Source organism: Xenopus laevis, chromosome 2S, assembly GCF_017654675.1.
Source record: "Xenopus laevis strain J_2021 chromosome 2S, Xenopus_laevis_v10.1, whole genome shotgun sequence".
NCBI classification, from domain to species: Eukaryota; Metazoa; Chordata; class Amphibia; order Anura; family Pipidae; genus Xenopus; species Xenopus laevis.
In genome coordinates, this window is record NC_054374.1 from 141,567,157 (window position 1) to 141,639,245 (window position 72,089).

Consider the following 72,089-nt stretch of genomic DNA (forward strand, 5'->3'; position numbering starts at 1 on the left):
TTTATACAGCTGGTGTCCATAACAAATAAATATGGCATGGATATCATAATTTGTTAAGTTTTGGATAGTCATATGGCGGCCTGCTGGGTATAAACAGAGGCTGGCTGGTTTTCTGATATCAAAAAATAACTTTTGTTTTAAACTACACAGTAGTGTTTAAAATGCTAATGAAACAGTGCTAGCCTCCAACCAAAATGTGTTCCTGGTGTTGTGTGCAATTATTTTCTATATATTGCTGTTTATACTATTTGGTACTGTTGTGGTATTAAGAGTACATCATACCTTGCCCATGTTGTACAGTGCTGTGTACATAAGTAGCGCTATTAAATAAAAATATATATACATACACCCTGTTCATATTATGAAATTAGTTGCTCTGTGAAGTTTAGGGAATGGTGACAGATGGAACTCGAAAAAAGAACTTGCTTGAGCAGTAGGGATGTAGCGAACTGCCGTTTATGTGTTCGCGAACTTCGAACATCCGCAAAATCGTTCGATTCGAACGATCGAAGGATTTTAATCGTTCGATCGAAGGATTTTCGTTCGAATCGAACGATCGAAACCATTCGATCGAATGATTTCATTCAATCGAATGGCTTTGATCGTTCGATTCGAACGAAAATCCTTCGATTTTAGCGGTCGAAGGAATCGAATGGTCGAATGGTCAAACGATTTTTGTTCGAATCGAACGCGAACTCATATTGGCGAACGTCGCGCGACGTTCGCGAACATTCGGCGGACGCGAACAGTCGAAGTTCGCGCGAACTAGTTCGCCGGCGAACAGTTCGCTACATCCCTATTGAGCAGGACCAAAGAATAACCTGTTACATCTTATATAGTTTTTACAGATATATTACAAAAATAACATAAACTGTATTGACTCCAGATCTAGATAATAGCCCTGCTACTCGACGACCTATTTCTGAGTGGACATGAAAGGCCAGGTTCTGCTGTAAAGCATTTGTTATGGAAATGTACTGCTTCCATTCTAACTGTTTTGCTCAATCACCTGCACATATATTGTGAGTATGTAAATGCTGTAGTACTGTCTGTGCAGGAAAGGAAGCACAAATCATTTACATTTCTCACTTTTCTGTTTAAGTGAAAATCGAGCAAGTTGTAAAAGGGGATTTATGTAATGAGGAACGTTGTTCAGAGCATTAAAGACCAGCAGGGGACATTTTGTCAATTTCCCAGCTGCCCCTGGTCATGTGACTTGTGCCTGCACTTTAGGAGAGAAATGCTTTCTGGCAGGCTGCTGTTTTTCCATCTCAATGTAACTGAATGTGTCTCAGTGGGACATGGGTTTTTACTACTGAGTGTTGTTCTTAGATCTACCAGGCAGCTGTTATCTTGTGTTAGGGAGCTGTTATCTGGTTACCTTCCCATTGTTCTTTTGTTTGGCTGCTGGGGGGGGAAAGGGGAGGGGGGTGATATCTCTCCGATTTGCAGTACAGCAGTAAAGAGTGATTGAAGTTTATCAGAGCACAAGTCACATGACTTGGGGCAGCTGGGAAACTGACAATATGTCTAGCCACATGTCAGATTTCAAAATTGAATATAAAAAAATCTGTTTGCTCTTTTGAGAAATGGATTTCAGTGCAGAATTCTGCTGGAGCAGCACCATTAAATGATTCATTTTGTAAAAAAAAATTTTTCCCATGACAGTATCCCTTTAAAGGTCAAAGTAGAATTTGTATGCACTCCCTGGCCTTTCAGTATGATATCACCTGACGAAGGGGCCTGCCCCCGAAACGTTGTGCTGTTTGACACAATAAATCCATAGGGGTATATCCCCTTTTGCATTCTATTCTTTGTGCCGTTTCCTCAATTCTTCGTTTCAGTATCCCTTTAAAGACCATTGTCTTCTCTACATGATATTTATTTTTCTTCTGTGAAAACAGTAGTTTCAAAAGCTATGAAAAGAAAGGGACCTGAGCACACTGTGTGTGTGTGGAAAACTCAGGGAGGGGCCTGCTGCTGACCTTGCTCCCAGTCCATTTACACAGTGCAGTTTTGCACCCTCTCTAAGAATTTCGGGTCATGTTGAGCTTTACCCCTGAACAGTAGATATGTTCTCCGGTACCGCCCAATGTGAAAATCTGCTTTGTTTGTTGTGTGCTTAGTGGCTTATACAGCATTTAACCTGTCCAGTTGGAAAGTAGTTATTTCTTGCAACTTTCTTTTATTTGTTTAATTCTGCATGTATAAATATGTAATAAGGGACCTTAAATGCAGATAACTGGCAAGCAAAATATCTCATTTAAAATATTTAATTTGCACCACCTATGAAATGTCACACTAATTAAAATGCTTTGAGCAAAACAAAGTGATTTTGTCATTGGCTTTTCTTGCTGTTATTGTGAGGTTCTAGTAAATCAATAAGAGCAATAAACTGAACATCTATTAATCAATATTTTGTTACGCGCCCACAGGGCAACAAATGCTCAAAATATTAGAAAAAGTAGTAAATGTAAGCACAGTCATAGTCTGCCATAGTATGTGTTTCTTTTCAGATTCTGTTTTATAGCTCTATATTGTCTCCATAAACAGAGGAGTGATGTGCAGGGGTCTTGTGCAGTTAAAGGAACAGTAAGAAAAGACTAAAAAGTGTTTTAAAGTAATGAAAATATAATGTAGTGTTGCCCTGCACTGGTAAAACTGATGTATTTACTTCAGAAACACTACTATAGTTTATATAAACAAGCTGCTGTGTAGCAATGGCAGAAATTGAAAAAGGCTATATGGTACAGGTTAAATAGTGGATAACAGATAACACCATTATGTTCTACAGATCTTATATGCTGTGTAACCTGAGCCTTTCTCCTTTGAATGGCTGCCCCCATTGCTACACAGCAGCTTATTTATATAAACAATAGTAGTGTTTCTGAAGCAAACACAGCAGTTTTACCAGTGCGGGGCAACACTACATTATATTTTTATTACTTTAAAACACTTATTTTTTGATGTTACTGTTCCTTTAATGATATAGCCTTTCCATTTTCCCATCACATGTTCCAGGTACTGTGCTGTCAGGGTGGCATCATGCCCAGGGAATTTGCGTGTGTCCAGTCGAACACTTATATGTGCACAAGAATATGGCACAGCTCCTGAAAGATAGAAACTAAGATGCAAAGGGGAAGTTTACATAAAACGAAACATCTATTTTGGAGGTTATAGTGATGTAAGAAGTTTAATTTAAATGTAGTTGGAATGCTAGTGTGGGAAATAGGTAACAGAATAAGAAGGGACATGATGAATGTGAAAAACTCACCTCACTTTTAAAAAAATCTCTCTGGTTGCTAAGACGGATTGCAGAGTTAATTAGGAAGCTACTGCCAACAGCAAACTCGGGCTAACATCACTCCGGTAGAATTTTTGGCATTTTGTCATCTCAACCTTGTGTAGGAAAAGTCTTATTGTTGTGGGCAACGGGAATTTGTTACTATATGGTTCATCTGTCTTCCAGTAACTGTCCAATGAAATGTCTTACATATATATATATATATATATATATATATATATATATATATATATATATATATATATATATATATATATATAGTCCAAGCGAGCGTGGAACGCACACCATAAGCAAACATCCAAATGCTGGGTGCCAGTCTGTAAAATTATACAAATATCCCATAGGTGACGGCACTCCAAAAATAGTCAGGATACACAGGTCATCTAGTCATAATCGAGGTTTATTGGTGGACCAACGTTTCGATTCCGTATTGGAATCTTCGTCAGGGTGAGAACAGTGCCCAAACACAAACAGCCAGTTTAAATACACAAAATGGCGCCAAAACCCTTGTTGCTAGGGTGCCTAGCAACCACCGTGAGGTAAAGAAAAGAGTGTAGAGTGTAACAGAAAGATAAAGATACGCAAAGCCCTATAGGGCTTACAGACTGGCCCCGCAGCATTTGGATGTTTGCTTATGGTGTGCGTTCCACGCTCGCTTGGACTATTTGTAAATCACTCTCTGTGAGGGATTTGCCTGTGGCTCGCACCCAGACTTCTAGCTACATGGGAGTTCCATTATCCCTCCCGGATCCTACTATTTTGATTTAATAGACGTTTGGCGTACAGGTTTATTTGAGAAGCCAGCAGAATACGGCTATAAGATCTCCAGGAGTTGGGGCCTTAACCGATGAACATACCTACGCATCACATACTTTCAGCAGTTGACAACCACAGTGATGGCAGAGGATTCATCCCAACTAGTATTTGATATTGACACAAGCCTGGATTTCACCTTCACTACGCGTGATGCGGATAGGATACTGTTCACCGAAACCCCATTGGACTTGCCAGTAAGTAAATTGAACATTGATATATACCATGAAATCATTAACCTAAAGAAAAAAGAAATAGATCTAAAACTACACGGAATCTATTTATCAAACTATCACAGACAGAGACTCATACCACGGGGATTTCGCATTAACAACATCCCCACGCTTGGTCGCAATAATCCAGAATTCTGCAGCAAGTGGTGCGGCATATTAAACAGATGTTCATTTGATCTTATCCTTCTCGTAGTTGACCAGGTGGGCAAAGACCTGATAGCAACCAAATCAAAAATTGCAAATCTTGAGGGACAATATCTTGAATCACTGAAAACAGACAATGTGACGGATTGGCTAGATAAGTTGAAGGTGGCTATTGATAAATACCAACAAGATCTTACTAACTTCAAACAAAACAAGCTGAAAAAGGTCTCTGAAGACTATAAAGCAAAAAGAGTATATGGATGGCTATTAGGACTAAGATCAGACAACTATAGAGCACCTCTTAGGAGACGTCGCCTTCCGAGGTCACTGCATACGATCGACAGCTCTGACCAGTCCACTGACTCTGAAACTGGGATAGAGAAAACCTCTACTAAGTCTTTTTTAGGGGTAAAGACAAGATCAAGGCTAACAAAAGCTGCAGAAGGAGGAGAAGGGGCCACACCCGACGTGGGGGACGGAAATCCAAAGGGAAAACCCCCCAGGAACAGGAGAACGTGATATTCAATCTGAGCAAACACCTACTAACACCAGGCGAAACCACCTTACTATCCAAAGGCCTATCATTTGTCCCAAGCAACACACCAAATACCCTGGATATGCTGATTGACGTTCATAAATTCCAGAGGAAACTCAAGTTAAAGGAATACTTCAAGGACTCTCCCTCACACACGAGACCAATATTTAAGAATAGAAGCTCTTTTGAACCTAGTAATACGCCTGCTCCTATTACTACCTTTGGCAATATACTGAACAGAGACGTCAGAAATTTAAAATCTGACCCCCGCTCTTTCAACAACCTCACCCCAACGGAACGCGAAGCCATCAAAACATTAAAAAATGACAAAGACTTGGTCATACGGCCCGCAGATAAGGGAGGAGCCATTGTCTTATTAGATTATACATACTATAGGAAAGAACTACTTGAACAATTGACGGATGCAAACACCTACAAACTTCTCCAGGGGGACTCGACTGTGAAATTTAAAAAGGAATTGGACATGGTCCTGGTTCTAGCAAACAATGCGGGATGGTTAGACCATAATACATACCAGTTCCTTACCACCGATTACCCAAAGACTCCAATCATCTACACTTTACCCAAGGTCCATAAATCTCTCTCCTCCCCTCCAGGCAGGCCCATCATTTCGGCTATAGGCTCCTTATATCAACCAGTTGCTACTTATATCGATCATTTCCTTCAGCCATTTGTACAGTGCATGCCCTCCTATACACAGGATTCCAGTCATGTCATTAGGAGACTCAGAGATCTAACGAACATCCAACAGAACTACATATTAGTAACTATGGATGTCAGGAGTCTATACACGGTGATTCCGGACGAACAGGGCATTTGGGCATGCAGGAAGGCTCTTCTGACTTCACCACCAGAGACCCCTCCTATTGAATTTTTGCTCCAACTACTGGAACTGGCACTGACAAGGAATTTCTTCAGGTTTGAAAAACTATACTATCTACAAGTCTCTGGAACGGCGATGGGAAGTGCGTTGGCACCATCTTATGCCAACTTATTCATGCTTGAATTTGAATCCAACTACATCACCCCCCTACTAGGAAAATCGATACTTACTTACTTTCGCTATATCGATGACTTGTTTTTTATTTGGACTGAATCAGAGGAAGCTCTACTAGCCTTCCATCAACATCTGAATGCTTTGGATACCCCCATCAAATTAACCATGGACTTCAACAGATCCGATATAAACTTCCTTGATTTGAATATATTCCTGGAAAACTCAGAAACTGGCACAAGATTGTTTAGGAAAAGCACCGACCGTAACTCTATCCTGCATGCGTCCAGCAATCATCCGCCAGCCACTATCAGGGGCATTCCCTTCTCACAGTTCCTTCGTGTAATCAGGAACAACAGCTCACGAAATACGGCGATTACACAATTTAAGGATATGTTTGAGAGATTCCTTGAGAGGGGATATCGTGCTGACATGCTTGTCCAACAACTGGAGAGGGCACTCGAACACACACAGTCCGACTTACTCTCCAAAGAAAAAAGACACAATGATCAGACTAATCCGCTGATTTTCACTACAACATTCTCTAAAGCCTCTCTGGATTTGGCCACAAGTGTGAGGAAACATTGGCCAATGCTGAACATGGATGAATCCCTCTCCCTCCACCGGGCGCCCAAACCTATGTTTGGCTACAGGAGAGATAGGAGTCTTAGAGACCTATTAGTACAAACAGATTTTGTGAAATCAGCAAACACAGACACAAATTGGCTCACCACACACAAGAAACCGGGTTGTTACAAATGTCCAGATTGTACTACATGCAGGAGCCTTTTGACTGGCGCGGATTTTCCTCATCCACATACAGGTAAAAGATACAACATCACACATAGACTAAGCTGCACGTCAACATTCGTGGTCTATATCATGACATGTCCATGTGGCCTATATTATGTAGGGAAAACTAGTACTTCCCTAAAGGAACGAATTGCGAACCACCGATCATCTATTAGCAAAGCACTGAAGGAGGGCAAGGCACTGCAACCTGTGGCAAAACATTTCTTAATAAAAGGCCATCCGTTACCCTCTTTTAGATGTATGGCGATTGACTTTCAACCCCCTCTAGCTCGTGGTGGCAATCGAAACCAAGCCCTATTGAGACTCGAATCAAGATGGATTTACAAACTTGACACTGTGGCCCCTCGTGGGCTCAATGAGACACTTCCCTTAGGATGTTTCCTGTAATATTTCCTATAACATATCCAGATGAAATCCCCTAATATTTTCCTGCTAGCCCAGAACTTTGAATACGGTCTATTGTTTAATCCTGTCTATTGTTTAATCCTGTATAAACCATTATATATGTTTCCCTCTGCGATTATCATGACAAATGTATTCCACTTGGAGACACCCCAGTTACTTACTTCCAACCTCCTGGCTACCTTTCTGCTTTTAACACAAACCTTGCTTTTAACTCTTTTTTCTCACGCATCTTGCCTTACTATAGATGCCCCCTTATCTGTCTCTGGAATGTAGATATACCCAGATCATGCCTAAATGGGTAGCAGGTGTACCCAGAAATTGCCCAAATGGGTAGCAGGCGTACCCCAGAATACCTCAACAATGAGGCCATTACAATTTGGACAAACCCGCTGTGGCGACGGAGGGGGGACCTACACCAGTGGCTTTATAAGTGAGGTGACAGGATGATGTGACACAGCGCTTAGACTATGCTATTAAGTTTGGCTTCCGGCTTTGTGGTTGCCTGGGATACGCACCAGCGCGCCTTCGGTGTACTGGGCTCGTGTCTGACCGGGCTTCCATTGACAGTCAGCCTCGGCGCAATCTATGAGTTTAGCAGGGCTCTGACGGACACTGATGGGGGTTGCCTGCGATACTTCGCAGGGACGCGCCTACCGGTTACGTCTCCCTGCCTGACAACAGCGCCTATCTATGTGTGAACCACATTGGTTACCTGGCAACGGTAAACAGCGCTCGCTGTCACTGACCCTGCCTGCAACTTCCGGGTTGCGGACTCACCGCTGACAGCCTGAAGGACGTGGCAGTTCCAAATTATTCCACTAGCCACCAGGGTTTACGTCTAAGATGAAGCGCAGCAACTGGCAGATCTTTCTATACGGTAAGGGGGCTTGATAGGGCTTTGCGTATCTTTATCTTTCTGTTACACTCTACACTCTTTTCTTTACCTCACGGTGGTTGCTAGGCACCCTAGCAACAAGGGTTTTGGCGCCATTTTGTGTATTTAAACTGGCTGTTTGTGTTTGGGCACTGTTCTCACCCTGACGAAGATTCCAATACGGAATCGAAACGTTGGTCCACCAATAAACCTCGATTATGACTAGATGACCTGTGTATCCTGACTATTTTTGGAGTGCCGTCACCTATGGGATTTTTATATATATATATATATATATATATATATATATATATATATATATATATATATCATCCAAGAAGGTAGCCGCACTCGCAGGACTTATAGTGGGCAAAAAATGCTTTATTGCAGATGAAGAAAAACTAACGTTTCGGCTGATACACCAGCCTTTTTCAAAGCGGATGTATCAGCCGAAACGTCCGTTATCACTATATATATATATATATATAGACAGAGATAGATGGATGGATAGATAGATAGATGATAGATAGATAGATAGATAGATAGATAGATAGATAGATAGATAGATAGATAGATATACTAAACAAGGTAGCCCCAGCACTCTCAATATATAACCCCCTGAAAAAATATTCTTGCACAACTGAACTGTAACTTTGGTAAAAAAGACACTTTTAGTTACAAAGTTAGTACAAAGCATGCATAAGCTGATGCGCCCTGTCAAGTCAGCGTCCATGCGTCAGCCCTATCCTAAGTGAAAAAAATATTTAATAAAATTATGTGCAGGTTACATAAATACTACCAATTATTACTGAAAGATAGGACATTTTGACAATGTTCTGACTCCTGTTTGACTGTTTTACTTATTATTTAACAAACAAGTCCAACTGTTTGTTGTTGTACTGAATGTTTGAAACAGAGTTTTAATATTGTAAACATGTTATCATATTCATTTATCATATTACTATTTTAAATAGGCTTCCAGATCTGTCAAGTCCAACTCCTGAGCCCCCAGTAACGGTACTGTGAAAAGTTTATGTTGAGTTTCAAATGCTGCTTTGGGGTCTTATCACCATTTGCTTTGCCCTCTGCATGTGCCTAATCGTCTATGGACTACACCAACGCCTCTCTAAATGAAATCAGTAAACAATGATGGGAATACTAACACTGTTTCTTAGGGGCCGATTCACTAAGGGTCGAATATCGAGGGTTAATTAACCCTCGATATTCGACTAGGAATTAAAATCCTTCGACTTCGAATAGTGAGACCATATTCCATAGGTGCACCCCATGTGATTCGGAGGGAAAACTTGATTCGAACTCGATTCATATTTTCAGGTCGGGACTATTCGATGGAATATTACACATTCAATTTTTTTCTTAAATAACCTCCCATTCGAGTTGTGAGTATATTCAAATTTATTACAGTAAAAAAAATTCACATAAATTCGACCTTTGATAAATCTGCCCATTAGTTTACCCTTGCTTTGAACATACAGCTGTGGCTAAAGCAAACTGCAAGATAGTACAAGTACATTCTGCTTTCCAGATCCTTCTTGAGTCATTGCTTCCAGCACATGAAATGATGTTCCTCAAACCCTAGGAAGTGTGAATTATCCTGTGTGGTTGGAAGGAGAGGTGAAGATTCTAGTGCGGGGGACTGTGTGCATTTTTGGCGTATAAGCTTTACTCGCTGATCATAAAGGTAAGGAATCCCAGTGATCAAGCCCTCCTAAGCCTTCTATTTAAAGGGGTGGTTCACCTTTCAGTTAGCTTTTAATATCTTCTAGAATGGCCAATTCTGAGCAACTTTTCAATTGGTTTTCATTATTTATTTATTTAGATTTTTTAATTATTTGCCTTCCAGCTTTCAAATGTGGGTCACTGACCCCATGTAAATAACAAATGTTTTTTAAAGCTACATGTATTGTTATTACTACTTTTTATTACAATCTTTCTATTCATGCCTCTCCTGTTTATATTCCTGTCTCTTATATAAATCAATGCATGGTTGCTAGGGTAATTTGGATCCTAGCATTTGGATTGCTGAAACTGCATACTGGAGAGCTGCTGAATTAAAAGCAAAATAACTTAAAAACCACAAGTAATTAAAAAATGAAAACCAATTGCAGATTGTCTCAGAATAACACTCTACATCATACTAAAAGTTAATTTAAAGGTGAACAACCTTTAAAGCTTGTAAATCAGGGGTCCCCAACCACCGGGTTCAGTCCTGAGTTAGGTTGCCGAACAATGAATGTAGTGCGCAGAATTTGAAGCCGGCGCACCTAAATTGGATGCCGGCGTGACGAATTGGACGTGACCCCCTCCGACAACATCTCCGACCTCCCCTCCCCGACAATGCGCTATTCCTTCGATTTGTACAATTTGAATTCGCCCGAATACAGGCCTATTCGATCAACAACAAAAAAAATTTTTTTAAACTTAATTTCAGTTGGTCTTTTTGAATTTGAATTTAGAAGTTTTTTCAATTCATAATTCAACCCTTGATAAATATGGCCCTATATGCCTACATTTCCCGCAGAATTGTGCTTTGACTGGTCACGCCCGCTGCTGCCTTTTGGAGATTATCATAGAATAGGAAGGCCATGGGAAGGTAATTAGTATGGCTAACCAGAGATTAGCTAAGCAGAGTCAAACACACCTTCTGAGATGCCACAAATTGAAAGCATTTGGGAAATAACTAATTTCACTTTGTAATATTTCCATGTAAAAATAAACTCAGTAGTTGCCTTTTAAATAGTTATTTAATCAAAAGTTTACCTTTGACCCAAAGCATCTTGTTTTCCCACCATTGCAGTTCATTTTTCTATATGTGAAGTCTTTTTTTTTTTTATTATTATTTTGATTTGGAGTTAGGCTTGAAGTTCAGTGTGTTAAATGCTCCTTCCACAGCCTTTGGTAAATAGACAGGATGTCTCTCTATTCTCTTGATGCTTGTGGTCCACTTTTCCGTTCTCCATGTGTGATACTGAATCACGGCTGCAGTGCAGATCTCTTCATTACTCCTCCTCGGTGCTCGAAGGATCCAGTTTGAATGTAAACTATGTTCACTGCTACTGGTGGCCACTAGGGGAGGCAAGGAAGACATGAACCTTATCATTTGTATGCTCGGCTTATTCAACCAGATCCAGCCCTGCAATAAAGCATCATTGATTCCTATGAGATAAAGCAGAGCTGCCCCATGAGGCTTGTCATTATGGAATCTATAGGGTCCCCGTAAGAAACAGCAGCTACAAATATCACAGTGTTGCATAAACCTTAAAGGGGAACTATCATGAAAATGTAAGCTTCAGCCTACTGAAATAAGAATATACACTGGTGCGCTCAAATCCTACAGCCAAAGTAAACTTTAAATATAGGGAATATTTATTTTCTCAGGTGGGTCCCGGTGCACAGGCCCCAGACCTTTCGCTTAATTCACAGCTTTGGGAGACTCTCACAGCCAATATGGAACCCTTTCGCGTACACTCTATGAATCAGCAGACAGCGGTGAAGTTAAAAAGCAAATGAGTACGTGTGGCATCACGCGAAACGCGTTAGGAAGAGAATTGTTTGGCACATAAATAGCTTTTTAACTTCACCGCTGCCTGCTGGTTCGTAGAGTGCATATCCATATCTACAGGGTTCCATATCTACAGAAATAAGAAGTTTTCTAAATGTAATCATTAAAAATTCTGTACCGTTTCTGAAATAATTTAGTTTAGTCCCCCCTATAAGATATATTGGATCTAACTGTCAATGAATATCTGACACCCAACTGCTGCATGAAGAGAAAATGAAGAGAAACAGATGCTGAGAGAGGGATAGTGAACATAAACTTGATTATTTCAGAAACAATGCAGAAGCTTTAAAGGGGAACTATCGCTAAAATGAATTTAATATAAGCTTTCAGCAATGATATTCTGCATCATTTCTGAAATAATCAAGTTTATCTTCACTATCCCTCTCTCATCATCTGTTTCTTTTCATTCTGTCTTCATGCAGCAGTTGGGTGTCAGATATTCATTGACAGTTAGAACCAATGTATGTTATGGGTGGGGGGGCACAGATTGCAACCCACAGATTGCCAGTCCGGGCCTATGGCACAGGTTAAATAGTGAATAACAGATAACACCATTATGTTCTACAGAGTTTATCTGCTGTGTAACCTGAGCCTTTTCTCCTTTGAATGGCTGCCCCCATTGCTACACAGCAGCTTATTTATATAAACAATAGTAGTGTTTCTGAAGCAAACACAGCAGTTTTACCAGTGCAGGGCAACAGTGCATTATATTTATATTGCTTTAAAACACATTTCTTATTTGATGTTACTGTTCCTTTAAGGGGACTTCTGCCGTGCCCCTTATGACTCTAGCACTTGTCTGCGGTTGTAGTAAATGTCTCCTAATACCTACTCAGCAATACAGTTCCTTCATGTCATATAAATTTACTTTTATGTACAAACCATCAAAGTCAACATCTTCATTCTTAAAGTCTGGTATCGGAGCTCTGATTCTCCTCTCTGAATCCAGTTCTGCAATAACAGCATCGAAATAGGCGATAGCATCTAATATCTCACAATTCAGGTGTTGCCTTGTGTTTTCCTTTGAAACCTACAAAGACAAAATGTAATAATAAGGGGAGAATGTAGCATATTATACTGCAGCTGAACACTAACATGCTCAACTTGGAAATCTTTATAATATGTGCAAAATGTAAAGTAATTTGTTTTCCTTGAAAACTCCTTATCCAGAAAGCTGTAAAATGCAGCATTGTCATCTCCCATAGAGCCCTATATAAGCAATCAGTTCTTCAGATTTTTCAGACATGCTTTTAATCTCTAATTTGACAGCACCTTGCAGAGCTGGACCAAGACATATAGGCACCCAATTCAGCTAGGGTTGCCACCTTTTCTGGAAAAAAATACCGGCCTTCCTATATATCGATCTTTTTTCCCTATTAATAACATTGGGATCAACCATCATTTTTACCGGCCAGGACGGTAAAATACCGGCCAGATGGCAACCCTATGTGCAGTCCAGCAACAACATTGCACCTACAATCTCCCTGCTCACTGCCAGACCCCCTTCCCCAATGCTACATGCAAAGGGCTGAACATGGCATGAAAGAACATTTAACGTCAGAAATATCGGAAAAAAAAATTAAATTGCAGCCCCACCTTTGTGCCTAAGGACCTTCCTAGCCTGTTTGCTGCTAGTTCCAGCCTTGGTGCTTTGTAGTTGATAATAATAAGCTAGCTTGAGTTCATGTTAATGGCAACACCACTCTGCACATTCTTTATGAATTGATGTTCTACATTATGGGGAAAACCCTATACTTGAAGAAACCCTGTCCTGCATCTGATTTTTAGCCCCAAATTGGGATTTTTCCTAAGGAAACAGTGAGCATCTTATGGTATACATCACTGATCACAACTTAAGCTTTTGACTGGTTATAAAATTGCAATTTCCTTTATGCCTCCCAGAAGCATTTGGGTGGGTAGAACATACACTTGGATTTTCCTAGCACTACTGGCATACATCACTCAGTTGATCTTGTTAGATATAGTGATGAGCGAATCTGTCACGTTTCACTTAGCCGGAAAATTCGCAAAACTGCGGAAAAATCCACAAAACTGCAAAATTTTTCTAAATGCATTGAAGTCAACCAGCATTTTTACTAGCGAAAATTGTTTATGCGTGACAATTTTTTACTCGCAACAATTTTTTACTCACGCAACAATTTTTTTTGCTCCAAATGTATTAAAGCTAATGGGCGTTTTTTCTTTTGGTGACTTTTTTTCTCCAAATGCATTAAAGCCAATGTGCGTTTTTTCTTTTGGTGACTTTTTTTTCCAAATGCATTAAAGTCAATGGGCTTTTTTTCTTACGGCGACTTTTTTTGTCCTAATGCTTTAAAGTCAATGGGTGTTTTTTTCTTATAAGCTTTTTTTGCGGTGACTTTTTCTGCACCAAATTTTCATCACAGTTTTCTTGAAAAATACTGACACATTCTTAATAATAATGGAATCTAGGCAAAGGTAATAAAAACATTGCCTGATGAAAGTCATGAGCTGCCGCAAAGAGGAAAAATGACTATATAAAAGAACAGTAAGATCAAAAAATTAAAGTGTTTTAAAGTAATGAAAATATAATGTAGTGTTGCCCTGCACTGGTAAAACTGGTGTGTTTGCTTGAGGAAAAGCTCTATTTTCATTAGTTTAAAACACACACCATTTTTTGGTGTTACTGTTACTTTGGTGTTACAATGACTCTAATGAAGCGCCATCACATGCATTTTTCATACACATTAGAAATTAATGCTTAGAACAAACTCCTGTTAGAACACACACTGCACTCCCCCCATTACAACACATGGAGAATGGAGAAATGTGAGTAAGGGCAACGTGTAAAGAAACTAGTTAAGTAAAGTAAAAACCTGAAACGTGATAGACAGAGTCAAAAAGACACAGAGACATTGCGCCTCAGTCAACATGAAGGTTCAGTAACAGCAGTATTTGTGGAATATTAACATGGAGATTTCGGGGAGATTAGTCACCCGGCGACAAATCAACTCTTCTTTAGGTGAATATTCTCTCTGAACTGGCTTCCTCGCCGGAGGGATGGCACTCGAAGCGATTCGTTTTTCAAAGTTGCCTGAAATTTCCTCGTGAGGCAACTTTCGGGCGACTTCAGAAAACAAAGCACTCCGAGTGCCATCCCGCCGGCGATTTAGACAGTTCAAGGAGATTAGTCGTCTGAAGAAGAAGCGGTTTGTCGCCGGGCGACTAAATCTCCCCGAATCTCCACGTGTGTCTCTGCTCTAAATGAAACTCAGGGATTTTGTACAGCAGGGACAAAGATAAGAAATGTATCAGCTTAGAACAGTTACAGGATCCCCTTGGAGGCTATTCCTCCTCACAAGGTCATATAAAATGGGCTATAGCAAAGACAAAGGCCCCCTGACCTCAGATGCCATTAGTTCAAAAAGAGTAAATGTTCTTGATGTTGCATTATATTAATCAGAACAACTTCACCCGCTGTACTGTTCTGACTATTTTACAGACATTGGATATTGCAGATGTTGCACCTCGCGACCCTAACCTGCAATAGTTCGTAAAATTTTGACCTGAACCCATCCAACCAGTGGTCAACCTGAAGGTTAATGCCGGGTTCTGGTCAACTCCACACATCATTATTGAGCGAGGATGCATAAGAGAAGACAACATAAGGTTTTGCCTCTGATGTTGGACTCTGCGTATGTCACAGATATTTGGTTTTAATCATCATTTTTTTAGGGGGGCACCAGAAGCAGCATGGCTCGTGGCTGTCCAACTGGATGCCCATAGGATGTGGCCCTCTAATAGGTTCTTATGGCCACCAACATGCCTAAGATCATAGACCTCTTTGTATGACTTCATTATTTTATCATCCACTGCCCACAAAACATTTGGAAGAGTGTATAATTGACCCATGCCATAGAAAATCATGGACAGCATTGCTGTACATCATAAAGCCAATAGAATCTAATATTCAGCTACACTGAAAGAACCTTGTGCCCCCTTATCTCATAATTAGACATGAATCGTTCCATACCTTACAGTTTCCCGATGGAGGGGGTAGTGTCCTTTTTTCACCTTTGGAAGACTTGGTGGATATGGTGGAATAATCCGTAGCGGACCTCAGGTGGTGGAGGCTGCTTAGATATTTTTTCCTGAGCGCTAACAGGTCCTGAAGATACTGCAAGAAATCCTGAGTCTTGGCAAACAACCATGCAGTATCTTCATCCTTGTAGTGGCAACCAGAAGAGTCTATATTGGTGGTACTTTTGTACTTCTTTAATGACTCGATGAAGGTTTGCCTCCCACCACCGACCACATACATGGAAGTGCTCCGCACCAGTCGCACTGGGGAAAGAGTTCCATTGTATGATGCGTTTCCCTCAGTCAGGTCTCGACTGCAGGAATTTGGGTGAAAAACCGAATGTATTTTCCTGAACATAGTGATTCAAATTTAGTCCACATTTAATAGAATTGAGCGCGTCCAGGCAGCTTGCGATTGAGCAATACTAATTTCCTAAATTATATCAGCAATAATATCCTAAGTATCCTTGGGAAAGAGTCCTGCACCCATCATAAATTGATTTTTACAGCTGTTCTTCTTCTTTCGAATTTGTCTCTTTGTATGCTGTACAAGTGCTTGCCATCAGAAGGATCTACACCGGCATGATGGTTTGCATGGCTTTTCCCAGATAGTAAAACAGAAAAGTGTACAAAAGAGTGATGCTGCTTTATGGAGCATGTTAGAACTTAGAATGCAGCAGAACAACTACTTGGCCAAGCACACAAGCTCATGGATCATTGATACATCCTGGAAGTGAGGAGCTCGTATGTTGGGCACTATGGTAACACCAGAGAAGCATGGCTATCTGATGACAGATTACAGAACACAAAAGAGTCAGGTAACAGACTCTCAAGGGTTGTTAGAGGTAATGTACTCTGTTTATATTGGTGGAACAACCACCATCTAATTATTTACCTGCTTGATGTGACCTGATGCACTGTAGTAAAGTACCAACCACCTCCTTTAACTATTTTAGGTATTTGACTGATTAACTTCTACATATGATGATCAGAATCCCTGCACTATGACTATGTTGGGATCTGATCGGCAAGTATCCTGGCTGTACTTTAACACTCAGTGGGTGAGCTCTAGCCTATATTTTTACCTGTGAGCTATATCAGGGTCTGCCTGGGCCACCAAGAAAAAAATCTGGTGGCACCTGGCCCTGGTGAGCCTTGCTGACCCAGACTTGCCCCCAGCCTGATACCTTGGGCACTGCCCCCTGACCCCCCCCCCCTGACCCTGATCACACCTGCGAGAAGAGAAAACAAGGTATATGCTGGGAAGAGGGGTGGAGGGGAGGTGTGGGGGCCCCTGAGGTGGTAGCCCTGGAGGGCCCCTGACCCCCCCCCCCTCAGTCTGACACTACATATAAATGAGAGAAATTTAAATTTGCATTGAGGCCACTGAGAGCTACATCAAAGAGGCTAGTGAGCAACATGTTGCTCACGAGCCACTGGTATCAGAGGGTATTTCCTGAATATTGAAATCCTAAAAGCCAAACTGGGGTTTGGTTCCACAATTCTGTCTGCTTGGCAAGCAAATGAGGAAAGGGTCACCATTATTAAATTACACTGCTATTAACTAAATAATCATGCATTTTAGTTAATTAATAAATTCACTCATTTTTTTCAATGTTGGACACATTTGCATTAGGCTGCCTTGGATTTGTCCCACACCTCTACATATTTCTACAGATCAATCACTGATTGATGGGATACTGCACAGGTGCAATTTTGCCCAGTATTGATAAATTAGCCTTACCAGGTTATAGTTTTTAAGATTTTATACACATCGAACAGGGATAATTTTCAAATGAAAAGAAAAATATAAAGCTACTTTTTGTTGTTTCATAACATATATGTTATAATTTATACTATAAATATCTACAATACGTTTTATTATCATTCCTTACTGTCATAGGATTCTTGCTGTCTATATAGCATGATAAAATCAGTGGTATAACTACTGAGGGTGCAACTGCACCAGGTCCTACTCTGATGGGGCTTGGTAGTGGTGGTGTGCAATTCTGTTAAGGGGAGTGAGAATGGTGCACACATGGTGGGTGGTGTGTTGCAGAGGGGGGCACAATTGCAAATTGGTTGTTTTTAATTTTATTTTTGCAGAGCATGGCAGCCAGGGGAGGTAAGAAAAGTGTAAGGGGAAATAAAGTCTAAAATAGAATAAGGCTAGAAATGCTGTATTTTGTATACTAAACATAAACTAACTGCACCACAAGCCTAATCAAACAAATTATTTATGCTTTCAAAGTTGACCACAGGGGGTCACCATCAACATCTTTGCAAGACCATCTTTGCAACATCTTTGCAAGACCAAGACTATGCACATGCTCAGTGTGGTCTGGGCTGCTTAGGGATCGTCATAAATTATCAAAACAGCACAAGTCAAATAATATCTGCCAGAAGCCGATACAGCAAGACTGATTAATAATCAGAATATACAGACTGCACTGGGTCCTGTGTTGTCATGTAATGTGGATTTTATAGTTTTTGTATTGTTTAATACAAACTTTCTCCAACTCTGCAGAACCAGTGGCTGCAGCAAAATAATCTTCCAAATAGAATCCCAGTTTATCTGTTTAAATCTGGCTCCGTGATCTTTGTCCCTGCAGCTGGAGTTGAAAACAGCAAAGGGGATGCAAAGGCATAAATAAAATCCAATACAAATCCTAGACAGTCGCTGACTGCTCTACAGGGAAACAAACAAAGCTGCTTGAGTTCTGCATGGCTGGGGCGTAAGGTAGGGACTCCCCCTGCTGTTCATATGTATGATTGTTTCCATGCAGAGCAGTTAGGGACTGTCTGACAATTTCTATCCACAGCAATAAATGAAGGGAGAATTTCACTGCATACAGGTTTCTTATAAAAACAGTACACATTTTTTAATTAAAGTATATTAGAGATAGGTTTCTAATTCATTAAAAAAAGTAAAAATGGGTTTTTATTTTTTTTTTGTCTTTACATGCCCTTTAAGGCAAGTTGCTCGTTTGGCATGTGCCTGCACCACATTAAGAACTGCCTGATAGCATTTACAGGCCCTTGTTTCTTCCTGCTTTCCCTGCCCTGGAATGCATGAAAAGACAAAAACAGACAAAAACACTCATCTGTAACAGGCAAATGTATTCACATTCACTAACCAAATACTCAGTCGAGCTAGATCATAGGCCAGCCTTTTATGGGTATAGGTTGTTTCAGTCTGCTAAGAACAAGGCTATTATGTGTATATTACAACTACATAGTTACATTGATTGAGCTGAGCCAACAGTGCAGCTATGAAGCGAGCCTGGGAACTTTGACTCCTCTATTGCATACACTGAAGAAAAGAACTGATTTAGCACATTTGCCTTTTCTCTATCTATTACAACCATACTGGTACCATTATTTAAAGACCAGGTCTGGACTGGCAAATGCCAGAGAGGCTGCTTTAAGATGCCATAGACACTCACTATTTATTGGGCTGGTGGGAGCTGGTTGTGCCTTTGTGTGCTTAAAATGCCAGGGCCTATTTTGACCCCCAGTTCACACCTGGTTTAGACCGAATATTAGACCAAAAAGAAAAGTGTTACAATCATATGGGTCTCAACCTTGACTTTCAGGTGTTAAAGAAGTGTTGACAGTTGAATTTTGTTTTTTGGAAAACTTGTATTTCTATTAAAGGACACTAGAGGGCCTTAGATCAAACACAATTTGTTCTCTTGTTATTCTTGTGCAGGAGGGTTTCATGGATAGACGGAAATCTTCAAGCCCTAGGGCAAAAGACAAGAAAAACATCAGACTAATATGTAAACCTAGATTATAATGAAGTAAGTTGAAAAGTATGCTCTGGTGATGCCTGAGTTTCTAACAGCAATGACAAACATTAACACACTTTCTCAGCCAATGGAAATCTCTTGCACACATCAGCTCCACAATCTGGTTTATCCTAGGGGATTCATGTATACCAGTCCATTAACTTACTAATGACTTATTACACATTGGCTCTCCATGTGAACTTCATGGATGCTTTATTTGAACTGAAACACTAAACAGCAATATAGTAGGGCTTATGGTTGCACATTGCTCTATTTCATATAGCACGTGTATACACCTACTGGTATATAGTATAAATATATATACCTGTATATATATATATGCTGGACATTTCGAAGCATTAGGCCGAATGCATCCATCTTGTTAAGTGGTAACCACTGCATAGAGAAAAGGGCCCCTTTACATTAAGGAATGTTTGTATGGGTTGTGGGTGTTTTAGGTATGCTTAATATTTATATTTAAAGACTGTTAATTGTAGTGACTGCTAAAAAGAGTTATTATGTGTAAAATGTAACTGTCGCTGCTCCTTACTTGTGGGATTCCAGAGGTAAATTCCTCTGTACAGTCTTCCCTATGTCACTTCAAAACTAAACTCACTTGCTCTTGGAACACTACACTGGCATAACATCTGACTCCACTTGGTACATAGGCAGCAATGCCCAAACCACTCTCAACTACACCACTTCTTATCCTCCTAATTGTAGCTGTAGATAGCCTTCCTACTTAGATAGTAAGCTCTATTGGCCAGAGACTTCCTCTTTAGTCTCTAACAACTAGCCTTTAGCTCTGGATATTTTTTATAGTTATTTGTGTTCATTTATTGTATTGTCGACTGCCTCGATGTTTTGTTTGAATGCTCAGCATTGTGTATACAAATACTAATATAAGTAGAAAAATACTGTATGCCTTTTGGCAGCTCTGTATTCAGGGGTGGCTGGGGAAGGCACATGTGTGTGCATAATCCTGCACCTTAAATTGCTCTTTAATCGAGCACAGGTCTCTGCTGGGTTTAAAAATAGGCCCTGGCATTTCAAGTACAAAGAGGTACAATCATTCTCCACACTGGCAGTCAGAATAGTGTCTTAATTTAAGTGTCAGGTTTTGGGCTTATCTGCTAATCTTGGTTTTCTATGTCTTTTTATATTTTTTTATTTTAAATATTTAGTAGCTATGATCATAAATTATAACAGTATTGCATTCTATTCTGATTCCCCATTATTTAATTTCATTCATTTGTGTTTCAACTAGGAAACAGAGTAGATCATTAGTCCAGCACCAGACCTGTCACCAACTTTCACCCCCCCTTCCGCCATACACACAATTATTTGTAATTATGAGTAAAGACCCATGCCTCTGGCTAATGATCTTTAAGCTCTCTCGTTTCTGGTACACATGATGTCACAGAGTCAGAATTAGAAAATGTATGCTGTCTGTCCATGTGGTTCAGCCTGAGTAAATGAGAAAAGGACCATGCGTGTGGGGATATAAATATTTTAGGAAAGATGTTGACTTGCAGATTTATTCTAGGTCATTGTGGTCTGGAGACAAAAAGGTCAAGTTTTAGGTTCCAAATGTTTTCCATTGCCCACACACAAAGGGGGGTGTTTATAGATTCAAGTCTTTTTAGCATTCCTACAGTTGTTGAAAGTCCTAGTTGAAGTGTATAATAGAAATATAAGATTTATTGCAGGAAAAAGACCAAAAGGCCCTATAGTCATCTTAAAGCAGTGGGCTGGACAGGAGACTCAATGTGGAGGTTTTTTGGGGTGAGATATATGGAGTAAGAATAGTTGCTTTTATATAGATACTCATGAAAGGCCAGCTTGAAGGTCAAAAAGGGTGAGATTTGGGAGATGCATTTATTGTTCCTTTCCAGATATATTTAAGCAATGGCTTAATGACTGTCATTACAATATTTGTAACCTTGTTATAAAGAATGGGGGGCCCTGACCAAAAGGTAGGGTTGCTTGAAATGAAATAGTCACAACTACTGCCTTACATCAATGTGCTCATCTGGTATAACTTCTGGGGAGCAGAACTTTCAACTACAGGGGCAGTAGGGTGTGGGCAAGGTTCATCCCCAAGTGCATTCAAGGGTTGTAAGGGGCAGCAAACTGGAAAATGAGGTTCAATGTTGATAAATGCAGGTTATGCACTTTGGCAGAAATAATACAAAAGCAAGTTATACACTAAATGGCAGTGTGTTGGGAGTTTTCTTACTGAGAAGGATCTAGGGGTTTTTGTAGATAACAAGTTGTCTAATTCTGGGCAGTGTCATTCTGTGGCTACTAAAGCAAATAAAGTTCTGTCTTGCATAAAAAGGGAATTAACTCAAGGGATGAAAACATAATTATGCCTCTTTATAGGTCCCTGGTAAGGCCTCATCTGGAGTATGCAGTGCAGTTTTGAACTCCAGTCTTTAAAGGGCATGCAAAGGCAAAACAATACAATCCCATTTTATCTTTTTTAATGAAAAAGAAACCTATTTCCAATATAATTTAATTAAAAAATGTGTACCGTTTTTATAAGAACACAGAACAAGACGAGCTCAGTCAGTGTGGGTGCTCAGCCAGAGAAAAATAGGGAATGTATAATCTTCATCAAATATGGCTTTATTCCAGCAAACAATGTGATATACAGTGGCAATCAATAGTGCAGTTCAGCCTACGCATTTCGTTCCCAGAACAAACGGCACTTAATCCTCATATACCTGTTTTGTACGTTTTTATAAGAAACCTGACTGTATGCAGTGAAATTCTCCCTTCATTTACTGCTGTGGATAGGAATTGTCAGATGGTCCCTAACTGCTGAGCAGGGAAACAATCCTACTTATGAACAGCAGGGGGAGCCCCCGCCTTACTTCCCAGCCATGCAGAACTCAAGCAGCTTTGTTTATGACGATCCCTAAGCAGCCCAGACCACACTGAGCATGTGCACAGTCTTAAGGTGGCCATACACGGGCCGATAAAAGCTGCCGACAGACCGTGTCGGCAGCTTATTGGCCCGTGTATGGGGGCCCCCGACGGGCTTCCCCGATCGAGATCTGGCCGAAAGTCGGCCAGATCTCGATCGGATGGGATTAAAAATCCCGTCGGATCGCGGCCGCATCTGTTCGTTGATGCGGTCCCGCGATCCGACCACCCGTTTGGTGAACGCTAGGATCCGATCGTTGCGCCCTAGGGCCCACGATCGGATCAGCCCGATATTGCCCACCTCAAGGTGGGCATATCGGAGGGAGATCCGCTCGTTTGGCGACATCGCCAAACGAGCGGATCTATCCATGTATGGCCACCTTTAGTCTTGCAAAGATGTTTAACAAAGTTACAAGATGGTGACCCCCTGTAGCCAACTTTGAAAGCATAAATTATTTGTTTGATTAGGCTTGTACATTAGAGGACATTATAGACAAATAGCAGGGGACCTTTTTACCCATAAAGTGGATCTCCGCACCAGAGGCCACAACTTCAGACTAGAGGAAGCAACGTAGGTGGTTCTTCACAGTCAGGACATTGATGTTGTGGAATGCACTGCCGATGTTGTGATGGCTGATTCTGCTAATGCCTTTAAGAATGGCTTGGATGATTTCTTGGACAGACATAATATCAAAGGCTATTGTGATACTAAGCTCTATAGTTAGTATAGATATGGGTATATAGAATTTAATTAAAAGTAGGGAGGGGTGTATGTATGGATGCTGGGTTTTCATTTGGAGGGGTTGAACTTGATGGACTTTGTCTTTTTTCAACCCGATTTAACTATGTAACAATGTAACAATTGTGCCCAGTTTACCAAATTTGCTGCAACTGTGCATGCACTTTGTAGCAAATCAGACACAATAGCAATGAAGTCGGTCTAACGTCATTTCTGGTACCTGATTCTTTAGGCACAAAAGTGTTGAACCTATTGACTTCTACTGGCTGCAAAGGGAACCCTGGAGCTACTGCCTGGTGGTGGTATATTCAGGGTTCCCCTGTATCAATAGGCGCAGCATCATCCAATTTGGAATGGCAGGAAGGATTAAACGGCGGCAGAACACAACTATACAGAAGTGTAAGTAGCACATTTTGACACATGTTCCTAAAATAAGTCAAATGAATTTAAATTGTACCCTACGTGTAAAAGCTGTCCAGAATCTCTACCGTTAAAAAGCAACTGGCATTTAGGTGTCATGGGCCTTTAAAATCCCTGTCTGTTATTAGGAAGAAAATCTCCTAAACCATGCAAAGACTAATGCTTGTTAAGCCTCACGATCCTACTGTAAATTGTGAATACTGAATTATGCTGCATAATTATAATCAAGGGCTTTTTTTTAACATGGCACAATTAAATAGTGAGGAAATTTTTTAAACAAATACACTTAATAACAATAGAGCAGTGATACTGTTTCTGGGCACTGGAACAAGCCGTTATGTAATGCCCAATGATTTCCTGTACAGAAAACTGGCATGCATGGCATACCCTAGAACTAACAGTACTATACTGTTCTTTGGGATGAATGTGCTTCTAATACAAATGTTTTCACTTTAAATCTTCATATTGATGAGCACATCATTCTCTTCCCTTCCCATCCCTGGTTATAGATGATATAGTTATAGATACAGATAACATCCTTTCATTCTGAGGATTTTATATACAAATAGTGGATGGGCCTGGAATAAATGGAATAGATGTCCAGGATTATGAGACAGATGCGATGGACTGTATGTTTACATAGAGCCACAATGGTGGCAATTAGTTGTTTCGGAGTATGAGAAGCAGTTGCAAATGTGATGATGGATATCTTAGTACAATAAAAATGCAAGTAAACATTTGGTGGAAGGGTGCAAACTAACCTAAATCTACCACCTGGCAAATTTGTTAACAAAAAGTGTAAAAAGATTGCCCAATTTGTAGGAAAAACTAGTAACCCTGGAGGCTGGAGCACATGTTACTTGTCTTTGTTCACTTCCTGTATGTCAGTAGTTTCTCCCATAACAGAAGTGGAGTTGGTTTAGGGCAAGAAACATCACGACTGCCATCCACCCATGACTAGAGTTGCCCGCAGGCTGGTATTTGACCAGCCAAGCCTATAAGTCACTAACTAGGGCTGGTATTACAAATTTTCAGGCCAGTAACTTTGAAATACCCCGTGAATCCTTCCCTGACCTTATCTGCTGCCCTTCCCGACTGCCAGCTGCAGGCTGGTATTAGAATTTAAAATGTTGCAACCCTACCCACAACCTGCTGCAGGGGTGCTATGGCTCTAATATGCATATACCAGCAATATTTTGCAAACTGTTACACAATATAACTTATTCTTTGTGTTTTTTTTCTGTTTTCTTCCCCACAAAGTCCATCTGATATCAAGGGCCCTAAGCCAAAACTGTCCCAGGCAATAGCTAACCTACATGCCCCTCAGAAAAGCTACATCCCATGCAAACCAGAACATTCGTTTTGTTAGGGGAAGGCAAGAGACGCAGAACAGCAACAGATGGATCTCTGCAGTTGAGCTTACCACAATTTTAAACCATTAGGCATTGGTTCATTTGACCACAAAATTCAAATAGACAAAGACACAAAATCCTCTGCACTCAGGCTAGGCTCTTATTGGACCACTCCGCCCCAAGCCCTGATTGGCTGCCCCCTGAAGAAAAGGAAAAGAGATTTTTGGTAAGACACGATGCAACAGCATGCGATTGGAAGGGATGAGTTTGGAAGTCGGGAGGGTCGGGAGGGCCCCCCCAAGTGGCTGCCACCACTTGATGTTGCAGCCCTGGTGGCCCCCCAATGCTCCAGTCTGATGCTATTCACCCATATCCATTTATTAAAGACTTTTAAGATATTTTGTGCATAAAGTTTTCCTCTTTCATTCTTGCTCTGGCCTGTCCCACACTCAATTTCATCTGATTTATTATAAGTTCTTCTATTTAATTTTTCACAGGGACTAAGTTTTACTTGCAACTTCCTCTTTAAGGTTAAATCTCCAAAATGATTGCTAATTTATTGGACACCACAGGCAGGGTTGCCATCAGGGCTACAGCAGATAAACGTATGTTAATATTCCTCTCTAACAACCTTAGATTATTCCTATAGGAAGCCCCCTTTTTTGCACATGCTACAGACGGAAGCAGGGATTATAGTTACTCACTTCATTTAACTTGTTAACCAGCCAAACCAGATACCAAGGAACAGAAAGAGAATGGTGCCTCTGCATAAGAAAAATGTACAAAATAAGTTCTGAAATGACCTGCCTAAGGCTTTCATGTACTGTATGTCTTTTTTCCATAGTCCTATCGTATGACTTAACTTTGTTAATAGGAGCAACATCCATGAGGTTGCTGATAAAAGAAAATGAAGAAGGAAATAAGGTTGTTCCAGTCTGTATCATCTCATTGTAAAATTCCTTCCTGACTCCAAACCAGATGCTAGGATGTTACCCTGGATCAGAATACTTTCATAGCTAGTTCCTTCACATCCAACTGCTAGTTTACTCCTCTCTACAGGACTCATTTACAACTGCAGTTGCAGTCCCAAAAAAATGGGCACAGTCATTGTGCATAGTGCCGCAATTCATTAAAGGTACTTGCACTTCCTCATAGTTGCTCTCAGGGCTGCTGCGTCCACCCCACCTCCTGTTGTAACTGGTGCTCAAGTGTGCCTATTGATAGTGGCGATTCTCTACAAGGAGCCTGAAGCAATAAGGAATGTGGTATTTTGACCCCTTGGAGGTCTAGAACAGTGGTGTAACTATTTGGGGCCCACCCGGCAAAACATTTTTTGCCTGACCCAGTGCACAGAGGTTGGAGCATGTCTGTCTGAAACAAATGTCCATTATACTAATGTATTCATTGAACAACACAGACTATCATACTGATTCATGAGCAAGGCACAAGCAATAATAATGACCTACAGGGTAGGACTGAGCGGGTGGGACACTTGTTCTGATCCCTAGCAGGAACTGTGGGTGCTTCCCTTGGCATGGGTGCAAAAGGTAAGCGGGGGGTGATGAGCTCGAGACTGGGACAGAGGGGTGTGATTGGGGCAAGTAGGGCCCTGACTGAGGTGGGGGGACCCTGTGTTGGCAGATCTGTTGGGTCTCCAACAAATAATGCAATGATTTCTCTATTACCAGTGACAGCGTGATGTTAAATGCTTACATACAAATAACTTTTATTGTATCTTTATAAATGAACCTGCTATGGAAGACATAGCCTGAGTAGAAGTGATTAAAATTTTGCACAGATTATTTTCTAACCTAAAGATCATACAAGGTTGAATGGGTAAGGGCTCTTACACACGGCCGTTCCGACCTGCGCAAGTAATAATTTGAAATGGGGCTGTACTCACTCAGGCGCGTGTAGGCGCCGAACGCAGGAAAAATGCAGCATGTTGCGTCTGAACCTGCGTTCGGCGCCTACACGCGCCTGAGTGAGTACAGCCCCATTTCAAATTATTACTTGCGTCTATTCCTGCGCTCCCCTGCGGCTGAACGCCAACAAACGGAACGCAGGGGAGCGCAGGTCGGAACGGCCGTGTGTAAGAGCCCTAAGAGTCACTGACCCGCACAGATGATCTCTGTCTAATGTAGCAAACAGTGATCCCGTTTCTTGGAAGTAGATGGGAAGATTTATTTATGAAACATCAAGAGAAATGTTTCAGCTGTGAATATTTTAAAAAGCTCTTCACAAATGACAGCATAAAAGGTGGACAGAGGCTAAGCACAAAAAATATACAATCAGTAGAAACATAGTCCTATACTTATAAGGGCTTACAACGACAGGGTTATTGGTACTGGTACTGGTGCTGCTAGAGAGATGCTCTGTTTTTTTTATTACACAATTGCCTGTGTAATGAACACTATGCTGATACATTGCAGGGTTGCTTGGGAAGAGAAATTGTATTACAGAGATATTGGCGGAAACAATGAGTGCACAGACAAGCAGTGCCAGACCGGTGCTGATCCATTCCAGGACAATTAAGGAAAGAAGCAGCATTTATCTGATCTGGTTGGGGTGGAGGAGCTTTGCTTATTCTAGGACAGTGGTTCCCAACCTGTATGCACTTGTGAGCCACATTCAAATGTAAAAAAGTTGGGGAGCAACACAAGCATGAAAAAGACATGACCAGACAAGAGCTCTGATTTGATAGCCCTATGTGAACTGGCAGCCTACAGGAGGCTCTGTTTGGCAGTGCACTTCGTTTTCATGCAACCAAAACTTGCCTCCAAGCCTGGAATTCAAAAATAAGCACCTGCTTTAAGGCCAGTGGGAACAACATCCAAGGGGTTAGTGAGCAACACGAGCCACTGGTTAGGGATCACTGTTCTAGGATTTTGGGGGTAAAAGTAGAGGGAAGAAATTTCTGAGTGAGTGTCACCTGCATAGTAGTTTGTGTAGTCATCTATATTGAATATTTATTTACAAAAATAATTAAGTTGTGTTAATTTTAGAAATAAAAACAACAAATACTGTAGATTTTCTGCATCAAAAACATGGCAACACTGTTATTCTTGCTTATGATATTCCATTACTATGTCAATTTAATATTGGCCTATAGGGGGATTCAGCAGCACCTGGAGGGCTGCAGACAATAGATTGTTGCATGATACCCTATACAAGCATATATGTACTTTTCCACTGGCTTGGCAGAGGACCCCTAACCTCACCCACTTCTTCCTAATCCATGACAAATTCTACCAATCTTTTAATGTCATTACTGGAAATTGGATTAAATAATTGGATTTAATAAATACTTATCTTGTTAGCACCCTTATCTTATACAATGGTTTTAACATCTATATCTGGATATGATAAACCAATATTTTAGCAGCCATATTGCCATCCCTTACCCACCATCCTGGTAGTTTATGTTTTAGACAGACAGTAACAGTAGGTTTGTCAGTGTTTTATGAATGCTAATTCCTCTGCAATTTAAACTTACAGTAACAGTTGAATTTATGGTGAATATGTTGGCAATATGGCTAATTTTTGAATGTGCATGGCAAAACAGCCACTTATTCAGAGGTTTATTATCCACAATGCTGCAGTTTTTCCAGAATGGCAGCGTAATTGTGAATAAACGAAATAGCACACACTCTAACAAGTAATACAGACTCTGCTGCAAAGTCACTAGTAATACGGACTCATTGCAATAGAGTCACAGGTAATACAGACTCATTGCAGCAGGAGTCTGGTAATACAGATTCATTGCAGCAAAGTCACTAGTAATACAGACTCACTGAAACAGGAATCACAGGTAATACAGACTCTGCAGCAAAGTCACTAGTAATACAGACTCGTTGCAACAGGAGTCACAGGTAATACAGACTCATTGCAGCAGGAGTCACAGGTAACACAGGCTCATTGCAGAATGATTCACAGGTAATACAGACTCATTGCATTAGGAGTCACAGGTAATACAGACTCATTGCATTAGGAGTCACAGGTAATACAGACTCTGCAGCAAAGTCAGTACTAATACAGACTCATTGCAGCAGGAGTCTGGTAATGCAGACTCATTGCAGAAGGAGTCACAGGTAATATAGACTGCATTACAGTCACAGGTAAGCTAATACAGACTTATTGCAGCAGGAGTCACAGGTAATACAGACTCATTGCACCAAAGTCACTAGTAATACAGACTCATTGCAGTAGGAGTCACAGGTAATACAGACTCATTGCACAAAAGTCACTAGTAATACAGACTAATTGCTAAATGATTCACAGGTAATACAGACTCCGCAGCAGGTCCGGACTGAGAATTAAAATAGGCCCCAGCATTTCAGGTACACAGAGGCCCAACCAGCTCACACAGAGGCCCAAACAGTCCCCACCAGCCCACTAAATATTGACTTTCTATGGTACCTTATAGCAGCCCCTCTGGCATTTGCCAGAATCCACAGATTGCCAGTCCGGGCCTGCTCTGCAGCAATGTCACTAGTAATACAGACTCATTGCAGCAAGAGTCACTGGTAATGCAGACTCATTGCAGCAAAGTCACTAGTAATACAGGCTCATTGCAGCAACGTCACTAGTAATACAGACTCATTGCAGACTCATTGCAACAAAGTCACTAGTAATACAGACTCATTGCAGCAACGTCACTAGTAATACAGACTCATTGCAGACTCATTGCAACAAAGTCACTAGTAATACAGACTCATTGCAGCAACGTCACTAGTAATACAGACTCATTGCAGACTCATTGCAACAAAGTCACTAGTAATACAGACTCATTGCAGCAGGAGTCACAGGTAACACAGGCTCATTGCTGAATGATTCACAGGTATTACAGACTCTGCAGCAATGTCACTAGTAATACAGACTCATTGCAACAAAGTCACTAGTAATACAGATTCATTGCAGCAGGAGTCACAGGTAATACAGACTCGTTGCAGCAAAGTCACTAGTAATACAGACTCGTTGCAGGAAAGTCACTAGTAATACAGACTCATTGCAGAAGGAGTCACTAGTAATACAGACTCATTGCAGCAACATCACTAGTAATACAGACTCATTGCAGTCTCATTGCAACAATGTCACTAAGTAATACTTATTGCAGCAGGAGTCACAGGTATTACAGACTCATTGCAGCAGGAGTCACAGGTAACACAGGCTCATTGCAGCAAAAGTCACTAGTAATACAGACTCATTGCAGAAGGAGTCATAGGTAAAACAGACTCATTGCAGCAAAGTCACTAGTAATACAGACTCATTGCAGAAGGAGTCACAGGTAATCCAGACGCATTGCAGCAAAGTCACTAGTAATACAGAGCCATTGCAGCAGGAGTCACAGGTGAATATTTTTTTCTAGAAAAGGTGGCAAACCTATGCAGTCAGTGGTAATAGAGACTTGGAGCTGGTATTTCCAGACAGTGAGCATTTCATATTTTTGATAATGTGATGAGAAGATGGGCTACACATGACCTGCCAGTGTGCCACTGTTTTATTTTTGCCAATGCCAAGCAACTGTGTAGTGCCCCCACTGAGACTACAGCTTTAAGTGTCAAGGGGGTGCCTGTTACCAAAGCATTCTGGCATTCCTGGTTGCCATGGTCACTGTCACTACAAGGAATCAGAGGATGGTGACTGTGTGCACTGAAGTATGTGTTCATGTACAGCACAGACTGTATACAAAGTTCTTTGTCCACACAGTAGATAAATATAGGTAATTTATAGTTACTATAATGATTATTTGTATGCTTCAGAGACAGGGCCTGTTAATCTTTGGCTTGTTACACTTTAAATCAACGACTGGGGTGAAAAATGCAATTTGTTGCTGGTCCCTTAATCCTTTATCTGGAACAGAACTCATAAAGCAGGACACAGTGTTGCTCTTATGGGCCCAAAAAGCCCACTTATGGCTAATTCTAAGTAATGAATATTTTTATAGTTGATGAATCATTTGCCTTCACCTTCTGACACTTTCCAGCTTTCAAATGGGGGCCACTGACCCCATCTAAATAAACAAACACTCTGTAAGATGACAAGTATTTTGATATTGCTACTTTGTATTACTCAGCTTTCTATTCAGGCCTCCCCTAATCATAGTCCAGTCTCTTATGCAAATCAGTGCATGGTTGCTAGGGTAACTTGGACGCTAGCAACCAGAAAGCTGAAATTGAAGCGTTTTAGATTTTGACACACAATGAAATGGATGTTTGTGTAAATGACAGCAGCCCAGTTGGAGAGGCAGTGGGAGTGACATTTGGGGGCTCATATAGACAAATACAAGAGTCCTCTGCACTCAAACCATTATCAATATATTAAGGACATTGAAACATAATAATGCCTTCCCCTTTAAACAAAACAGGGATTGTTTGTCCATAGATTGCAATATATTTAAGCTGGCCAACTACGTCACAGTCATCCCATATCTGGCCAGTCCTATGCTCAACTTGCATCTGATTCGTTCAGAATTCAATTGCTTCATTATACATTTTACACAGGGACTAAGTTTTTCCTTGTTTGTTATAATTTAGCGGTCTCAAGCTCCCACGGGAATTGCAATGACATCATTGCTGTTGTACAGGTGAAGTTTGGGCTCAGCAATTTCATGAGAGAAGTCAGTGGCTGCCCCGGGGGGGATTAGCTGCTGTTGCTGATGATAATGAGAGGGGATGGAGCGTGAGGAGATTTCATTCAATGGCTGACACAAAGGGCAGGGGCGGGGCCACTGCAGCCGGGGAGCTGAGAGAAAACCTTGAGGTGAAAAAGAGGGATACAGGGTCAGAAGGCGGGGAGAAGGAGGGCACGGAGAGGTGGGAAAGTATCGGGGTATCCAGGCAGGGAAGGGGAATAACCAGACTGAGAGCTGCGCTGTGAGATGGGGCCCTGAGCTGCGCTATGGACAGAAAGGCTGGAGAGGATGACTGGGAGGACTCGGGAGCAGAAACAGGGGGGTAGGTACAGACATCTGCACAGATTTCTTCTGGCTCAACAAACTCACTCTGTTTCACTTCCACGTACTTTGCTCTGTTTGTTTTTTCCTGTGTGACATGTGTGTGTGTTGCACGTAGGGTTGCCTCCTGGCCGGTATTTTACGGGCCTGGCTGGTAAAAATGATGGTTGATCCCAATGTTATTAATAGGGAAAAAAAATAAATAGATATAATATATAGGAAGGCCGGTATTTTTTTCCAGAAAAGGTGGCAACCCTAGTTGCATGCTCTGATGTGTGTGTGTGTGTTGCATGCTCTGATGTGTGTGTGTATTGCATGCTCTGATGTGTGTGTTGCATGCTCTGATGTGTGTTGCACGCTCTGATTTGTGTGTGTGTTGCATGCTCTGATGTGTGTGTGTGTGTGTTGCACGCTCTGATGTGTGTGTGTTGCACATTATGATGTGTGTGTGTGTGTGTTGCACACTCTTATATGTGTGTTGCACACTCTGATGTGTGTGTGTTGCACGTTTTGATGCGTGTGTGTTGCACGCTCTGATGTGTGTGTCTGTGTGTGTTGCACGCTCTGATGTGCATGTGTGTTACATGCTCTGATGTGTGTGTTGCATGCTCTGATGTGTGTGTGTGTTGCATGCTCTGATGTGTGTGTGTTGCACACTCTGATGTGTGTGTTGCACGCTCTGACGTGTGTGTGTTGCATGCTATGATGTGTGTGTGGGTTGCATGCTCTGATGTGTGTGTGTGTATTGCACACTCTGATGTGTGTGTGTTGCACGCTCTGATGCTTGTGTGTTGCATGCCCTGATGTGTGTGTGTGTTGTACGCTCTGATGTGTGTCTGTGTGTGTTGCACGCTCTGATGTATGTGTGTTACACGCTCTGATATGTCGGTTGCATGCTCTGATGTGTGTGTGTTGCATGCTTTGATGTGTGTGTGTGTTGCACGCTCTGATGTGTGTGTGTTGCACGCTCTGACGATTGTGTGTGTGGGTTGCATGCTCTGATGTGCGTGTTTGTGTTGCACGCTCTGATGTGTGTGTGTGTTGCACGCTCTGATGTGTGTTGTACGCTCTGATGTTTGTGTATTGCACGCTCTGATGTGTGTGTTGCACACAATGCAAGTCAGACAGTGGCACAGCTACTTTCCAAAGTATCTCAGAGTTTCTTGCTTGGGGTAGTTTTGTGCTGTATTTAGGTACGGTGCTACCATAGGCATGAACCTAAGTATATACCACTCAATAATTCAAAAATGAAAATAGGGACAAAAACTTGCGCTGCACGCGGCAAACATTTTTCAGTTACGAAAATTTTATGGACACACACCCTAATTACCATGTCCATTTTAAAACATTTGGCAGGTTATGAAAGTTTGAACACATTTCTGGGAGTTTTAGAGCCATGTTTTATGTGTTATAACAGTTTTGCTAATGAAAGTGAATTGCCCTTTAAACTGCTAGTCTCAGTTCTCCCAAGAGACCCACTTATCTTAATAGTTACAATTGTATCTTTGCTTATTTTATATTGTTACAAATGTATCGAAGTGCAGCTGCTGACTGTTCTGGGTTCTCTGCCAGAAAACCTCTTAAAGTTTCAGAAACTTTGTATCTTTTTCTGGCATCCGTGCAGGAGATCAAAGAGAAAGTCCGGACATTTCAGTAAGAAACCTGGGACTGCGGGCTGAGCTGTCAAAATCGGGACTGTCCCGCAGAAAACAGGACAGTTGGGAGGCATGTAACGTGTGACCTTCTGCTTGCAACTGCACGTGTGCCTGGACAATGTGTGCAGGGCTGGAACTAGGGGTAGAGAGAAGAGGCCTCTGCCTCCAGAATTGGACAAATAGTTTCAGCCGGCAGCCTGGGAGATTATATTACAAAAAAAAATTGCAATTGAATATTGAGGCACTATTAAAGCTGCCACCCTAGACAAATGCGGAATGGCAATCTGTGGGTTTTGGCAAATGCCAGAGGGGCTGCTGTATGGTTCCATAAAAGTTACCATATAGTTGGCTGGTAGGCGGCTGTTTGGGCCTCTGTGTATTTGGAATGGCAGGGCCTATTTTGACTCCCAGTCCAGGCCTGCCCACGGGTGCCTATGTATAAATACGGCCCTGCTCATAGATTTCCCACCGACAATTTTCAGTTTATCCGGGAGGAAGGAAACAAGAGACATCCTGTTGTCCATGGAAGAAAAATGTATCATTGGTGACAACGCATCCCTTGTGCCGTTGCCTTAAATGTTCCCACTCAGGAGCAAATCAGCAGCCTATTGGCCCTAAAAAGCCCACCTTTCTGGCTGATCTTAGACTGCTGCTGCTGCTACTTCCGTTTGTTGTGCTAAAATATTTGCATTGATTTTGCAATTTATCCCTGTAACTTTATCCAATGATGCTCTGCTGGACTTGCTCAATACAACTGAGTACGAATTGTCAGCACTGATCCCAGAACTGGATACTAGCACTGGAATAGGATAAAAGTTTATTTTAGCATAAAGGTTCCCAAAATGTACAGCAGGCCCAAGCAGGGGGTGGGTGTTGTCAAATATGTTTTTATATAACATTTTGCATTTTTAATGATCAATCTTGCACTGGCCAAGAGAGTCCAATTAGGTGTAACTGCACTTGGCTAAGCAATTAGTGGGGCAGCTGTTATAGACAGGGTGGGAAGATAGTGGCATACCTCCCAACTGTCCTGTTTTGAGCAGGGCAGTCCTGCATTTGACAGCTCAACCTCAATCCTGGACTTGTTACTGAAATGTCCTGACTTTCTCTTTGATCTCCTGCACCAAACAGCCAGAAGAAGATACAAAGTATATCTTAGTTATTAGATACTTAGTTATTTTTGTATCAATTTAAGATAAGGAGGTCTCTTGGGAGAACTTAGACTCACAGCTTAAAGAGCGATTCACCTTCATTAGCAAAACTGTAATAACACATAAAAACTACAGAATTGTGTTCGAACTCTGGCAAATTTTGTAAAATGGACATGGTAATTAGGGGATGAGACCACAAAAATGGGTGTGGTCAAAATTTTTGCCACGCTTCGTGCAGCAAATCTTTTTGTCCAGTGCCGAACTGGGAGTTAAAAGCAGCCCTGGAAAAAACAGCGAAGCAGTCCTCATGCATACATGCCAATAAACCCTATACATAAAGACTTTGCCCTGTAAAGCATATGGTGCAAGTGAAGTTCTGCTAATCCAGGGCCGGAACTAGGGGTAGGCAGAAGAGGCACGTGCCTAGGGTGCAAAGCTTGGGGGTGCCAGGCACGTACCTCATGTGCAGCCTACCCCTAGCCTGGCAACTGTTACCTCAGTGAAAAGTGGGTGCGCTCTCACTCTTTGAAGTGCTTTGCGCATGAATGCACTCGGCTGCTTGTGGTTGAGCACATTCGTCCTCGGTTGCGCATGTGCGTCCCCAGTTGCGCAGGTTACACGGCCAGGTTGCCTAGAGTGCCCGGCACTGTGCTAATCTGCTATGCTACACACTTGCTCATGTAAGCGCATTGCAAATCTGTAACTGCTGTACAGCTCTTGGCAAAAAATGTGGCATTCAAAATGCCTGTCACTACAGGTGAAGAGACTGAATGCTTCCAACCTATCACCACTGGTTTCTGCCATCGGTAGTGTTTTTCACTGGGAAGTTATTTCCAAGCAATTAAAGGGGAACTAAAGTCTAAAATGGAATAATGCTAGAAATACTGTATTTTGTATACTAAACATAAACATGAACTTACTGCACCAGAAGCCTAATTAAACAAATGATTTATGTTTTCAAAGTTGGCAACAGGGGACTGTCATCTTGTAACTTTGTTAAACATTATTGCAAGACCAAGACTACGCACATGCTCAGTGTGGTCTGAGCTTCAGTTGGGAGTTTAAGCTTAGGGATCTTGATAAATTATCAAAACAACAAAAGTCAAATAATTTCTGCCAAAGAAGCCGATACAGCAAGAATGATTAATAATCAGAATATGCAAGTCTGAGGATACAAATCTCTACACGGTCGCCGGCTGCTTTACAGGGAAACAAACAAAGCTGCTCCAGTTCTGGGAAGAAAGGTGGGGATTGAAAGTATGATTATTTCCCTGCAGAGCAGTTAGGCACTGTCTGAAGTTTCCTATCTGCAGCTATCAGAGCAAGTAAAATGAAGGGGGAATATCACTGCATAAAGTCAGGTTTATTATAAAAACTATACATATTTTTTAATTAAAATATATTAGATATAGATTTCATTTTCAATAAATGTATTGACAAAGGGGTGTGTCCCTGAAACATTGCACTATGCATTAAATAAAATTGCAAGGGCTTACCCTACTACACGCATGGCTTGTGTGTAAAAAATAAGGGCCGTCCCCTGGGATCCTAAGATTCATGGTGCACACAAACATACCAAACAAACTATACATGTTAGGTCACATGAGCCAATTAACAGACAGAATTCTGTATTTTGCTTCCACACTTCTATCTGTTACAGTTAGAATTGTAGTATATCTGGTCAGGTGATCTCTGAGGCAGCACACAGACCATCACAAAATGGTGGTTCAAGGCAAGAGATGTAAAAGGGCAATATTTACTTAAAGGGGACCCGTCACCCAAAAACATATTCAACATTCTATTACACTATATAGATCAATTGAATCTTGTTTCCTTCAGTCTGGGAATTCATAATGGTAGCAAGCAGGCAGGAACCATTTTGTGGACACTGTTATGAAGGCAAGCCTTATATCATTTTAGAATCTTGTTTGTGTAGAATGGGGGACCTGATGTCCATCCCCATGCCCTGGTTACACAATTAAACGGTGAAGAGAACGGGGGAATGTGGGGGGAGGCCGGGGAGCAGTGACATCTAGGAAGTGCTGAATGGAAAGTGAAAGTAATTGTCTGGCTGCCTCTATGCCTAAGGCATAGAGGAGCGGAGGCAATATTTGATTGACAGCTGAGATTTTTAAATGACCTTACAACAGCTATGAATGCTTTAATCAGGGCCGGAACTATGGGTAGGCAGAAGAGGCACGTGCCTAGGGCTCAAACGTGGAGGGGCGCCAGGCACCATAACTCTTCTGACACCTTGCCCCTAGTTCAGACCCTTGTTTCCCCTGTAGCATCAATCCAATACTTCTTGGATGCGCACTGTTCTGTGCATGCACGCACTGCATCAGGTTGTGTGCTTGTCTACGCTTGTGCGTGCGCTCCTGTGCATGCGCGCATATCAGAAGGGGGGTGATGTAGTCGCCTGTGTTGCCTTTGGTGCCCGGCACTGGCTCTCCCCTCCCCCTCTTCCCTCCCTCCGTCACACCCCCTACCTCCCTTCACCATCTTCCTATGGAGCGTGCACACTCGCACATGGGCGTAATCCCGAACATGTATGCGTGCACACGGGGGTGGGTTAGCTGACCCGTTGCCCAGGGCACCCTGTCGGCATAGCCCGGCCCTAGCTTTAATAAAAAATAGAAATTGGATTTCATGTTTAGTTTGAAAAGGACTTTTACTATAAAGCTTTTTGTGTCTGGGTGACAGGTCAACTTTAAATATATATACCAGTTTGGTAAGATTCTTTAATACGCCACTAAATATGATATAAACAATCTGTATGTATGTTCTGTTGTACATCGCTTCAGATTACGTTGGTGTATAATAAATACATGATTATAATAACCAAGGGCAATCGAAGCTTTTTGTACAAATACAATGCACGCACTCAAACACCAAAGTCTCTTTCTTACAAAAATAAACATAAAATCATGTCCTGTTTGTATCAGTTTTAATGTGTCCTGAAATGCTTTCAGAGTAGGTCAATAAATGAGCCTTTGGTCTCCATGGCAAAGAAAACACTTTAGTTTACATTAGGAAATCAGTGATTAATTCCTGTCCTCCCAGGGCCCAGGTGCCAGACCCATCATAAAACCAATAGCCTGGGCTTAAGCTTTGCAATCTGTGATTTAACTAGGATATCCATTGCTAATAGAGACAGCTGTTTATATATTAGCTGACAGTAGAATAGAAATCAGTCATTAGTTAAGCTGGCCATGTTGAGATTTTTAAAAGATCCAATCCTCATCGTGAGACCACGATTATCTCGGAACGATCGTACGATCGTACGAATTGTCCATCAACTAAAAATACCAATTTGCCAGGAAAACAAAGGGGAGCTGCCTGCTTGTCCCTGCAAACATAGATAGATTGCACTGGGACCGACAACGATTTTTTAACCTGGCCGATCAATTTCCTGACAGAGGTCAGCCGAAAAATCGTAAGATGTTCGATCGTTCGAATCCCACTAACCGCACGATAATTTCGAAGGATTGGTCGGACTTCGCTAAAATCGGGAGTTCGGCAAGAGAAATCTTTGCGTCTATGGATTAAAACTTTTGCTGGACTACATACATGTGATCTATTATCTGGAAACCTGATATCCCAAATTCGAAAGAATTAAAGTCCCCATAGACGCAAAGATTTTTCTTGCCGAATGACCGATTTTAGTGAAGTCCGACCAATCAGTCAAATTATCGTGAAGTTAGTGGGATTCGAACGATCGTACATCTTACGATTTTTCGTCCGACATCTGTCAGAAAATTGATCGGCCAGGTTAAAAAATCTTTATCGGTCCCAGGGCAATCTATCTATGTTTGCAGGGCCAAGCAGGCAGCAACCCTTCAGTTTTGCTGGCAATATCGCCTGAAATGGTCTTTTTAGTTGATGGACACATCGTACATTTAAACGATCATTTCGAGATAATCGTGGTCTCACGATAACGATTGGATCTTTTAAAAATCTTTACATCTATGGCCAGCTTAAGTCGGTCTCACCAAAGTAGAGAGAACCAAAGCAAACCCTTCACCAGATCAGCCCGGTGCTCAATCCCAGAGGATCCGGCAGCCTCCCTTATGCTAGAGAACAAAGAAGGATCGGCACACAGGCATTCAAATTTGCAGTGTTACCTGCTCGTTTAATGTGCGGACTGCAACGTTTCGGGGTCACGCCCCTTTGTCAAGCATGTGGAGACAATAGTGCAGACATTAGAAATAGGGTGTTCAATTAATAAATTAGCATATGTAATTATCAAAACATCTGAATACACAATATATAAAGTGCAATAAATTCTCGACTCCCATAGTGAACAAATTAGTGTCCATGATGATAAAAATCCATAATCCGTTTATAAAAATTAGAAAAATATCCAAACTAGTCCAGTGTATTAAAAATCTTGTGTTGTAAAACATCCTAAAATAGGATTCTTTATAATAAATGACATACAAATTTTCATAAATTTTTTTTTCAACTGACCGAAGTAACAACTAATTGGCAACAAAATATCAAATATCTCTGTCCCTAGCAAAATTACATATAGCAACATAAAAGAGCTACAAAATATCTACTACCCTTACCATTGAAGGAAGGGGAATTTTTACCTGTCCCTGGGTAGATATCAAGCTGTTTTCTTATCTGTTAAAAAAAGAAAAGAAATATATAACCACAGTATTAGATACTACTTCACAAATAACAGGACAAATTATACTCCTCATTCAGGCCCTTAGGATTTTTTGTTTGAAGTAACCAGATCCAAAAACATTCTCTCTGGAGCAGTTCACGTTTTATATCACAACCCTGTCGTGCCTTCACTTTCTCCAATATCTGCCAGCGCAACTGAGATACTCGGTGCCCCTGTGTATGAAAATGTCGGGCTAATAAAGTTTCCTTTCTCACTTTCTCTTGTCTTTTATTACCTATAGGGACAACCATTGGAACAGGTGGTTTATAGTTGCGTATATTGGACTTGTGTTCATTTAGTCTTACTTTAATGGATCTGGACGTTTGGCCGACGTACGCCAAACCACATGGACATTTAATACAATAAATAACACATTAAGTCGGTGCCATGGTGTGTTGTATAAAGGAGAACGAAAGGTATAATCACTGGCAGGGGGGTGCCAAAATGTTAGGCACCTCCCTTTGATTATAATGGCTTACCGATGCTCCTCTTTGGTAAAAACTGCACAGACTGCAGGTATTTCTGTAGAAGTTGATGATCACCATCTTCTTCGGCTTCTTCCACCTTCTCTTCGCTCTGGTCCGAGCAGGAGCATGCATGGTAGAGTGAAAAGCCAAACTTAGACACAAGAATTAGAAGAAAATCATGGCGAATAAGCTCCTATAGAACCCACCCCCCCCCCAGTGTATTTTAAAACAGATGCACTAACTTGAAGTATCAGATAAGTGATTTCAACCACTAGGGGGTACTTAACATTTATCACAGTCCAGTGATTATTACCTTCCATCTCCTTTAATTCATACTTTCAAGATTTGTCTACTGAAAAAAATCTAAAAACAAATCAAATACATTGTAATAAAATTCCACAACTGAAACCTGGCAAATATTAACAAAATCAAGTTTCACTTATTCAAGGGCTTTCAGATATATGCTAGCAATCATGAGAAAAAAAACCCATGTCTCCCCATGTGTTTAGTTTACTTTATATATCCAGGGTGAAACAAAATAAAAGCATGCTATGGTTTTGTTTGCCTTAACTGGTAATGGCTGTGGATAAAATATCCTTTTTTATTGATATTCTGCCAAAATTCTACAGGCACAAAACAGCCCCATTGTTCATTTTGCAGTTTACACCCAGTTGTAAGAGTTCAATCTGCTGACCTATTAACTAGTAGCTGAATGTAGCTTTCTCTTGTACCTGGCTCAAACCGGGAGGTGCTGACCTCAGGCTATCTGAATTTGGTAGTATTTAATGAAGGTCTAGACCAGGTATCCCCAACCTTTTCAACCTGTGAGCAACATTCAGAAGTAAAAGGAGTTGGGGAGCAACACAGGCATGAAAAATATTCTTGGGCTGCCAAATAAGTGCTGTGATTGGCCATTTGGTAGCCCCTATGTGGATTATCAACCTACATTGAGGCTCTGTTCGGCAGTGCACCTGGTTTTTATACAACCAAAACTTGCCTCCAAGCCTGGAATTCAAAAGTAAGCACCTGCTTTGAGGCCACTGGGAGCAACATCCAAGGAGTTGGAAAGAAACATGTTGCTCACAAGCTACTAGTTGGGGATCACTGGTCTAGACAAATCGCAACCCATTCATGCAGAATAAACTCTTATTTAATCTCAGTGACATTTGGTGGTGCAAAGTGTATTGTAAAATTGCAATTTGTGAGCTCAAAAGAGACAGTTTTGTGGCAGAGTGGAAGGGGTTTGTGTGGATCGTGGGCAGGGTTTTGTCAACGGAGCTTGATCTGGTGAATCAAGGGTGTGGTTATGTGTTTATGGCCCTTTTTGTTTTACTGGGGCCCCATTATGCTTGTTGGAAGTGGCCTCTGCCCAGTGGTCAAGGGACTAATGGTTTAATAACTGGGGCCCCCTGGAAGAGTAGGACAGGGTAGTAGTACAGAAGTAGAAGAGTAGTACAGGGTCCCATTATTCCTGATGGTGGCCCTGGCCAGAAGTGAAACCATCCCCACTATAAAAATGGTTGCGGCAACTAGTGTACAATTCAGGAAATGTTGACACCTATATTGCTGCATCAAGAGGATGTCATGAGGGTCACAAATTAATAGGCACCAGGTATTCAGCTGGAATTCTGGATGTGCATTATGGGTAGAAACAACACTTTGGACTATAAACTCTTTTCCTAAGTAAGGCCTAGTGTTGTATGCATTTACAGAGAAATTCATGTTATTATTATATTTAATGTAAATTATTTTTATTTGTAAAAACTATTGCTGCTGCAGCATTTTTATTGGGTGGGGTGCTGAGGGTTTTTTTTTTTTTTTTTACAGGGTTTGATTTCATGTGGTCATTTGCTGCCTCCTATTGTCCTGCCAATAAAAATATATCAATCAAGTCTCAATGTAGAACCGGAATGCCCTTTTGGCGTGATAGGCAAAAACCTGATACCCTTTTGACAGATTTATCTGTTATTTTCTATTAGTAATAAAGCCACAATCATCTAAATCAGCGAATCGGGGACCCTTTATTTGTTGCTGAGTTGTTTAGCAACAGTTGTAGAGTCACCGGTTGGCCATCCATGAGCTATAGGATTCTGTTGGCCTTTCCTGAGAAATGAGCTGAGTTCATTTTTTGCACACACTGACTTAAGACAGGTCATTATTCTGCAATGATTCATTTATATGTTAAATCCTTGTTTCTACATTCATTGTAAAAATGACTTCATAACGCCACAAGGCCACTTAGACAATGAAACTGGCAGGCACATTATAGGCCCAGAATACAGTCAGAATAATGAGAGGATCATAGGAAAGCATGAACTGGAGAAGTAGTAAAAATAAGCCCATTAGATTCTGGAACGCTCATGGTAAATGTATTATCAGTGCAAGGATGATCTCACTTTGGTAGGAATACTCCATTACTCCTCTCAGAGGCTTGGTGTCTCGTGTCTTCACGTCATCATGTTGGAAAGTCATTTAGGGAAGGTTGCAAAATGTCCAAGAAAGTACTGTTATCTGAAAAACAAATATTTCACAGCTTGGTGTAGGGTGAAAGATGTGTCAGTGGTGGGAGGAATCACATTTTCCAAAGTGCTCGACACTGGTGACCACGTTGCAGATGTTGCATTAGGACTTCCGGTATAGAGGGTAGAGACTGGTAACCTGTGGCCTTCAAGATATTGTTCAACCAAAACCTCCAGAATCCCTTTGGCTGTGGGTGGATACTAGCAGTTTTACACGAGCTGGTTTAGAAACACTTATAGTTGCCCCTCTCCCGTGATCCTCTTCATGTCTACAGCAGCAAAAAAGTCATCTGTGCTCCCCTGGACATGCCATCCTGAGACCTCACTGCATATACTATACAGTATCATGCAAAAGGATTAGTACAATGCGAACTGCTTTTTTACTGATAGTGGACATTGTTTAACTTCAGCTCTATTTACTAGCACTAAACCTATAACGGAAAACCTGCCATAATATCATTTGTTTATAGAGTTTTGTAGGAAGATCTGCTTTGCATCGGGGAGATTATTTGCTTATCTGATTTATTTGAAATAATGTGCCATTTGCGGAAATTGTTCAAGGGGAACAAGAGACAAGCACTAAGCCGTCCCTGTCAAACAAGGGAGAATAAATAAATATCAGACTTTCCGCTCTTCTGTTTATAGTTGGATCTTTAACTAGGATGGAAAATAAAGCTGAAGTTCTCTGTTATCCATTACCGACCTATTGGCAGGCGGAGAATACTTAGATAGGTGTCATCAGTTCTGGCCTGGTCTACTGACGTGTGTTATCTGCTATGGAGCCTCATTAAAGGGGGAAGCATGCACCCAAATTGTAGTGGCTGCTATATACAGGTATGGGATATTTTATCCAGAAACCTGTTATCCAGATAGCTCTGAATCATGGGAAGGCTGTCTCCCATAGACTTCATTTTATCCAAATAAAACAAATTTAAAAAAAAATGATACTACCTTGTACTTGATCCAAATTAAGATTTAATACATCCTTATTGGAGGCATGATGATCCTATTGGGCTTATTTAATGTTTAAATTATTTTATTTATTATTTTTTAAACCCTAGGTAGCGAGCATTCTGGATAACAGGTCCTATATCTTTTATCTCTTTTCTGTTAGATTTTGAAATATAAATGCTTTATTAGTGTGCTTCTTCAACCTATATTTTTCCCAACTCCAAAAGACCCATTCTGCAGGTCAGTAGTTTACTGCAGATTGTTGACTCTTGCTGGAATCAGCCAATTAGAGCAGGTAAAACCTGTCAGCAACTCATAGCATGAGTGTTTTGGTTGCATCTGGATGAAAAATATTAGGTCGAGGTACTCACAAACAAATTGTTACATATATAATAATGTGTAGGAAAAATGATAGAGACTGTTAGTGAGTCAATTAATCATCCACTATCCTTGCTTTCCTGTAAGCAGTGTAGGCAGTGCATGGGCACGTGGATCAGATCCCCCATTCTGGTGCATAAACAAGAATTTTGATGCTTCCCTTAATAGCAGTGATCACAAAATGGCACTTGCCTATGTGCTCTAATTGTGGATTCCAAAAGAAGGAGAGGAAACAAAATGTAAATATTTTTTAGAAATTACGTTTATTTTGGAAAAATGAAAAAAAAAACATCAATTTAATTTGCAGGGTGACGTATACCCCTCTAAGACCTATCTCGTCTTGCATTTTGAAATGAAAGCTAAAACACCACGTATGTTATGTTCATTGTTTTCATAAGAAATATGAAATTGTTTCTGTTATAATATATATATCTCAATAAATCAATATAATATTTTCTATTTAACAAAAAGCTAACAATGCTTTTATGGATGTAGATCATAATGGGACAACTCCACTAATAGTAAACCTTGCATAAGTAAAGTATGGGCACTCCTGGTATAAAGGCTGGAGTGACTGAATGTCTTAACAGAACAGAACACTACTTCCTGCTTTGCAGCTCCCTCGGTTTCCACTGATTGGTTACCAGGCAGTAACCAATCAGTGACTGAGGGGGCCACATAGGTCATAACTTTTTGCTTTTGAATCTGAGCTGAATGCTGAGGATCAATTGTAAACTGACTGACAGATATGTCCCATGTGGCCCCCCTTCAAGTCACTACTAACTCAGAGTTAGAGAGCTTAGAAGCAGGAAGTAGTGTCCTGTTATGTTAGACATACAGTTACTTCAGCCTTTATACATTACATTTTTGGCTAACTAACTATATTGGAAACATTTTTTATTTTGCACAGCCTATCTATTTAACCTGTTTTATTTTTACACTTAACTGTTCCTTTAAGATGGTCCCACTGGGGGCAGTTCTTGAGCCTCTACATGACCAAAGTTCACGCTGCTCTTGCTAATGGTGACTGCATATGCATTGGGAACCTCGGTGCCAATATACGTTTTTAGTGTTGCAGGAAACATACATTGTTCTTGTTGCTTATATTTGATGCGGTTTTGCCTGCATGCAATATACCTGGGTCATTCTCATGTAGCCTTGTGTTTGCATTGCAGGTCAGACTACAGTCGCTTGTCCTCCACAAGTAGTAAGTATATCAAAGTGCCTCCATGCCTACATAGAAACTATACAGCTAAACACGCAGAATTGAAATACAGTTACGGGTTAACTTATCTGGAAACCCGTTATCCAGAAAGCTCTAAAATTCAGGTCCATCTCCCAAAGAGTCAAATTTAAAGGAGAAGGAAAGCTACAGAGGCATTTTATTGCCAATAGATTAGCTGCAATAGTGCAAGCTAGAATGCTATATTTATTCTGTAGAATGTTCTCTAGAAGCTCTCTGTTTGTTTCGGATAGCGGTTTCAGAAGTCGCCCGAAGTTGCCTCACGAGGAAACTTCCAGCGACTTCGGAAAACGAAGCGCCGCGTGTGCTTTAGCACAGGCGACTTTTCATTATAGCGGATGGGAAGACATCGGCAGTTCGGGGAGATTGTCGCCCATAAGAAGAGGGGATTAGTCGCCAGGCAACTAAATCTCCCCAAATCTACACATGTGGACTAACCCTTAACCTTTCCTTCTCCTTTGAGCAAATAATTCTATTTTTTTGTAATTATTTCCCTTATAAAACAGTGGCTTGTACATTTGTATTGGCAGAAATGGGTTGATTTAATCTTTTTGATTTAATCTTTTTATCCCTTATCTGAAAAACCTTAAGTGCCAATAATTCTGGGTAACAGATCCCACACCTGTACCTGAATAAATAAGTGATACAAAGTAGTGATGTAAAAAGCTTACATCCAATCCTAACCTGCCATCTTCTTGAAACCTAGCAAGCTGCCATCACTTGTATACCAGCACCCAACCTGCCCCTCTCTGACATCACAGGAACAGGTAGGGGAAGCACAGGTGCAAGTATATAATTAAGCGGCAGAAGAAGAAGGAATAGGGACACACTGAAGTTATGGGTGTTGGCAGAGTCTGGTCCACCATCTGCCCGTTGCCACTAAAGAGTGTTGCAGCCCACACAACACTAATACAAAGTATGCTGAGAGCAGGTTTGGTTCCTGAATTAATAAAATATTGTCCCATCACGCTTAGATGCCCCATGCAAAAATGTTGAGCAGGGGCTGAATTGCCAGGACTTTGGCTGCTATGGCTAGGAAAAGGGGGTCTAAATGAGAGGTGACCGTTGCTTTGGTTGGCATTACAATCATGGTGACTACTCAACTTGCTGGTGTTCCTCAAAGAACAATGGTGATGTTGGTCTGCAAGTCTGACATGTGTGCCATCTATAGAATGTCAAAGAGGAATTCTACACAGTGCCGGACTGGGACACCAGGGGCCCACCAAAAAACCTTAGCCCTTGGCCCACTAAAAAACTTCAGACTAGGGGTCCACTCTCACTACTATTTTTATCCTCTCCTCACTCAACCTCCATTCTCCTAGTCTCTTTTCTTTACATACTATGATCTATTATTCCATCTATTAAGCCCTTTTTTCTCATAGAAATAAAAAATGACCATGAAATAGTCCAAATGTTTAGCAGCATGAGGGCCCACTGACACCTGGGCCCACCGGGAGTTTTCCTGGTATCCCTGTGGGCCAGTCCGACGCTGATTCTACATTAGGGTGCAGAGTCCCAATGCACCTTTACTTTGCCAGTATTCAAGGCCAGTGAGGCAAAGTATTACAGCCAATAATATAAGGTGGTTGATTAATGGAATAATTAGCTAATTATTTCCATCTCACTTCTGACTTGGAAAATGTAACTCACTGCCGTAAGGACTGAATAATGTGTCAGGCTTGTATTTGTTGTATAACTAGATATATACTGACTTTTCCAAGTCAGAAATCTTTTCTTTTCTTCTTTGGTTAAGTAACAGGCTGCAAAGATGATGGTGTTTTTGTTACAGTTACAGGCGTCAGAACGATATATTCTTCTTTTGTTCATGTCCTATTAAACCTGAATAGGAATGATGAAGTGACGTGATGCTCGGAGCCTCCATTCAGTGACCCTGCTGCCATGCTGACACGTATGCTTTATACAGTGGGAATTACACTCATGCACTCAGGTTCCGCTCTGAATTATCTATCAGACATAAAGATCTACTGCTGTTCTTGCAAATTGCTGTCAGCAAAAGACTAGGGCAAATTTACTAAAGGGGCGAAGCTGACGAAAATTCGCTAGCAAGGAGATAGGCAAATTTGCGCTCAGGTGAATGGACGTAACTATGAAAATTCACTAAGATGCAGATTTTACTGAACGTTACCTCTTGCGCCTGCCTGCCTTATGCTCCCTGTGTGTGCCATAGTCTACTGCCCTATGCTCCCTGTGTGTGCCATACTCTGCCTGCCTAATGCTCCCTGTGTGCCATACTCTGCCTGCCCTGTCCTCCCTGTGTGTGTCATACTCTGTCTGCCCTATCCTCTCTGTGTGTGCCATACTCTGCCTTCCCTATGCTCCCTGTTGTGTGCCATACTCTGCCTGCCCTATGCTCTCTGTGTGTGTCATACTCTACTGCCCTATGCTCCCTGTGTGTGCCATACTCTGCCTTCCCTATACTCCCTGGGTGTACCATACTCTGCCTGCCCTATGCTTTTTGTGTGTGCCATACTCTGCCTGTCATATCCTCCCTATGTGTGCCATACTCTGCCTTCCCTATGCTCCCTGTTGTGTGCCATACTCTGCCTGCCCTATGCTTTTTGTGTGTTCCATACTCTGCCTGCCATATCCTCCCTGTGTGTGCCATACTCTGCCTTCGCTATGCTCCCCATTGTGTGCCATACTCTGCCTGCCCTATGCTCCCTGTGTGTGTCATACTCTGCCTGCCTAATGCTCCTTGTGTGCCATACTCTATCCTATGCTCCCTGTGGGACTAGAACCTCGTATGGTTTGTTCTGGGGGTTTGTTACCATTTGGGAATTGTTGTTAGGGGCCCCTAAGTTGTTTAATTATGTGCTGGGGAGGTGCTGTGTTATCCACAGTGCAGGAGGAGGCATATGGATTTAAGGGTATGTTTTAATATGACTTAAAACTTTCACATATGAGTGATATTCCTGCAGTGAGCACCATCCGTTTGGCTGTTTTGGTGTGCTACCACCATTAATGTGGACATGGTCTCGTGGTAACATGGGTGTGGTTTAAAGTAGGTGTGACTTAAAAACAGGTAGTTGTCAACACTGGCTTCTATTATCGGCCCTCGTTACCACAGACATTGGACAGCACTGTTCTAAATAGTAAAATGTTCTGCTGTAGTAACAATTAGTCACTAAGTAAGGTAAGCTTGCCAGTCTTTTGGTTATAAAGATAATTCTCCAAATTATTTGAGTCCCCTGGGGAAAAAATGAAAGGGATCTAAACCTCAAAAATCAATTGGCCTAGAATCCCTAGATCTTCTCATTCTGTGTTAAGTTCTACTGACTGTATCTCACCATCGGTGCCCAGATGGACTATGTCCTCTCAATATACAGTTTCCACCATGTATTAACTTTCTCTTGATAAATAAACCCTTTCCCCACATTTTGTTTAGAAATGGAATTTATCCTTGTTGTTCTCTGAATTCTATATTATGGTTAAATACTTTTTCTAGCACTTTGGATTTGCTTTTGTCCTTTAAAGATCTATTACTCATTGACACACAGTGACATTTTGATGCAAATGATTTGCACCGGAGCTGTTTAATGAAAGTTCTGCACATGAATGACACATTTTCAGGTACCCTTTAGCCTAATGGTAGGGGCCCTTCATGGTGACATGAATACGTTTTATTTAATTCTTCTATAAACACAGTCATTCTTACTGAACAATTGGAAGTCACGTAATCGCAGGTGTACCAGTGAAACCCAGAGCGGCGGCTGGGATTTTCTGAAGTGGACAGTACTGCTCTTGACAAACTGATTAGCTATGCCGCTCTTTTATTTGCTTTGGTTTTTCACTTAATGCCAAGCTCAACAAAGGCAGATTTTGCCTGCGGTATCTGAAACTCGAGCTCCTAATGATGGCTTTGTGCAGTGCTCTGGTGGTCCTGCGAAACTGTTTATTTTGCCATCTAGTCACAATGACACAATGGGTGAATAGTGATTCCGCTGGTGCATCTCACAAAGCTCCGCTTCTTATCCGGGCAGCAGAATATCTTACATACAAGGACTGAGCTCACATAATGAATGATGTCTGTGTTCTACATCTGAGTCCTGTCTGGAGATAACTGGAAGGATCAGACTTGCTGATTCACAGGTTGCTTTGCTTGTAGCTTTAATTGTCACACTCCATTGTCCTGTTTATTCCTGTAAATATTACTCTATTAGAGTATAGTGGTTTTGGTTGTGGCATGCTAATGATTGGATGCTTTCTTATCTAAAATATATACTTATGTTCATGCAAGAGAGTAAGGAGGAATGCTTGTGGATTGTGAAAACTATAGATATCTTTCCTGCATTGACCTTACTAGAATGTTTTGGTGGTGGATTGTGTCCAAAAGTTATTAGGGGTCATTTATTAAGTGCAAAAGAAACTTCCTCTTGGGGTCTGGCTGCCTCTGCACATCATGCTGGCTAAAAACTCTAATGTGAGTTTCACAGAGCAGAGTTAATGAGCACAGGAGAGTCCTGTCCATACTACATACTGTAGAGCAACATGTGCCCATCTCCATTCCCTGATGTGCCTCCCCTTGCCCATCCCTCATGAATACAGCTCTGCCGAACACAGGTAACTCTCTATTCCTGCCAGGCCCAGGCTAGGACTTTTAAAGGCATTTAAAGGACACAGAACCCCAAACAGCCCCCACCAACCCAATAAATAGTGACTCTCTAGGTCAGAGGTCCCCAACCCTTTTTACCCATAAACCATATTCAAAGTTGGGGAGCAACACAAGCATTTAAAAAGTGCCTGGTGTACCAAATGAGAGCTGCAAATGGCTATTTGGTAGCCCCTATGAATATGGCTCACGGGTAAAAAAAGGTTGGTGTCCCTTGGTCTAGGGCATCTTACAGCAGCCCCTCTGGCATTTGCCAGAAGCCACATATTGACAGTCTGATTCATGAGGAGCAGTTGCAGGTCTCTGTAATCTAATTAGTTAAAATAGGAGCAAAAGAGAAGAGGGGAAATATCTTTTTGCAATGAAAATGAATATTTTGCAGAGATTGGCCTCAAATACAGGGTTAGGATCAGTGTGGTTCAGACTTCATCCGCAGTACCACTTTTCACTATCGTTTGCAGAAAGTATCTTCTCTAGGCAGAAACAGGAAAGCACCACCATGTGTGGTATATATATAATATATATATATATATAGAGGTTCAGAATATATCAGTGCATCTTTATTAGTGCATGGTGTATCAACGCGTTTCGGCTCACAAATGTAATTAGTGCATCACATATATAAATTAGATAAAACCACCATATTATCATATAATTGAATATACTGTATCACATCTCATAAACTCGGGATATCAAGTACCCATTTGAAATTCAACATGTTTGTGTGTGTCGATGTGAATGTATCTAAAGTTTGTGCCAAGAATCTATAATGATCCTTTTAAATCTTAGTGTAGGAATAAAAAAACCCTGATAAACATTTGTACCATATATAGAAAAATTGTGCAAAAAATGTTACTGCATAAAATATCTAAAATCATCATGAAAGGAAATCTATATATCAAAGTAATCTCAACAGTTTCAAGGCTACATACTTCATTCGGATTAACCCATATCTGTGGTCATGTCATGTTCCTATTATTATAACCACATTTCACATATCAATACTCTCTGTGGAGAGTTTGTACTCCACAATCAATATTGCTTTACAGTCAACATTATCACTAATGCTCAATTATAAATAACTAGCAAGAGAATACATTTCATTCAGCCCTCAAGGGACTATTGGATCCAGGGTCCGCATCCACCTTGCTTCACGTTGCAATAAAAGCTTAGATATGTCACCACCTCTATGTGGAGGGGGAATATGGTCAATCAGAACTGCTCGTAGAGTCGGCAGCCAATGTTTACATCCTAAAAAGTGTCTAGCCAACGGAGTGTCGGCTATAGAAACCTGACTTACTCCTCGTGAGCCAAGTACCCACACTATCAATCTGTATATCAGTCACCATCAATAGGTCCCTTAAAGACCGACCTTTGCGGTAGGCACATGTGGGTGGTGGCATATTAGTAAACGGTAGGTTGGAATTCATCTGTAATATCGGCCAATGTTTTTTGATCACAGTATTATATATATATATATATATATATATATATATATATATATATATATATATATATATATATATATATATATATATATATATAGTGAATAAAGTACCCCCTCTTGTAAATTATAAGGATATTATAAGTTACCGAGGAGTTTCATGACCATATAAAACACGCGGCCGAAGGTAGAGTGTTTTTATACAGGTCATGGAACTCCGAGGTAACTTCTAATATCCTCATATTTTTCAACTGGGGGTACTTTATTTATTATAATACACAAGTTTCAGTGAGTCATGTGACAGAAATGACATCAGAGAACTCACCGTTTATAACTGATGACATCAGAACTCATCGTTTATAAGGATATAATTTACAGGATATTATGGCTTTTGTGTGTATATATATATATATATATATATATATATATATATATATATATATATAAAATTGTAGAAAGGACCAGCACTCCGTTTTCCAAAAAAATTCAATGATTTATTCAAAACTCACAGTGTCTCCAATGTTTCGGCCCTCTTTGGGGCCATTATCAAGGATAAAGTGCTGTGTGTTACAAATCTTTAAATACCCACAAACCCTCCAGACGTCTTAAGATGACATCATTACCAATCAAATTATTCAATTAAACAATTATATCATAGGTGTGAAAACTTTTAAAATCGAGTGAAAGACATCCGTCATTGAGAAGTATATAAATACATAAATATATAAAAAATATATATATAAAAAATATATATATAAAAAAACCACCACTAGGTGTCACCTCGATGCCAAGTGTGAAAAATCCATGTGTCAAATCCATATAAAATCACTTTAAAAGTTCCAATATTGCTCACTACATTTCCAGATTCAGCAAATACATTGTAACATCATCTGCAAATAAAAAATCGTTGTCATGTATCTCTTACTCATGTTTCAATTTTCTGTATCAATAAACATTTGTACTTGCCATTTGCTGTAAATACATAATAAACATCTGGTTGGGAAAAGATTTCACCACAAGTTAAAAAACATTGAGACAAGAATTTACCTCAAGTTAAGAAACAGCTGAACACTTGTTGCCCATTTAACCCCTTGGGTGTTACACAGTCCAACTCGTGTATCCAAAAAGCCTCTCGTTTTAGAAGTATGTTATTATAATCACCCCCTCTCACTCTCTTGGGCACCTGTTCTATCGGCATACACCTAAATGCTGCCGGACTGTGCCTGGCCTCGGCCCAGTGTTTTGCCACCGGCTGTTGGGCGATGTCCTGTTTCTTGTTTTTAACCTCCTCTTTTTTATCTGGGTCCAATGCAGCCCGTATGCTAGACCTGTGCATCGCCATCCTTTCCTTCAGTTGTCTAGTGGTTTTGCCACAATAAATGAGGCCGCAGGGACATTTGATAATGTAAACCACCATAGTGGTATTACATGTCATTCTCTGTCTAACCGCATAACGCTTCCGAAACGTTGGAGACACTGTGAGTTTTGAATAAATCATTGAATTTTTTTGGAAAACGGAGTGCTGGTCCTTTCTACAATTTTATATATCTAATTTTGACCAAGCACCCGGCAAAAACGAGATGTGAAGGAGTGCGGGTATCATCTACGATTTCGTTATATATATATATATATATAAATACATATACAGGTAGAAAAAAAATGGTGTAAAATCCAGGAAAATGAAAAATCAGGGAAATGTATTATGCATAATATATAGGTGGGACCAGAAGACAACAATGTAAAATGATAACTTAAAATCAGGGGATGTAAAATGGGGGTTCTACTCTATGTTGTTTTTTCTTTTAATGTGATGATTATTATTTATTTAAAATCTCAATATTTGATGTATATTCAGCAAAAACTCCTTCCTGTGATTATTTTAACAGGTGAGCAATCGGTAGAAGACATCCAGGACCCGTTTCTCGTAAGCATCCATATCATTGCTGACCCTGGAGAATCCAAGTGTCTTCAAGAAGCTATTGATCGACTCTTAGCCTGGATACACCCCAATCTGCAGCTGTTCTGCGTTTCAGAGCGACGGGTATCAAAGAAAAGGAAGCCTTCCAAGAGCTTTGCCTCCCATCCAGCCCTTGCCGTTATTCTCTTTCTGCAGGAAGCCTATGGGGAAGATCAGATCCTACACCTACACAAGTGCTTCCAGAAACCGCCTTGGCAGTTCCACCATACTGAGCGCGTGCATGGAAAGTTCCTTCCCTACATGCCTTGCAACCAGGACTTCTTCACCCTGGCAAGTGGCACACCGATGTGGGCCATCAGGCAGGTGCATTACGGGAAGGAAATAATCCGCTTTACCGTCTACAGCAGTTATGAGAACTTTGCCGACATGATGAAAATGTATGAGCTGATCTTAAAGAAAAGAGTGTGGAGGAAAAAAACAGATTTTTGTGTCTTTACAGTTTATTCAAATATGGATTTTGACATTGAGTTTTCTCTGAAAAGACTTGTAAAAGGACAAAAGCCAGTGCCCCTGGAATCCTCGCTGCTTGAATTCCGAGTGAGAGACTTTGGCCAGCTGATCCCTCTGTTGCCCAACCAGTGTATCCCCATCAGCGAAGGCCGGTGGAAGACTGAAGATCATGATGGGAATAAAATATTACTGCAGGTAAATCTGTCTAGGATAAACATACTCAATGCATAGTTCTGTAAATATCACACCCCTCCACTGAGCCATTGTTTTTGTTGATAAGAACAGGATCTCTACAGTTAAGCCCAAATGTAGTTGACCAAGCTGGCCACAAGTAAGGCCAAATAACTAGGTTTGACCAGCTTTACAAAACAAACCAGGTATACCAATGTTCATCTTTTTAGAATAGTACGCACAATGCACCTCTTCACACCAAACAAAAAATTAGAAAGTTTATTTGGAAATATTCATGTCTGAGAACAATGAAAATAAATAGACAGAATACTTTTTATAAGTGAGGGATAACCACTGGCTTGTAAATTATCAAGGCAGTCTGCACACAATCTTTCACCTTCTATATATTTACCTATACTAAATTACAATGGAAGCAGCCATGTTGTTTTTGTTGGTGCTAGTACTTTCAAGAAGTGCCTGATAATGTCACCACATTCTCTACAGAATCCAACAGAGAGTCACATGCAGTCTGACATGTCCTTGTATAACCCAAACTAAGGCTTGGTCCTTCTCATTGTTGTGCTGTTTTGTGTTATCCTGAATGCAGGTTTGTTCATATAAGACTTACTTATTAGATTGTGGTACAGTGTTCCATTTATTCTGCCAAGGATGCTTGGAGAGTCACAATTTACTGATCAGTAATAAAAACCAGAGGAAATGTGAAAAAAAAAACAGAGAAGCAAAACATAAGTGAAATATTCAGCTTTCAGGTGCCCATTTGCTGTATGTGGAAAATGGAAAAAAACTTTGAGAGCATGATGGCAGTTGTTTCATGGGCAGTGATGCAAAAGGCTTTGATGGGGTGAGATAAAACTCGTAATGAGCTCCACGTGTCTCCCACCAGGCTGCGTGGCATTATGACTCACATTTATTGACAGGCCAACATACAAGTATATTCAGTCCTATAATGATTTCTCCATTCCCTTTAATTACAATAATGGTCGAGCCATCTGAGAGCTGAAGTGTGGACAGAGCCAAGAAGCAAACGTCTGCACTAATCACTTCCTGAAGGTTCACTACGTTACCCTAATAAAAACGATGAGGTTTCTGGCCACAGTTCTGGGACTGCTCAGTTCTCATTAACTGCCTCACTTGTGTGTACAATTTTAGGAAAAGCTAAGGGGGTTGTGGTTATGGATACTTACTGATTTATTTGGTACCCCCTTAGCTACACAGCAGGAGTGCCCGTACGTTACTAATGTGAGGTCTACTTTTAGTGATGTCCCATTATGATCTACATGCATAAAAGCATTGTTAGCCTTTTGTTCCATGGATATTACTTAAATATTATATTGATTTATGAAAGAAGTCATATTGCTGTGTTTAATAAACAACTATTTCTTATGTAACTAGCATAAAAATATCTGAAAGAAAAGAATGAAACAGGAGGGTGGTTTAGACAAGCTGTTTGTTGACAGTATCTTAAGATCTACTGATCATCAGCTAAAGGTCTACTGGTAGATCCCGATCTACCTTTTGGGCACTCCTGCTGTACAGTGTACTAGTTGGACTCCCTGCGAGTTTGCAATTCAGATAGACTGCAGTTCTCTTTCTTTTTGCCAATGACAAATACAACTGTTTTATGCGTAGTGCAGTTTGCTATGGGATTGAAAGAGCAGTGATAGCAAATGGCCTAACCCTATTAGCACTGATATTACACCAGTTATTCCTATCCAGTATCTATACCTCTTTTATTGGAACACATTTACCTGTAGTCTAATTATAGACATCTAATTTAAATACAGCACCCTTAAGCTTTAAGCCAGAGGGGCACAGGAACCCGCCAACCCCCCCCCCCCATTGGGGAGCCAGATGTGCCATACATACTTATGTACAGTTGGTGCTGTTGTTTCACTACCAACATCCCTTGGAGGCAGTTGGCTACATTACAGAGTTTTTTTAGTTGAAAGCTCAAGGTTGTGCTTTCATCACCCCAAAAAGTGCAACATGTAAAAAACAAAGTGCACAGTGCAATCAGCGAGTTCCTTAAAAGCGATGGGCTCCCAAAAGCATCTCTTGCCAAACCTCAGGCCAAAAGACTACAACTAATGCAGAGTCTTTGGATTTACCTTCACCCAAAGGCTAAATCGAGCCCCTTAAACTCTGACCCTGCCAAAATGCACTACAGGCCAAGGGTCTTCAGACTTTCCTTTGCCTCACAGCTAGGGAGAGTCTCTTTCTCCAAAGGGTCTGCCAAAACTTCACCCAAAGAACTAGAGCCAAGAACCTGATGACCACAGAGTGCTCCCCTAGGTCTTTGGGGCAGAGCCCAAAAGGACTGTACTGCACCCCAGATTCCCAAGTGAAAGAGACACATAAAAAAAGCTGCAAGGTGATAGGATAAATAGTAAAAAGTGCTTAAAAATAAGTGATATGTATTGTAGTACTTTTACTACTCATCTGCCATTATGTTCAGCACGGGCCTAGCAAGAAATATACATAGGATTGGCAGGATTTCACTATAAAAAAGCAATTACCATTGGAGTGACATTTACTAGTGATTGTACTTTTGTTTTGCACAAATTTTTAGACTCAAGGACATTTTACGCCACTCCCACTTCCCATTCCCTCTTACATTTTCCAGTAATCCCTTTTCCATTTTGGCTCTGTAATGGGCACCGTGCTGTGAATATAGGGACATTTAGTAAATGGATGGCGAGTTTAAAATTTATAGAAGTCACAAGGGTCAGTTAGAAAGAGCTGTCCCATTGTAGCCATGTGCTAGTCATGTGGGAGGCAAATCAGAGCCAAAAATAAATAGGAGGGGAAAAGCAAACCCAAGACCACATCTAGCCACGTGGTTAAACCAACCTAATTGTGCACTTAAAGGTAAGTTACTATAATGCAATATGAATGCCAGTGTATTACCTTTTAATACTGTTCCTTTAGTAAACATGGTTTTGTGCCAATAAGGCCAAGGATACCCAACTGACAGCCCTCCAGCTGCTTCTCAACCACTACTTATAGGGCACAGCAAAGGCTGAAAGGAAGGAATTATAAAATGGTTGGTGTTTAAATCATTTCTGACGGTAACTTGGTTGCTGTTAGTTGCAAAATTGGTATTTTTAATTTATTTTTTGGCTTTGGGCATTAATGTTTGTATGTAATCTGCTCATAAAACAAATTGTGCACTGACAGCACCAGTGTAAATGATGCTCCTCCCAATAGTAGGAATTTATGAATGACTTTGCCCCAGTGCAGTATCCAATGGCAACTAAACATTTGCTTTCGTAGGTCTGCATTAGACCGATCAAAACAATTTGGTTGCTAGGGGCTCCTGCACTGGTTTGGAGTGTTTGTGAATCGTCCACTGTGTAAAGCTGGTAGCAGTTTGTTTTTATGCTCATATTATACTCATTCATTCCTGCCATACACAAATACTCACATTGTATAGAATTAAGAACCATCTCTTTCGATACATGTAAAGGTTGTACTACATAGCATTATACCCACTGATGGACTGTGTCACTTACCCAAGCAGACAGGTTCCTTACCCTGCTGAATATACAGTACAGCACAGGCAATATAAATACATCAGGTTTTGTGAATAGAGACCATTAGTAATATTCATATTGCTTACAGACTTCAGGCCTTCCTGGTTTTTAGGGGCATTGCCCCTGTGGGATCCAATGATAAATGCTTAACACCTCTCTGACAGTAGCCCTGACATAATTTGTCTTATAGTGGGAATGACTGCAGGAGGTCTTAGTTTCTACATTCTATAGCTATCCTCTATCAACCTCTATCCAGCCTCAGGCAAGTGCACCACCTTTTTATACAGAACGCTCAAAGTAGAATATTGCTATATATGGCTATCCCATAGCCACACTCCCTTCCCAGAGACTATTATCCCACTGTTACTATAGACACCATCTCTCCCTACTATACCTGCTATCCCACAGTCACAGTCCCTTCCCAGAGACTATTATCCCACTGTTACTATAGGCACCATATCTCCCTACTATACCTGCTATCCCACAGTCACATTCCCTTCCCAGAGACTATTATCCCACTGTTACTATAGGCACCATCTCTCCCTACTATACCTGCTATCCCACAGTCACACTCCCTTCCCAGAGACTATTATCCCACTGTTACTATAGACACCATATCTCCATACTATACCTGCTATCCCACAGTCACACTCCCTTCCCAGAGACTATTATCCCACTGTTACTATAGGCACCATATCTCCCTACTATACCTGCTATCCCACAGTCACACTCCCTTCCCAGAGACTATTATCCACTTTTACTATAGGCACTATCTCTCCCTACTATACCTGCTATCCCACAGTCACACTCCCTTCCCAGAGACTATTATCCCACTGCTACTATAGGCACCATCTCTCCCTACTATACCTGCTATCCCACAGTCACACTCCCTTCCCAGAGACTATTATCCCACTGTTACTATAGGCACCATCTCTCCCTACTATACCTGCTATCCCACAGTCACACTCCCTTCCCAGAGACTATTATCCCACTGTTACTATAGGCACCATCTCTCCCTACTATACCTGCTATCCCACAGCTATTACTCTCCATGCTGCCATAACAATGCCAAATCATTTCTAGTTCAAATGAAGGGCCACATGTTAGTGATGCTGAATGTTGGTTGATCGAATACCAGGGACAGGAAGGATATGAACATCCTCTGAAGATACATTTTCTTTCAGGTAGAAAGGCACAGCTATACAATGTATTTATTTCACAGACTCTGGATTAGACAATTCACCCACCTGATATAATGTAAAATACATTAGTCACACAAATCTTTTTCATGTCAGTGTGGTCTGGAAGCTGCTATAGATATAATTGTCCAGCTGCTCAGGTTGCCTGGAATCTGCTGAATATATTCAGAAAATTGGAAAAATATTTATTCCTTGCAGCTTTAAGATTTCCAACAACAACTAGGTTAATAAACAGAAGGGAGGGCTGTACTGAGGGCCTGCGAATGTTTTTGCGAATTATTTAATTAAAATTAAATAATTGTCGCGAGTCAAAATTATTTGGCCCTTTGACTTTAATGGATTTGGCCAAAAGAGTTGTGCGTTTATACATTGTCGCTCGCGTAAAAATTATTTTGACACCCATTGACTTCAATGCATTTTGCGAATATTTCTGCAAAACGAAACGGAACAGATTCGCCCATCACTACTCATAGCTCATACCTTTTATAGCTGTGTATGTTACATTCTAGCAGTTATAGCACCACCTACTGGAAGACATGCATTAGTGCAGCCATTGTTTCAGTTTAAGGTTTTATTTTGATATTAGTGATGTGCGGGTATATCCGATACCCATGGGACCTGTGAGTCTGGTGGATATGGGTCACAAGGTGGGGCTGCTGGTGCAAGTGAAGGAGCTTGGTGGGTTCAGCTGTTGGTATTGTCAGACCTGCTGTCCTGAGCACCTACATGTCACAAGCCCTCCTTGTTGGTAACATCAATGAAAGTCCCCTTCCAGTTAAAAGTTTATGGTCATCATACTCCTGAGGGGTAAAGGCCTTCTAGGGGGCTGGATTATATTCCCAGGGCCCAATTTAAGAATTTTCAACTGTGACACTTTGCAGCTTTTTTACCCACACATTTGCAGGAAGATAGCAGAGATTAAGTTTAACTTGGCCTTGTCATACTGCTGAACAAGAGGCGCAAAAATACAAAAATGATTGTCTGTCCTGTATAAGATCCCCATTTGTATGTGTGCTTCTGGATCTTGCAGTCATTCTTCAGATCTTCTTGAACTACAGCTCCCAGATCCCATCAATAAGGAAAGGTTGTCGGTGAATATTAGGGAGTGGTAGTTCAGCAGCCTCTGCTTTCCAATGCTAGGCTAACATTCACAGATCCTAACTGCAGCATATTTATGTTTTGTCTACAACAGGCGCAGTATCTGGCCAGAAAGACAATTTGGAAGCATCAGAACTACTTTTCAAGGAACCCAGCAATGACCCAGCCACTCTGCATTGCTCCTCACAACCGCAAATTCAAATCCGGCAAACACAAAGGTTGCTCCGGCACTGGCCAGGTTCAACACTTTGGCTCTCAGATGGACTTCCCTAGAGGACAGATGGACACGTTCAGAAGTTTAAAGGCTCCCAGTGAAACCGCGCAGGCCTTTCAGCGCAGCAAGTCTCTGTATTGTTTGCCCACTACCAGCACTTTCCTCTCCTGGGACTCTTTACCCATGATTGAGCCACATCCCTCTTTTGGGCAGGACATGTATGAAACCCCAGTGTGGAGGATCAGCCCCAAGGTCAACATTGATGACCTTGAAGGGGTTGAAGAAACGGATGTCGACACAGGGATGAAGCTTTCCAGTTCTGATCTGTCAGTGGTATCTGCTTATTCCCCACTGAATGGTCTGTGCAGTGACTTGGAGGCGTCTCTTCCTTCTCATGGAGCTCTGTCCCACAGCGATACATTACCCGGCAGGCAGAACCGCTCTTATGATTCACTACATTCAATATCTGACTTATCCTCCAGCTCCTGCTCTGTATTCCCCAGAGCTCCGGGGGCAAGTACTCTAACACAGACCCAGGGGCCTATCCTCAGCCATTACCGACAGTCATCGGAAATCACAAGTCATCTGTCAGAAATGCTGAACGGCGAAGAAGAATTTTATATCTGAGCCTGACCTTTCAAAAACAATATTGCTATAAAATATTAATTTCATTGTACCGGAGTCTGCGGTCAGAAAAAGAATTAATCCATAGTCGCGTCCTTGAGCATCATTGATTGTGGTACTAATAACCTGCACAATTAAAGCACAATACAGGGATATGGGATCCCTTACCCAGAAAGCTCAAGATTATGGGAAGGCCTTCGTCTACAGAGTCTATTTCAAGCAAATAATTCTAATTTTTCAAAAATGATTCCCCCTTTCTTTGTGATAATAAAACAGTAGCTTGTGCTTGATGGTAACTAAGCTGCATGAACCTATATTGGAGGCAAAACAATCCTGTTGGGTTTGTTTAATGTTTAGATGATTTTTAGAAGACTTAAAGGGATACTGTCATGGGAAAAAAAAAATTTCAAAATGAATCAGTTAATAGAGCTGCTCGAGTAGAATTCTGCACTGAAATCTATTTCTCAAAAGAGTAAACAGATTTTTTTATATTCAGTTTTGAAATCTGACATGGGGCTAGACATATTGTCAATTTCCCAGCTGCCCCAAGTCATGTGACTTGTGCTCTGATAAACTTCAATCACTCTTTACTGCTATACTGCAAGTTGGAGTGATATCACCCCCTCCCTTTTCCCCCCCAGCAGCCAAACAACAGAACAATGGGAAGGTAACCAGATAACAGCTCCCTAACACAAGATAACAGCTGCCTGGTAGATCTAAGAACAACACTCAATAGTAAAAACCCATGTCTCACTAAGACACATTCAGTTACATTGAGAAGGAAAAACAGCAGCCTGCCAGAAAGCATTTCTCTCCTAAAGTGCAGGCACAAGTCACATGACCAGGGGCAGCTGGGAAATTTACAAAATGTCTAGCCCCATGTCCGATTTCAAAATTGAATATAAAAAAATCTGTTTGCTCTTTTGAGAAATGGATTTCAGTGCATAATTCTGCTGGAGTAGCACTATTAACTGATGTGTTTTGAAAAAAACATGTTTTCGGATGACAGGATCCCTTTAAGGTATGGAGATCCAAATATCACAAAGATCCCTTATCTGAAAACCCCCAGGTCCCATTCTACATAACTGATCCAATGCTTGCTCCAGGCTTCTGTATTCCGTCATTGCATTTATATTCTGCCCACGGCTCAATGTGCTGTCGCAGGGGTAATGCACAGAATGCTCTACTGACATTCACGCCGTTTTTGAAATCATGAAAAAGAAGTGACACTTAATCCATTTGGTATATGTGTAATGATGTAAGTTCTTAAGCGTATCCTTAGAACCCAGGGGTGCCTTTGGCTGCAGGTTGTAGTTGAGCAACAGCTGTAGGTTGAGCATCTCTTCTACAATATAAGCTGCTAATGAGAAAAGAACAAGGGTGGGATTGGGAGCCCCGACGCACAGAATGATGGTGCCTTATTATGTGTGTGTGTGTGTAATCTGTCAGACTAATCTGGGGGCAATTAATATGGCTGCTTTATTGGTGTCCGGAGCATTTTCATGTTAACCTATTCACTGCCAGCACTGACTGCAGTGGAAGGGATAAGACATGGTGCTGGTTAAAATAAAGGGCAAAAGCCAAGTGCTGCCTGTGTCCAAGTAATTGTAGCATGTTATGTCTGCTTGTGCTACAGATAGAGTGTTTCTGCATACGGGTCTGCATGATGCATCAAAAACAGAGAGTGAGGAATAATCATAATCAATGTAAATATGGTGCAAACAAAGTGTTGTACAAGAGGCAGAACTAATTGTGTAGGGCAACAGCCCCTCCTGCACATACAAACCTCCCAGGAACCTGGAGATATTCCTAGCACTCGGACTCTAGAATGAAAGGCAAGGGCCAGTCGAACAGCATGAGGATTGGAAAGCTTATTGCATTGTGTCTGTAGCACTTTGCCGACAGGTAAGATAAGTTATTTTAGCATACCTACCAACATTTTGGAACTAAAAAGGACAAAAAAATGAATTTTACAAAATTTGTACAGTTTGAACATATTTCTGTGTTTTTTCAGTTATTACAGTTTTGCTAATGAAGGTGAATTGCCCTTTAAGCCGTGAGCCAGGTTAAATCATTTTCATTGGCCACAGTGAAATCTATGTTTGTTTGCAGGGCCAAGCCGGCCTCAGTTTTCCTGGCTTCAACAAGACAATATCACTTGAAATGGTCATTTTAGTTGATGGACAAATTGTACATTTAAACGATCGTTTCAAGATAATCTTGGTCTCACGCTAACGAAAAGATCTTTTACAAATCTTTACATCTTTGGCCAGCTTAACTTCTCTCAAGGGACCGGTTATCTAAATTGTTAAAATTACTTATTTGCATAACTCGAAATTGTTACAGAAGTATCATATCTGAACCTCGTGGCTGTTCTGGGCTCTTTGCCAAAAGTCAATTAAGTTAAAAACATTGTTTCTTTTAGTGCAGAGAAAATCAGGTATAAAAAAAACAGGTTTGCAGGTTGATCGGTCAATAACGGGACTGTTCCCCTGAAAACGGGATAGTTGGGAGGTATGATTTTAGCCACATGTGCTCCCTGCTCTCCCCATGTCACATCCCAATCCCTGGACATTGCTCCATTGCTCTGACCACTTCTGATTGATTTGGGTGACACTTCAGTGCATTTCAATGGTGGAGGTAAATTAGTGAAAGCTGGTGACTGGGATGCCATATGGAGGGGGCCTAGGTGAGGGGGTGATTTGATATGTCTGAGCTCCAGAAGTGGACATGGACAGACAGACATGGCATAGAACATGGTTACAAACAATACAAATTCAAGTTGAATATAAAGAAGGAGGTGTGGGTGCCTGGATTAATTAGAAGCAGACTATATGGACTAAGAATATTTAGGGGTATATCACATTCTGCGTATTATGCATTGCATAACACAGGTATGGGATGGGATCCTGGAAAACTGTTATCCAGAAAGCTCCGAATTACGGAAAGGCTGTCTCCCATAGACTCCATTTTATCCATATAATCCAAATTTTTCAAAATGATTTCCTTTTTCTCTGTAATAATAAAACAGTACCGTGTACTTCATCCAGACTAAGATATAATGAATACGTATTGGAAGCAAAACCAGCCTATTGGGTTTATTTAATGTTTAATTTTTTTTTCTAGTAGACTTCAGGTATGAAGATCTAAATTACAGATAGAGCCATTATCCAGATAACCCCAGGTCCCAGGCATTCTGGATAACAGGTCCCATACCTGTATAAGGCTGGGCATGGGACCACCCCCAGAGAATACATTAACCAGTCCATAATACACAGCTCTGTTTTTCAGCCATTGATGATGTGGGTACAGGGAAAATAACATCTGTATTCCGGGTGCAGATAATCTTCTTGGCAATTGCCTTTTATCCCTCTATTTAGAAGATACATCCACTGTCCTGGTAGTCAGTAACTGTCATAAAATTTAATCTGCACGGAATCATTTAGCAATTGAAAGTCCAATAAATTGGCTCCAATATTTATCTGTAAATATCTCTTGGATTGACACGACACACATACACCCTGATTATTCTACTCGGTGGCATAAACTATACAAATATATGTGTTTTAAATACGTTGAATGAGCTTACCGCTATGCACAGTGGGCGCCCGGGTGCACACGCCCCAGACCTTCAGCAAAGGGACACCAGGAAACATCAAAAGAGGCTGGCACAAGCCTGGACCCCCAAAATTGTAAAGCCGGAGTCAGATTTGTAAAATGTTAAAAGGCTTACATTTTATTCTCCATAATTAAAGGGATACAGTCATGGGAAAACATGTTTTTTTTCAAAACGCATCAGTTAATAGTGCTGCTCCAGCAGAATTGTGCACTGAAATTCATTTTTCAAAAGAGCAAACAGATTTTTTTATATTTAGTTTTGAAATCTGACATGGGGCTACTAGGGCTAGACATATTGTCAGTTTCCCAGCTGCCTCCAGTCATGTGACTTGTGCTCTGATAAATATGTCTAGCCCCATGTCAGATTTCAAAATTGAATATAAAAAAAAAATCGGTTTGCTCTTTTGAGAAATGGATTTCAGTGCAGAATTCTGCTGGAGCCGCACTATTAACTGATGCGTTTTGACAGTATCCCTTTAAGAAACAAGGCCTGACGCGTTTCGTGTCTACCAAGGACACTTAGGGGCCCATTCACTTAGCTCGAGTAAAGGAATAGAATAAAAAAAACTTCGAAATTCGAATGTTTTTTTGGCTACTTCGACCTTTGACTACGCCTTCGAATCGAACTAAAAATCGTTCGACCATTTGATAGTCTAAGTACTGTCTCTTTAAAAAAAAAAAACTTCGACCCCCTAGTTCGCCACCTAAAACCTACCGAAGTCAATGTTAGCCTATGGGGAAGGTCTCCATAGGCTTTCTAAGCTTTTTTGGGAAGAAAAATCTTTCGATCGATGGATTAAAATCCTTCGAATTGAACGATTCGAAGTCGAAGGATTTCAATTCGGCAGTCGAATATCGAGGGTTAATTAACCCTCGATATTCAACCATAAGTAAATTTGCCCCTTAGTCATAGGCTGAAACAACAGCGCCACCTACTGTTCTTTTCTGCCAAGTGGCTCGGTCTGTAGAAAATTAAGAAAAGGATTGTGTTGTGATGTTGCTTTGCTTAAAACTGATCAAACAGATTTCACATGATTGTTTTCTCCTCTCTGACTTCACTTTTTGAGCAGAGCAACATCAAAAGACTTTCCTTTTCTCAGTAATTTACATTTCTGCCAACTGTGACTCGTGACCAAAGGTGACAGCAGGTGGTGCTGTGGGTTTAGATTCATTATATTAACAGTGTAAAAACAGATAATGTCTAGAAGAATTATATTGTAACTTGAAAAGAGCAGTCTGAGCAATTTTACATTCATTTACTTTATATCTAGTTTCTAAACAGGCAAACATTACTTTATACCAATTTAAAACAGTTGAAGCAATTCAACATTGTTCAGCATTGTTTCCACTTGTTGATCTTTCAGAATTTGACATAATTTGACATAAAATGGGGTTAACATTGCCAACTTCCAGTTGTTCTGACAAATTTGTTTTCTTTGTGAAAAATGATAGACAGAATGACAGTTTAAAGGGGTTGTTCAACTAGGAGTTAACGTTTAGTAAGATGTTGGAGACAATTTGCAATTGGTTTTAATTTTTTATTATTAGTGGGTTTTGAGTTATTTAGCTTTTTATTCAGCAGCTCTCCAGTTGGGAATTGCAGCAATCTGGTTGCTAGGGTCCAGATTACCTTGGCAACCATGCACTGATATGAATAAGACTGGAATAAGAATAGGGGAGGACCTGAATAGATATATGAGTAATAAATAAAAAGTAACAATAACAATAGATTTGTAGCCTTACAGAAAAATAATGAAGACCAATTAAAAAATCGCTTAGAATTGGCCATTCTATAACATACTAAGGGACATGTTTACTAAGATTGGAGATAAATATCTGGAGAGATTTCTTGAAATGTTGCCCATGTCAACCAATCAGCAATTAGATTTAAACAGCTACCTATAACTTAAGGTGGCCATACACGGAGAGATCCGCTCGTTTGACAATGTCGCCAAACGAACGGATCTCTCCCCGAGGTGGGCAATATCGGGCTGATCTGATTGTGTGCCCTAGGGCCCAACGATCAGATCCTAACGATGGCTAAATGGGTGGTCAGATCACAGGACCGTATCAACAAACATATGCGTCCGCGATCCAACGGACTTTCGGCCAGATCTCGATCGGGGAAGTCCGTCGGAGGGCCCCATACATGGGCCAATAAGCTGCCGACTCGGTCTGTCGGCAGCTTTTATCGGCCCGTGTATGGCCACCTTTAGAAAACAAAAGCAAAGATCTGATTGGTTGCTATGGGCAACATCTCCAGAAATCTCTCCAGATATTTACTGTATCTCTAATGTTAGTAAACATCACCCTAAAAGTTATCTGAAAGATGAACCACTCCTTTAATTCACTGGACTTGCCTTGAACCAACCAAAAGGGGCCGCTCCAAACTCCCACTCCTATGTGGCTGCTCTCATAATTTCTTTCCAGATGCTCAGTCCACGGCATCCCCACTGCCAACACCAGAAGGACGGCACTCTGGTAAAAAAGCAGGTTTATTGCAGTATCCTGCAGATGTTGTTTGCTTTACACATTTCATGAATCTCCCAAAATGTGTAAGATGAACGACATCTGCAGGATACTGCAATTAACCTGCTTTTTTACCAGAGTGCCTTCCTTCTTTTGGTTTTGGCTACACTCCTTTAATACACTGCTGGATTTCCATGAGTACTGTCTAGGCGTGGGACCCCCATTTGCCTATAGGCCTCCATTTCAACAGGGCTGCAGTACCTTTATTTACAGACACCTTTATTTACCCTTGACTGTTGTTCCTCTATACAGGTTCCTTACATCCTACATCTCTCACTTTGTTTCCTAACTATTTCCTTCCCCAGAGCTGGAACTAGGGGTAGGCAGAGTAGGCACCTGTCTAGGGAGCAATCACTTCTAAGGAGAAAAAAAAATATTTTTCTTTCATTTTTTTTCTCTCCTTTTTTTTATTGTGTTAACTACTTGGCCAAGAAGCCAAACTGGGCTGGGAGTGAGGGCCTCCTAATTAAATATTTTATGTGGCCGCATTGAATCTGATGCTGGCACAGGTTAAAGGGGGGGCTGGTTAAATATTTGATGTGGCTGCACTGATACTGGATGCTGGCACAGGTTTGATGGGGCAATCATGAAAGGGGGCTGGCTAAATGTTTTATTTGGCTGCAATGGATGCTGGCACATGTTCAGCAGGGAAATCATGATAGGGGGCTGGCTAAATATTTGATGTGGCATTACTGATGCAATACACTGGCACAGGTTTAGGGGGGCAATCAAGAAGGGGGTGCAAAATATATTATGTGGTTGCGCTGGATGCTGGCACAGGTTCAGGGGGGCAATCGGGGCTCATTTTATGTGACTAGCTGCTGACACAGTTACACAGGGAATAGTAAATTCTTTTTATTTACTGTATATTTACATAAAGTACAAATTATTTTCATAATGTGTTGCAAAATTTAATTATTAAAAACTGAAATTTTAAAATGGCAAGGTGGGAAATGTAGTGTGTGAATACTGGGATGGGGGGGGGGGGCGCCAACGGAAGGACTTGCCTAGGGTGCTAAAATACCTTGGCCCGGCCGTGTCCTTCCCAAACCATTTCATCTCACACTGATACTAACTCCAAGTCCACTTCTGTGTTCCCCATTGGAGCAGTAAATATACAGTAGCTTTATTAGGTTTGGCCATGTGCCTAAACTTGTGTTTCTAAATGGACCAATTTCAGTGCCAACAAGGCCAATGTTCAGATACTTGAAGCTAAAGGGTTACACGTGGAGACATCTCTGCTGTCGTAGGGTTTCTAGTGCAGTAAACCCCCTACCCCAAGAGTAGAGTATTTCTAGCTTTTTAAAAGATCTAAATCAGCCCTGCAAGTTGACAGTCACCAAACCCTCCACCTACTTCTGCTTTTGAATATTGAGTAGAGCAGGTCTGTCTTTGGTATTGGTTTTGGTAAGATTCAGGAGGGGCGGAAGGGAAAGCACAGAGACACAAATAGTTATAATATTATGTAGAGGGATTTATTTCCTTAATTCATTGTGCTTTGGTTTGCTCCGCCAGTAACCAAGATCTGATGTAAAGTTGCATTAGAACAGCACAGCGGTAGATGTGGGATATGCGCATAAATGTGCAGAGTAAAGTTACCATCTGTCTTTCTACTGAGAGGGAATAATGCCTACCATGCACCCTCTTTTATCTGTATCTGGCTGAAAACGTAGTATAAGGGTACAACTACACGAACGTTTACAGAGCAATCCGATGCGCTGCGACAAAATGCCAGCGTCAAATCGGATGCAACAGAAAAAAGGTAAGAGATAGAAATGTCGGATGAAGTCACAGTGTTGATCTGACACGACTGTCGGATGCAGGCGCAGCATTTTTTTTGTTTTTTTTTAGTGTGTGGTGGGGGGTGGAACTGTAGGTGGGGCTTTTCGTATGGGGCCCTGCGATTTCTGATGACGGCCCTGGCCAGAACCATGCGTGAGAGCAGAAAGGCATAAGCCAGTACAGCTTTTAATTACGTTTCAATTACATGTGCAGCCATTTACAACCATTGCAATTGATTATGAATATACAGTATATACAGTTGCTTTGAGTTATTGTTACGTTCATTATTTAAAAAAAACAGTTTGGGTGGATCTGCACTTGAGAGTTTTTTATAATGACGTCACAATGCACAGTGGCCTGTATAATGCTAAACAGAGGGTACAGCAACAGAATGATTGCACAATGGAATGTTTACAATAGAAATTATATTATTATATTCATGGGCACAACAATGGCACAAGCCTGTTACCGTTACATTCTGCTAGGTCAAATTTACTAAGCACTTTCTGCCGCTGAGCCTTTGCCATGGATATGTGCAACAACTCCCAGGTCTTAAATCATTGGGCAAAGATTTCCCCTTGGAGCAGAGGAAGGAAAAACATGAAAGAGAAAAACTGGAACATCTTAGCACGTCTGTGCCAGCCACCAAACTCCAGATTAAAAGCTTGAAGCAGAATATGATTAGGCTGGGAGTGATATTGCGCTAAGCACTTGCCAGGCACAACTAAATAATTGTTCTTGAACGCAAAACAATTGGAAGAAAGGATTTTTTTTTTCTTGTATCTCTGTTTGTGGGTATTAAATCATTCAAGAAAATATCCTACATCATACAGGCTCAAAAGTACTGCAATGATAATAAAATATGCTGGAAACAGGTGCAGGAATTGTTTTGTAGGGTCTATTGGTATCATACAGTGATGTGTAAATTAGTTTCTTTCTGCATTACATAAGGCTGACAGTTGCATTTGGGTTGAAAAAAATACATGAAGTTCAAACCATCCAAATAGACCCCAGTGTCCTACTGTATCTATTCACTTCTATACTGTGTATATTTAAACGTTATATAAGAAATCATACAACCCCTCCTAAAACAGTAACCGAATCAGCCATCACAACATCACCCGGCAGTGCATTCCACAACCTCACTGTCCTGACTGTGAAGAACCCCCTACGTTGCTTCAAATAAAAGTTCTTTTCTTCTAGTCTGAAGGGGAGGCCTCTGGTACGGTGATCCACTTTATGGGTAAAAAGTTCCCCTGATATTTGTCTATAATGTCCTCTAATGTACTTGTAAAGTGTAATCATGTCCCATCACAAGCGCCTTTTTTCTAGAGAAAACAACCCCAACCTTGACAGTCTCTCCTCATAATTTAAGTCTTCCATCCCTCTAACCAGTTTAGTTGCACTTAGTCTCTGCACTCTCTCCAGCTCATTTATATCCCTCTTAAGGACTGGAGTCCAAAACTGCACTGCATACTCCAGATGAGGCCTTACCAGGGACCTATAAAGAGGCATAATTATGTTTTCATCCCTTGAGTTAATGCCCTTTTTTATGCAGATATGGTATATTGTTTACAGGGATGAAAAAACAGAATTATGACCTTTATTTAAAGGACAAGGAAACCCATTTATTACTGATTTCATCGTTTGAATTGGCACTTGCCCCCCTCTTAAATTGCTACCTTTTTTTTTCCAAAATACCTTCTGTGAAGCTTGTATTGCTTGTGTGCAGGGTATCTTTCCATTCGACCATCGCGTCTGCCATTTTGGACTTCTGGAATTCCTGTTTTTTTGCGCATGTGTGAAATTTCTCGAAAGGTATCAGTAGGAGGGAAGGATCTGAGTGTAGGTAAAGCGCACTCACGAGCCCTCTTTAATGCGCATGCGGTGCCTTAGTGTCATAAAATGCACAGAATCGCCTTGTTCTTAGTTCAAAACCATTGCATCATGGGTGTTTCTCTTATAGTTAGGGATGCACCAAATCCAGGATTCAGTTCGGGATTCGGACAGAATTCTGCCTTTTTCAGCAGGATTCAGATTCAGCCGTAAAAAATGTTTTCCTCTTCCCATTCCCAATTTGCATGTGCAAATTAGAATTTGGATTCGGTTCGGTATCGGACCAAATCTTTAGCGAACAATTCGGGGGTTTGGCAAAATCTAAAATAGTGGATTTGGTGCATCCCTTCCCTACTTATAGTACTCAGCATTTTTTTCATTAACAACCAAGGATGCCAAATTCCATTACATGCAGTGGTCTTTCAGCAAAGGCAGAAAACAAAAATGGTATGCCTCTCCAAAAATATGCATCTTCCTTGTCCTTTAATAACTGCACATTGTATTAAAATGTAATAGCTAAACATTGCAAGAGGCTTGGAGCAGTGGTAGGGGTGCCCAGCCTGAGGTTCTCCTACATAAACCTAAATGCCCAGCTTGAAGGTCAATTAGAGTGATGTTTGGGGTCAATATGTAGTAGCTGTCCTAGAACCTATGACTGATACACCAATGTTTCCTATATCTGTGCTCATATCATGAGCTAAGGGGACGGTGATAAAGTTGACCTTCAAGTGGGGCTTAAACTAAAAACAAGAAAAAAACCCACATCCACTGCCTTATGGATCCCACCTTGAAGCTCTAAATTTCAAGAGATATCAATTCAAAATTTGCTGCAAAAATCTTGCACTGGGTGTTGACCCAAACCTTGATGTTGTTACTGTTTCTCATCATTACTGAGCGTGCTGTTGGCTTTCAGAGGGCAGTGACCTTGACCTAATGGATACATTCTCACTAACCAGTCACTGCTGCTCTAGACGTTTTGATACTTACTCAGCCAATTCATTTTGTAACACTTTTCAGTAGGGATGTACCGAATCCACTATTTTGGATTCAGCCGAACCCCCGAATCCTTCTCGAAAGATTTGGCCGAATACCGAACCTAATCCTAATTTACATATGCAAATTAGGGGTGGGAAGGGGAAAACAATTTTTACTTCCTTGTTTTATAACAAAGTCACAAAAATTCCCTCCCTGCCCCTAATTTGCATATGCAAATTAGGATTCGTATGCGGTTCGGCCGGGCAGAAGGATTTGGCCGGATCCCGAACCGAATTCTGGATTCGGTGCATCCCTAATTCTCAGAACCATTTTTTATATTTTACCTATAACTACTATACCTAGAGCCTATATTATTCTTATTATCTTCACTATTCCTCTCTCAGCATCTGTTGGGTGTCAGATATTCATTGACAGTTACATCCAATATACCTTATAGGGGGGCTTATTTTGCCTAGAAGATGTATTAGAGCTCACTCTATTAAAATCACCAGACATCATGTCTCTCTACATGCAGAATTTGTGCAAAAGGCAGTTATTTTGTTAGATTTTCTTTGTACTGTATTTGAGTGAGCTCTAATACATCTGCTAGGAAAGGGAGCCCCCCTATAAGTTATATTGTATCATTCATCTGACATCCAACTCCTTAATGAAGACAGAATGAAGAGAAACAGACGCTGAGAGAGGGATAGTGAAGGTAAACTTGATTATTTCAGAAACAATGCAGAATATTTAATTGATTGTATTTAGAAAGTTTCTTACTACGGTATGATGAAGCTTATATTACATTTTCTCAATAGTTCCCCTTTAATATTCAGCCATTTTAGACACTGGAGGAAAATTCCCCCAAACCATCTTTTTTCTCTTGTACGTTCTACCCCAAGCCAAGCAAGAGTACCAATACTCTGCTACACTAATGCCATCAGTTCTGATCCAGAACAAATCAAACAGGATTGAAACCTAC

General features: G+C 41.0%; 2 protein-coding genes across 3 annotated transcripts; one reads left to right on the top strand and one right to left on the bottom strand.

Annotated features, from left to right (window-relative positions):
- Nucleotides 1–10,793: 10,793 nt before the first annotated feature.
- Nucleotides 10,794–16,136, bottom strand: LOC121400364 (uncharacterized protein C13orf42-like). Its single transcript, XM_041583276.1, has 3 exons — nt 15,732–16,136; nt 12,602–12,749; nt 10,794–11,223 (listed from the first exon to the last, which is right to left on the bottom strand). Exons 1-3 carry the CDS (start codon nt 16,134–16,136, stop codon nt 10,994–10,996), a joined length of 783 nt encoding a protein of 260 aa, XP_041439210.1. The 3' UTR covers nt 10,794–10,993.
- Nucleotides 16,137–31,695: 15,559 nt separating this feature from the next.
- On the top strand, nt 31,696–60,454 carry fam124a.S (family with sequence similarity 124 member A S homeolog). Of its 2 annotated transcripts, XM_018250196.2 has the most exons (4): nt 31,696–31,967; nt 44,938–44,969; nt 52,966–53,702; nt 59,624–60,454. In XM_018250196.2, the coding sequence occupies exons 1-4, from the start codon at nt 31,912–31,914 to the stop codon at nt 60,368–60,370; spliced, it is 1,572 nt and encodes a 523-aa protein (XP_018105685.1). In that variant the 5' UTR covers nt 31,696–31,911; the 3' UTR covers nt 60,371–60,454. The 2 variants fall into 2 exon arrangements, with proteins under 2 accessions (XP_018105685.1, XP_018105687.1); XM_018250198.2 differs by lacking the exon at nt 44,938–44,969.
- Nucleotides 60,455–72,089: the final 11,635 nt, after the last annotated feature.

Bases quoted from the DNA above. Each gene is read 5' to 3' on its own strand.
- fam124a.S (XM_018250196.2), top strand. From the start codon at position 31,912: ATGGACAGAAAGGCTGGAGAGGATGACTGGGAGGACTCGGGAGCAGAA. The intron at 44,970-52,965 runs GTAAGTATATCA...TTATTTTAACAG, and splicing joins TCGCTTGTCCTCCACAAGTA to GTGAGCAATCGGTAGAAGAC. The intron at 53,703-59,623 runs GTAAATCTGTCT...TGTCTACAACAG, and splicing joins GGAATAAAATATTACTGCAG to GCGCAGTATCTGGCCAGAAA.
- LOC121400364 (XM_041583276.1), bottom strand. From the start codon at position 16,136: ATGTTCAGGAAAATACATTCGGTTTTTCACCCAAATTCCTGCAGTCGA. The intron at 12,750-15,731 runs GTATGGAACGAT...TTGTCTTTGTAG, and splicing joins CTCCATCGGGAAACTGTAAG to GTTTCAAAGGAAAACACAAG. The intron at 11,224-12,601 runs GTTTGTACATAA...TGCCTCCCCTAG, and splicing joins TGAAGATGTTGACTTTGATG to TGGCCACCAGTAGCAGTGAA.